General features: G+C 40.9%; 1 protein-coding gene and 1 pseudogene across 2 annotated transcripts; both read left to right on the plus strand.

Annotated features, from left to right (window-relative positions):
• Positions 1 to 1,306: 1,306 nt before the first annotated feature.
• LOC148163948 (uncharacterized) lies at positions 1,307 to 3,314 on the plus strand (annotated as a pseudogene).
• On the plus strand, positions 2,512 to 41,775 carry MAPK6 (mitogen-activated protein kinase 6). Of its 2 annotated transcripts, none has more exons than XM_028100236.1 (6): positions 2,512 to 2,659; positions 23,480 to 24,669; positions 26,362 to 26,506; positions 32,994 to 33,158; positions 37,300 to 37,501; positions 39,409 to 41,775. In XM_028100236.1, the coding sequence occupies exons 2-6, from the start codon at positions 24,115 to 24,117 to the stop codon at positions 40,508 to 40,510; spliced, it is 2,169 nt and encodes a 722-aa protein (XP_027956037.1). In that variant the 5' UTR covers positions 2,512 to 2,659; positions 23,480 to 24,114; the 3' UTR covers positions 40,511 to 41,775. The 2 variants fall into 2 exon arrangements, with proteins under 2 accessions (XP_027956037.1, XP_027956038.1); XM_028100237.2 differs by lacking the exon at positions 2,512 to 2,659 and adding an exon at positions 3,220 to 3,315.
• The last annotated feature ends 30,314 nt before the right edge of the window (positions 41,776 to 72,089 follow it).

The following is a 72,089-nucleotide window of genomic DNA, read 5'->3' on the forward strand; positions in this document are numbered from 1 at the left end:
CCTTTGTATGTTCTGCTCTCTCATTCAGAAATCTTGTTCCTGATCCTTCCTGATGGAATCAAGCCCAGCTCAGATATTTTCTCTTCCAGTTGAACCCTTCCTGATGTTCTCATTAATTGTTCCTTCCAATAAGAGCAGGTAATTTGCATTTCTGCTCTGGAAGCACTCATCTCATGCTGCTTTATGGTGTACTTACTTGATCCTCTCCTGCATTACTCCACTACAATAGTGGCTTTCAGACTCTTTTAACAATAGCATAGTTTGTAGCAATAATGGGTGATAAGTAGAAATACATTTTACATTGTTATCCAATTGGCACACTTATATATACCTTATTTCATCAAGTTTAAGAAATACTTCTATGTTAATATTTCTGAAATCAGGATATAGTAATAGAGTATCATATTTTGATAAGAGATACTGTTTCCTTTTTTGTTGTTGTTTTCCCTTTCAAACAACAGTACATAAAGTAATGGTGTGTCATAATTTATGACATTTCAGATTTGTTGAAATATAGTACATAATGGAAACAAAAGTTTCACAAAACCATATTTACCCTTTATTGTGGGCAATACTCTAGTTTTTTGTTCTATTTCCTTAAGAAAAAAAATGCTGGTCATAATCCACCAAAGTCATTTCACTACTTACTACTGGATCAGAAACTGCAGTTTGAAAAACTGAGAATTGAGACTATTTACTGACATACAATAGGATTAAGAACTCAGACGGACTACAGTAACATGACTTTACAACTCCACTGTTTGCAAAAACATGACTTGAATTCCAAGAAATTCTTGCCCAAGAAGATGAAGTTGCAAATAACTTAATTGCAGTTTCAGGAACTTCCTCAAAGTCTTATTTATCTGAATAGACTACTGACTGACATAGCCTTCATCAGGATAAAGAGCCTGCTCCTCAACACAATTACTCTTGGGTTTATCAAACAACTGTTTACTCTTCTAGGCTTGCTTCAAAACTCTCCCCTCCCTGTAATCATCCTAAATGATTATATCACAAATTTAGTTCAATCTCAATCATGCTTTCATTGAAACACTTGTCTTAAACCAGATGCCCTGAATCTTCTAACTATTCTACACTTGACCTCCCTCTTTGAGATGCTACTAAGACTGTCAACATAGTGGTATCACTTGCTGTTGTAAGCAATAAACTTAGCTTTGTTTGATCAACGGGTTCTTTTGGTGGTCTTTGCTGGAAGTCAGGAGCTGACACTACATTATAAGCTCTCAAGGGAAAACGCAGTATTTATTTATTTTCCTCCTACCTCCTCCTGGCCGATGAAACACTGATGGACAAGGAACGAAAGGTGTCTCAAGAATCTGAGAGTATCCTATTGCAGGGACAGTAGAGATGTATAGTGGTCACAGGTAAGGAGCTCTTGCTGCAGAGAGGCTGCACCCACAAATTAGAAATCCTACAAGTTGGACCAGGCCTTCCCTTTCTCTTGGTTTTATCTACTCACTTTATCACACCTGGTACTCAGTTGGGATTGCTTTAAACATAAAAAATAGAAAACATTCAAGTTCCATCCCAACCACTTGACTTCAAGCTACTATGTGATCTTTAAAGTGGTTATTTGCCTCAAGCTTGAAGCTTGAAAATGTGTCTAATAATGGATAAGGGACTGCCAAACGTTTGGTTCTCATCATTGAAAAAATATGCTGACCCGCGTCTCTAATTTCATAAATACCTACATAAATTTCCCATAAACACTGGAAAGGCTCCTTGGACCCAATAAGCCGTGGTAAATAAAACAAGTTTGCTCTCATCCAAATGGTCCCAAGAAGGCACCAATCTACATTTCCCACTACATCTCACAGAACACCCCTTCCCAAATTCTACGATTCAGGCCTAGTCCCCGCTCAGCAACAAACCAGGTGCTCTCCTCCTTCCTGTCTTCGCTCTCACAGTTCCCTCCGCTCTCCCCCTCTCCCTCGCCCCCTCCGGTTATATTGGGCTCCTGATCCAGCTGAAAGGTCACCCGTGGCGACCTCACTTAGAAGACTTCCTCCGTCTCCTCAGGCAGAATTAATGACCTTCTTAGCATTTGGCCTCTAACAGCGTTTGCCTGGTACTTCGGCTGTTGCCTTCTAGCCAATCCATCTTCAGGCCCAGCCTTTCGTGTTCCCGGCCCATCTCTGGGCACATGGACGAAGGCTCATTCCTCTTGGATCGCCGGTGGCTTGCCAGTGTTAGGTGCGCAGTAACCCGCCCCCCCCCCCCGCAAGGAGTTTGGTCACTTTGAGCTGTAGTGCTGGGGTAAGGGCCCATCTGCCCACCTCCCCGCCAGCCCCCCCGCTCAGCCCACCCGAGACGGCTGACGAGACCGCGTGCCTCTCCAGCCGCCCCCGCAGCGCGCGGAGCCCAGTCACCAGCGTTGGAAATTCCGGCGCGTGCAGGCGCTCGGGGCCGGGCGGGGGCGGGGGAACCCGTGGAGTGAGCCTGTGACGCGAGGGGGCGTGGCGCAGGAGACCCCGCCCCCTCTCCCTCGCCCTCTCTCGCGGGTCGGGGTTACATGGCGGCGACTGCGGCAAAGCGAGAGCCTTGGAGACGCCGCTGCCGCCAGCACAGCCGGAGACCTGAGCCGACACTGGGGGCTGTCTGCGGGCCCCGCACTCCCTCGATGAACCGGAGAAGTCCCGTGAGTGTGTGTGTGTACGTGTGTGGGGCGCGCCCGCGGGGCGGCTCGGGAGGGCGCCGCGGCGGGCCCGGCGGCGGCGGCGGCGGAGCCGGCTCCCTCCTCCATTGTGTGTGACCCTCCGGCGGCCGCCGCTCAACAAAGGCGCTTTTGTTCCGTCTCCGGCCCGCCCGTCCGCCGGCCCGCCAGCTCGGGCCTGGCCGGCGCGTCCCCGCGCGGGCCGGCGGGCGGCGGGCCGGGGTCCCCGCGTGGGGCCGGCAGAGCGGCCGGCGCGCCCCTCCCACCCGGCACGCCCCTTGCCGGCCGCCGGGCCGGGCCGCACCCGCCAGCCCCGGGGCCCAGCCGCTCGGCTGCGGCACGGCCACCAGCGCCGGGCTCCGCGGGTTCGAAGCCCGCCCCAGCCGGCGGGCTAGGGGCGGCGGCCGGGAGGGGCGGCCCGGGGAGCGTGAGGTGGCGCGGAGTCTCGCCTTCCTGGCACGCTGCCTTCGAAATGCTCCCGCGTCTCCTCCCCCATCCCACTCCGGTGACTCGGTCTCAGCTGACTCCGGCCGGGCAAAGTCTCCAGTGGACTCGGCGAATTGCGTAGCGCACCACTCACCCGGCTGGTCTCAGAGCCCCGGAGTCCTCTGTCCAAGTTTTGAGTTCTAGCCGTAAATGAGGTAAAGAAAACTTGTCTGGGCCGGAATTCCTAATTTCTTTCCTCCCCCGGTTCCCCCCACCCTGCTGCAGCCTTTTCTTTGCTGCATTCGGGACGTTAAGCGTTGGTTTGTGAAAGTACACAAATGGAAACTTGTTTTGTCAGTTCACTAAAAAGGGCCTCTTCGCTTCGCGGTGCGTTTTTATCTGACTTGGTGAGGTGCGTTGAAAAGTAAAGGTCTTTTGGCCGCCTTTTGTTCCTTGGCTTAGTATTTGCAGGTGTTATGTGGGAGCTCTGTGAAGCAGGATCTTTTTGATTCCTTTCCTGTTTCATTTTTTCTTTTGCTTGCTCATTGGCAAAGGTCCAGTGAAGTGGTGGAATTAGAAGCCTTACTGCATTTGCAGCAAAATTCCTGTTGTTTTCTTCAATGCTAAAAATGTTCTTAGAAGTCAGTATTAACTTTTTTTTTTAACGATATAAGATGATTTGTCAAGGGAAAAAAAATTAACGGGGACAAAATGGAGCTCAAACAGGTCCAGAGTAATTTTCTGATTGCTTGATTCTTCTAGCCTTGTTATTTTTTAAGGTTCTGATGGACATATTCACTCTCTTCAACCTTGGGAAACTGAGGTGGAAACAGTAATTTGACTAGAAGAATGTAGGGTCCTGTCCAAACAGGGCCTGGCCCTGAAACAGAACTACGTCTGGAGTTTCTTCTTAGAGATGTCAGATTTTAATGTTTGAAAATAATATTGAATTGGGTGGAAGAATCTCTAACATCTCTAACGAGTAGTTGTTCAAACACGTTTATGAAGGGCTTGCTTGCTATGTGCCAGAGAGTGTAAAGTCCTTTCACATATATATGTTACATCACTTAATAAGAATTGCCTGGTGAAACTTGTCAAATTGCTTATTGGTGTTCTAAATTCAGTAATTGCAGTCATCTAGGAAATGTGCCAGATTTTAGCAGGACATGTTTTATTATTTAGGTATTACTGTTCAAGAAAAAAAATAAACTGGGAAACAGAATTGTTTATAAAAACCTTTATATATGACCGTATTTTGGAGTTTGGTTACTTGCAAAGGAGGATTAAATGTAGTGTTTGGCTACTTTTTGTGATTAAGAAGGAATCTAAAGATTGATTTGAAGATGGGTTAATTTTCTAATAGATACAGCACATGTTCTGATGACAAGTGTTAGTACTAAATGTGTTGCAGTGTTTTTGCATAAGTTCATTTAAACATCATGAGAATTCATAACTGACAAAATAGTGAGGTTTGCTGACTCAGGGTACATTACTGAAGGGGATGGGGTCTGGTAGGAGGAAGCTTAGAAGTGCTGCAAGTTTTGAGTTGGGTGATGACTCATACTGCCCACGGACTGCTACGTGGCCCTTTTTTTTTTATGCACTGTATTTTTTTAAATGATAGGGCTAAAATGTTTCTGTCCACATTATAATTCTCTCTCAAGAGGAGCCACAGTTTCTCAAAGAGTAATGGCTTCTTAAATTGCATTTTAAAAGGAGATCAGATATCCTACAGGTGGAATTTTATAACATTTGTTGAGAGGAGGTAAAATAATTGCTGGTCAGTTGCTACAATTAAATGTTTCATACTAGCAGTTCTTGCCTTATTAAGAAAGATTTGTTACAGATTATTTATAAAAGAATTTTATGGTGTGAGAAATTAGCCTTATGTTCTCATTGGTAATGTAAAAGTTATCTTTATAATATCTAGAAATTTAAGTGTTGTATACGTGTAGAAGTATTAATCAGATATGACTCTGAACATGAGCATTTCACTCTGACAGAATTATATAATAGTGCATTTACCTGATCTGTATGAATTTATATATGAATTTACGATATATATGAATTTTCTGTTTTACAAAAGACAACTTGAAGTAGGTATTGTTATAGGCACTTTTCCATCAGTCTTTTTTTTTTAAGATTTAAAAAATTTTTTATTTGTAAGTAATCTCTACACCCATCGTGGGGCTCGAACCCACAGCCCTGAGATCGAGTCACGTGTTCCACCGACTGAGCCAGCCAAGCGCCCCTCATCAGTCTTTTTTAAAGATAGGCAGAATGTATGGTTCCAAATTTAGGACCCACACTGAAATTTGGTAATAAGATACTGAGAATAGCAGTTTGTTTTTAAAGTGAGAAGAAAAAAACTCCCCATCCCTTAGGTTTTCTTTGTATACTATTTATCTTCTCAAAGTGATTTATTTGAAGAGTTTTGTAGGTAGTAAAGTGTATTGTTAATGTGAATTAAATCTTTGGAAAGATTTTGGAAGAGCCTGACATTTATACAGGACTTTAATGAAGTTTAATTTAAACTTTAAAATATATTTCCTACTAAAATAAATATAAAAATACAAATATAAAAAAGTGTAGATTTTCAAAACATCCAAACACCTAGAAGTTGAACATGTATTTCTAGGTTTTTGGTTTTTTTTTTTTAAGATTTTATTTATTTGAGAGCGCAAAGATGGGGGGGTTGGGGAGGGAGCACAGAGGGAGAGGGAGAGGGAGAAGCAGGCTCGATCTGAGGACCCTGGGATCATGACCTGAGGCAAAGGCAGATGCTTAAGCATCTGAGCCACTCAGGTGCCCTCCAGTTTTTTGTTTGTTTGTTTAAGAGTGTAAGTAATTACCTGTCGTGCATAATTTAGAATTTATGAACAAACTGGATATTTTAGCCTGTCTCCTTTCTATGAGGTACTGCCTTATGAAATGGTGAGCCACACCACTGCTGTCCACTTCATTGTTTGCATTGCCCGTTTGAACCGTGTATGATCTAGGGCCCCTATTAAAATAGAAAGATTGCCCAAAGGTAAGTTCTTTGTGGCATCATTGGCTGCCCCATGTCAGCTCCTTCAGCCTGTTTTGTGGACTGTTACTCTGTAGCCTGTTAGTGGTATGGGGATTTTGGTCAGTTTTATTGCTCAGAGCCCTGACTGAAACTTTACAAAAACAAAACAACAATAATGTTATTGTAGTTAATGGCTTTTTCTGGGGACTCGCTTTTCATGTGGAGCTGATGCTTTTAAGGTAACAGTAATGTAGTACAGGCTGAGTCCAACATTGTTTTTTTCTTCTGTGAGCTGTGTATTTAGAAAATATAGGGCGCCCCTCTGGTGGTTCTTAATGGCTTGTCTTTCATACATGTCTTTTAAATCCATTTCTGAAAACTTGTACAGAGATTGCATATTTATATGGCAAATCACATTTTTCCATTGATTTTCATTTAAATTTAGTATGTCTTTTCATAGAAAAAAATGGTAGCACAAATATTGTTTGTTAGAATCCTAGCATTTACTTCAGGGAAGAAACTTCTTCAGAAAGTGAAATCTCTGCATTTAATTCTGTACAAACTATAAAATGTTAGTGTTTACAGAAGGGTCATGACCATTATCTTGCCCCAGTTGCTTGAGGAAACTGAGGCCCAGAGAGAACTAAGATCTTAGTACTCAAAGTGTGATTGCTGGACCAGCAGTACTAACATCACCTAAGATTTTGTTAGTGCAGAATTCTTGACCCCCTCCCAAGACCTACTGAATTAGAATCTGCATTTTCACAGGATTCTCAGGTGATTCAAATGCACATTCATTTCTAGAAACACTGTTAAATGATGCCTACATTTGTTGCTCAGCTGGTTAGTGACTGATTTGGAAAACTCAGGTCTTCTAAGTTACTCCTTTTAGTGGCTCTCCTGAAAAAAGTCAAAAGGAAAATTGAAGGTCTAATTAATCATTGTTCAATAGAACTTTCTGTGATGATGGAAGTACTCTATTCTTTGTTCATTGAAGTAGCCAGCTAGCCACCTGTGACTATTGAGCACTTAACCGTGGCTAGTGCACCTGAGGAACTGAATTTTTAACTTAATTTTAATTATTTTTAAATAGCTGCAAGTAGCTAGTGGCTACCATATTGGACAGCTCAGATCTAGTTGATTTATATCAAAATGAAATTTAAAATAAGCTGTAATTTAATAACTGATTAGGCTCAGTTTAATAATTTCCTCCTTCAATTACAAATTGGAGAGATGGTCGGTTTCTAACTGCCTACTTTTTCAGTATGCCCAGATAGGATTTTTTTTTTTTTGGCCCAGATATGATTTTAGTAGTTATTATAAAGCACTGCCAGTTTTCTGATTGATACTCTTGTATTCAGTAAAGTAGATAATCTAAGTTGCAAGAATGTGTGTTTTCCTGTTTGTCTTAATAAAGGTATTTTCACTTGGATTTAAAAAAAATTAAAAATAGTTGTTAAATAAATGTTCCTTAATTATCTTGATAGCATGGAGGGGACAGTTTTTACCTCTGGCCTACTACTTCCGGGCTCATTGGTACTTGTTAGCTGCCAGATTGATCTGCTACTTTTTTAAAAATATTTTTACTGTTTTTTTTTTTAAGATTTTTATTTATTTGAGAGAGAGAGAATAAGAGAGAGAGAGAGCATGAGAGGGGAAGGTCAGAGGGAGAAGCTGACTCCGTTGAGCGGGGAACCTGGTGTGGGACTCAATCCTGGGACTCCAGGATCATGACCTGAGCTGAAAGCAGTTGCTTAACCGACTGAGCCACCCAGGCGCCCGATCTGCTATTTTTTATATTATTTCCAGGCTTAGAAACATTGGTTCTTAGCCTCCGACCTTAGGTAGTGGTAAGAATCTAATCCTAAAGTAAATCAGACTGGCCTGTGTCCAAATCTTGACATTTACTATGTATGTGATTTCAGTGAAGTTGCTTTACTTCTCAGAGCATCAGTACTCTTGTTTGTAAGACTTACAGGTACTAGTTCTGAGTAGCAGAAATAGTTTTTCACTTAGAAAATGCCTGGCACTGAATGCAGACTCAGTAGATATAAATTACCTTCTGAAGCCCTCCTGCTTAGCTTTTATAGCCTTCTGTAATTTAGTCTTATGCTTGAGATTTCAACCAGGCTTAAGACATACTCTGATTTTAAATTTTATTGGTTCCCACCGGTTGCTGTAACTTCATGCTTTGCTTCACTCATGTTTATCCCTGTAGATTCTTCTGCTTGTGTTTTGGATTCCTTCTCTTCACTTCTTAAGGTCTCATCTCTTAATTTTTCCCTTTCTCTTCGGTCGTCTTTATTAGTATACAGATATGCTCTCTACTGTCCAGTCTGGCCACGTGTGGCCATTTATTTATTTATTTTTTAAAAAGATTTTATTTATTTGAGAGTGAGTGAGCGAGATCACGAGAGGCGGGAGGGTCAGAGGGAGAAGCAGATTCCCCTGCTAAGCAGGGAGCCCCACACAGGGCTCAGATCCTGGGACTCCGGGATCATGACCTGAGCCTAAGGCAGACAGACGCTTAACCAACTGAGCCACCCAGGCGCCCCACATGTGGCTATTTAAATAAAAATTTATTTAGAAAAAAATTAGTTTCTCAGCCCTGCTCACCACATTTCATTTGTTCTGTGATTGTCTACCATATTGAACAGTATGGATATAGAAATCTGTTACAAACCCCTCGGATTCCATTTTCTCCTCAAGCTATTGTATAGTTTCTCATTTCTCTGATCATCTTTCAGGCAAATTTTCAAGAGTTGTCTTTGTGCGTTCTCTTCACTTTGCTCCTCAACCTATTCCAGACTGACTTCTGTTAAACCATCTTACCACTTGAAATTGCTCTAATCAAGACACCAGTGACTTTGATTTACCAAATCCATCTTACAAGATCTTGTAACAGCTTTCAGTATAGTTGACTATTGTTTTCTGCATATTCACCTGCTTTTCTTAGCTTATGAGACATATTCTTGTTTTTCTCCTGCCTCACACCTTGTCATAAGTTTTTTTTTTTTTAAAGATTTTATTTATTTATTTGAGAGAGTGAGAATGAGAGAGAGTGAGCACATGAGAGGGGGGAGGGTCAGAGGGAGAAGCAGACTCCCCGCTGAGCAGGGAGCCCGATGTGGGACTCGATCCCGGGACTCCAGGATCATGACCTGAGCCGAAGGCAGTCGCTTAACCAACTGAGCCACCCAGGCGCCCCTTGTCATAAGTTTTTACAGGCTTCTGTCGTCTACCTGCCTCCATGTATTGGCAGGCATATCCCAGAGTTCAGTTCCTGCTCTCTCCCCCTTTCTAAATTCTTTGCCCAAGTGGTTTCAATTTATTAAGTGCTATCTACACGTGGGTAATTCTCAGATTTACGCTTTAGACTTCTCGCCTGAGCTCCAGACACATTATCTAGTTGTGTGCTTGGTGTTACCAGTTATCTAAATAGACACTCTATGAATAGGCGTAACGTATCCAAAATAGAACTCTTTCCCATATTATTCTCCCAGTTTTCCCCATCTCAGTAATTGGCATGTAGGAGTTATCCTTAAATCGTCTTTCCCTTATCCCCCATATCTGATCCATCACCAACTTCTCTTGGTCTCCAGAATATTATTTGAATCTGTCTCCTGTTTTACATTTTTATTTGTAGTAGCCTAGTCCTAGCCACCATCATCTCACCTGGCCTACTGAAATAGCTAACTGGTTCTACTTTCACTCTATTATCTTCAGTCTGTTGTCCTCCCAGTAGCCAGAATTCATCTTTTTTAAAAATGTGAATGAGATCATGCAATTGTCTGCTTAAATCCTTCAGTAGCTTTCCTTTGCGCTTAGTTATAAAATGCAGAATCTTGCCTCAGGTGTTTCTTTCTACCTGTCCCATCTTAACGCCTTATCATTCCCGTCTCCCTTTGCTCAGGATGCTGTGGCTACACTGGCATCTTTTCCTCCAAAATACCATGTTCTGTCCTGCTTTAGGTTTATTTGCTGTTTCCTCTGTTGGGGATGCTCTTCTCTCTCTCAGCAGTGCTCGTACCTTGTCATTTAGATTTCAGCTCCTTAGATGGCCATTTCCCAGCCACTCAATCATAGCATTTAGACAAATCTAAAGTTATGTTATTAGGTTATTAATCTTTCCTCACTACATTGTAAACTGGAGTGTAAACTCTTTGGAAGCAGAAGAAACTTAGCTGTCCTGTTATCCACTGTACCATCAAATAGTGCCTAGCACATGCCAAGTGCTCAGTAAATTTTTGTGGACTGTAGAAAATGTTTGATTCCTTTAAACTTCTAAAGGGAAAAAAGTATGTTAAACATTGTGTTGTAGTCAGTGTGACATGTAATTCTGGACTGGGTCCTCTAGCTCTTAAGTACATTATGGGATCTGAGTATTAGACGGTAGCATTTTTTTTTTTTTTTTTAAGATTTTATTTGACAGAGAGAGAGACAGCTAGGGAGGGAACACAAGCAGGGGGAGCGGGAGAGGGAGAAGCAGGCTTCCCGCCGAGCAGGGAGCCCGATGCGGGACTCGATCCCCAGACCCTGGGATCATGACCTGAGCTGAAGGCAGATGCTTAACAACTGAGCCACCCAGGCGTCCCTAGATGGTAGCATTATACCAGTGTTAATTTCCTGATTTTGATGATTACATTTTGGTTATGCAGAAGAATGTCCTGTCTGTAGGAACAGACGTCTTGTAGGAAACCAAAAGAGGTGGGGGAGTGTGTACTGGTCAATAAAATAATTTCATTATTATTTGAGAGAAGGTCTTGGGCTTTGGTTTACAACCTGAGATTGGAATCTTGGCTCTCTCATTGATGTGTGATGTTGAATGCATTATTTTAATTCTCTGAAGGAAAGATCATAGAAACCATTTTACAGTGTAGTTAGGATATAGTAGAAGAGTATATGTACCATACAATGCTTCCCACATAATACATTCTTAATCAAGCTTGTTGTTTTTGTTTTTACATTCTTTGAAATTTCAGATATTAAAAATTCTGTTCTCGTGTTCAGTGCCTTTATTATATAAACAAATCCTGTTTTTTCATTAATTGCTTTTATAATAGTTGATAATGTGGGATGACTATGTACCAGACATATTTATATCCTCCAGTTTGAACTTTGGGGCCATATTCCATAGTATAATTTTTTACTGTTTTAAAAGTGTATACTTTTAAAGTGTAAAGTACAGCCCCTCAGAGTTATTTCAGTTAAAATATGTATGTTTATCTTGATTAACATGTTGATTTCCATTTCCTTTGGAACTATATGAATCTGTGATGGTACTTTAATATTAACATATTGGTTTATATTATGATTGATGTAAAAGTACACAAAAACTACTTGCAGTTGGTGATTTATTTAGTTTTCTTTTTATCCTTCCTTTTACTCTCCATTGATGGCCATGTTATTAAGTAAACGTAATGACCAAAAGGGAAGAAGGTGTTTAAAGATGACCCATGAGACTTTCACTAGTTATCATAGTCTTTTTAAAATAATCTAAACTGGGGCACCTGAGTGGCCCAGTCGGTTAAGCAACTGCCTTCAGCTCAGGTCATGATCCCAGGGTTCTGGAATCGAGCCCCACGTCAGGCTCCCTGCTCAGCAAGGGAGCCTGCTTCTCCCCCTCCCCCTGCTCATGCTCTCTCTCTCACTCACTCTCTCTCTTTCAAATAAATAAATAAAATCTTTTAAAAAAATAATCTAACCTACTTCACCAATGCTGTAAACCTTACGATCGCATGATTCAGTTCACCCCCTTCCAGCACTTTGTGCTCTTGTATTTTATTTCTACATGGGCTGTAAACCTCACAATACATTTATTATTTTGCTTTGAATAATCACTAGTCTCTTTAAAACATTTTTTTTAAGATTTTATTTATTTATTTGACAGAGAGACAGTGAAAGAGGGAACACAAGCACGAGGAGTCGAGAGGGAGAAGCAGGCTTCCCGCCGAGCGGGGAACCCGATGATGCACCCCTAAATAATCACTAATCTCTTAAAGACATTTAAACATGTAGACAGGGAGCGCCTGGGTGGCTGTCAGTTAAGCGTCTGCCTCTGGCTCAGGTCATGATCCCAGGGTCCTGGAATTGAGTGCTGGGTTGGGCTCTCTGCTCAGCGAGGAGTCTGCTTCTCCCTCTCCCTCTGCCCCTCCCCCTGCTCGTGTGCATGCGCTCTCTCTCAAATAAATAAAATCTTTAAAAAAAATAAAAATGTAGATAACTTTTTGTTTTTAAAGAGCTTTTATATTTTTTCTTTTTTTATGTATTATGTTAATCACCATACATTACATCATTAGTTTTTGATGTAGCGTTCCATGATTCATTGTTTGCGCATAACACCCAGTGCTCCATGCAGAACGTGCCCTCTTTAATACCCATCACCAGGCTAACCCATCCCCCCACCCCCTCCCCTCTAGAACCCTGTTTGTTTCTCAGCATCCATCGTCTCTCATGGTTCGTCTCCCCCTCTGATTTCCCCCTCTTCATTCTTCCTCTCCTGCTATCTTTTTTTTTTTTTTAACATATAATGTATTATTTGTTTCAGAGGTACAGGTCTGTGATTCAACAGTCTTGCACAATTCACAGCGCTCACCATAGCACATACCCTCCCCAATGTCTATCACCCAGCCACCCCCTCCCTCCCACCCCCCACCACTCCAGCAACCCTCAGTTTGTTTCCTGAGATTAAGAATTCCTCATTAACAGTGAGGTCATATGATACATGTCTTTCTCTGATTAACTTATTTCGCTCAGCATAATACTCAAAAGACCTTTTATATTTTCAATTATTTATCCTTTCTGGAGATTTTGTTCCTTTATGCAGGTTCCATTTGTTGTCATTTTCCTTCAGCCTAAGAACTTTTAGCATTTCTTTAGCAAAAGTCTGAGGTGATGTAGGAAAGATGTTAGGGTTTGAAGCTGATGGCCAAGAAAGAATTATTGAGACATCTTTGGTACAAAAAGGTGGTTTTATTAAAGCATGGGGACAGGACCCATGGGCAGAAAGAGCTACACTGGGGTCATGAAGAGGAGTGGTGTATTATATACTTTCAAGTTGGGGGTTAGGGATAGGGGAAGTCTCTAAGGAATTTGGAAGCAAGGTTTCTAAGACCTTGAAGGGGCTACCTATTGTTAGGAAAAGGTCATTCATTACTGTCTAATAAAACCTTAGTCATGAGACCCTTCAGATATATATCGGTGGGCCATATGCTTCCGGGGGGTGATTGCTAACGTCTATCTTGGGGGGTTTAGAGATAAAGGACATTTCCAAAAGAATTTTTATATGTTATAGTAGGCTTGCTGGATCCTGGGGCAGGGGGTCGAGCTAGGATTGCCTTTTGCCCTTAGCAAAATGTCAACATCGAGGCAGTTGAGTCCCTAGAGGAATGTCACTTTGCCTGTTTCAAGGACTCGTCAATGGTCTGTAGGTAGTAAGGAAATTTAATAATTTTTCTTCTGCCTTTGTTTCCCACATGAGGGAGACCAGTTCTTTTCACTTTTGTCTCTTTGAAAATATCTTTATTTCATCTTCATTTTTGAATGAAGATCTTCATTTCATCTTCATTTCCCTAGGTACAAAATTCTGGGTTATTTCCCTTTTTTTGGCACTTGAAGAGTGATGTTCTGTTGTCTCTGGCTTTCATCATTTTTAGTGATAAATCAGTCATTACTCCTATTGTACCTCCCTAGTATATAGTTAACTCTCTTTTACCTGGTTGCTTTTAAGAGTTGCTCTCCCCCTGCCCCATTTTCAACAGTTTGGCTGTGATATACCTAGGTATGTGTTTCTTTGTATAATTCCTGCTTGCAGTTCATTGAGTACTTGGGTCTGTGAGTTGGGGTTTTTTGTCAGTTATGGAAATTTTGTTTTGTTATTTATTTTTTAAAAAGATTTTATTTGTCAGAGAGAGTGTGCACGCGCACAAGCGGGGAGCAACAGGCAGAGGGAGAAGCAGGTTCTCCACTGAGCAAGGAGCCCGTTGTGGGACTTGATCCCAGGGCCCTGGGACCATGACCTTAGCCAAAGGTAGATGCTTAACCGACTGAGCCACCCAGCCATCCTTGTTTTGTTTTTTAAAGATTTATTTATTTTAGAGAGAGAGAAATCAGAAGTGGAAATCCTGAACCTTTTGTTAAAATTATAAAACTTTAGAGCTGGAAGAGACCATAGAAGTCATGTAGTTCAGCTACATCATTTTCCTGATGAGGAACTGAGGCCTAGAACTGTGAACTGCTTTGATTATAAGCTAATTTAGCCATGGATCCTGTACTAGATGTGAGATCTCTTTAACTCACTTTTTTTTTTAAAGATTTTATTTATTTATTTGAGAGAATGAGATAGAGCATGAGTGGGGGGAGGGTCAGAGGGAGAAGCAGACTCCCTGCAGAGCAGGGAGCCCGATGCAGGACTCGATCCCGGGACTCCAGGATCATGACCTGAGCCAAGGCAGTCGCTTAACCAACTGAGCCACCCAGGCGCCCACTCTTTTTTTTTTTTTCTTTTAATATGGTCTTAGTGAAATCAAAGAAGAATTTTTCAATAGTGCCAAACTTCAGTGTGAATCTGATAGGAAACTTACACTTTTTTAAAATATTTATTTATTAGAGAGAGAGAGAGAGAGAGCAAGAGAGGGGACACAAGCAGGGGGAGTGGGAGAGGGAGAAGCAGGCTTCCGGCCGAGCAGGGAGCCTGATGCGGGGCTCGATCCCAGGACCCTGGGATCATGACCTGAGCCGAAGGCAGACGCTTGACTGAGTCACCCAGGTGCCCCGGAAACTTACATTTTTTTATGTTGTAAGCTTTGTTCAGCCTTGGAGAAAATGAGAAGCAAAGGAAGAAGAATATTTCAGGAAAGTTATCTGCTATTCTGATTCATTTTTTAAAAATTGGGTACTCTCCAATCAAGCATGTGGTTCTCCCTTTGATGAGAGTCCAGAAATATTTTGTATGGATGGCCTTGCATGTTGTGGCTTTCTTCATACCCTCACTAGGGTTAGCTGAAAAATGACAGCAGTTATATTTGGTGTACAGTCTCGAAAGCTGTGGTGCTAAATGCCATAGAGCCTGCTAGGATGGACTGAAGAATAATCAGAATAATGTCAAGGTCTCACATATCTTCATGATACCTACTTGGTATCACATGGGCTAATAGGACTTTTTATAGAATCCTGCTTGTCTGCTAATATAAGACACTATTTCAGTGGCACAATCCCTTCTTACTACCTCAACAAAATAAAACAGGAGCTATAACAAAGTTGAAGTTTTTTTTCTTCAGTCTGAGTGAGTTGAAATCATTGCTTTCTTCATGTATTGACAAACCTATGTGTTTACCATAGATTGAAGCTCCTGGGGGGACTTCCTGGAAAGGAAAGTACCATAACTAGGCGTCATCACTGTTGTTCCCCATGGTGGGTCAGAGTGTGATCATATTCTGAAAAAACTGAGGGTAGAGCTTGTCTTCTCCAAAATTTTCTACTGTCAAATAAAATATGCTGTTTACATTAATTCACTCAGTACAGTTTGTACAGTGCCTACTAAGTACCCAGGTACGATGCTCAGAAAATGTTAGTAAAGCAACTGAGTTTCAAACCTTTTATTTTTGACCTGAGCTGAAGGCAGATGCTTAACGACTGAGCCACCCAGGTGCCCCCAAACTTTTTATTTTTTTAAAGATTGATTTATTTATTAGAGGGAGAGAATAGGGGAAGGGGTGGAGGGAGAGAAACTCAAGGAGACTCCATGCTGAGTGTGGAGCCCGACATGGGGCTTATCCCATGACTCTGAGATCATGACCTGAGCTGAAATCAAGAGTCAGACACTCAACCGACTGAGCCACCCAGACGCCCCTCAAATCTTTTATTTTAAAATAGAGCCACATACAACAAAGGGGAGGGAAGGGAAAATGGTAAGGTGGTGCCCTGGGAAATGGTACCCTAGAAGAGTAGACGTATCTGAAGAATAGAGATTAGACTATTTTGGGGAAGGATGGCCTAAGACAAGGTAAGGAGAATAGTATTAGAAAAGAGCGGAGGAAGAAATGTTAGTGGGATAGGGAGAAATCTGCAATGATCTAGGAGTTTGTGCTCCATGAGGTCAGGGTGATTTCTTTTTTTTTTTTTTTTTTTAACCTATTTTGACCCCTGCTATACCTTTATGCCCAAAACAACATCTGGCATATGGTAAAGACTCACTAAGGTTTTGTAGACTAAAGATGGATGGATGGCAGAATTGAAGCTGTTTTAGTTAAAGTGGTTCAAAACATCTTGGTTCTCTGCTTCTGAGACCATGTCGGGATTGCATTTTCCTACTCCCTTGAAGCAGGTGTGACCATGTGATGTGACTTGGTCAGTAAAATGTGAGCAGAAGTGAAATGTGTCATTTTTGGTTGGAAGCTTTAAACCAGTGAGATATTCCTACTTCTTTATTCCTTTCAGCACATTGAGTGGCAATGGGCAGAGCTGGTAGTTACTTTGACAACTTGGATGACAGCCATGTTGGACTTGTTGCATTAGCAAGACTTAAGACTTCTGTTGTAAGTCAGGGAGATGTTTGGGTTTATTTGTTAACTATACAATTTTCTAACCTATCCTGACTGCTACAGAAATTTATATTAATTTTTATCTGGTTGGAATCCTCATATGGCTAAAGATACTTGAAGGAGGAGGCTGCCCACGTGTCTCCTGTTACATATTTGTTCCAGTGTTTCCTTAACATGAGTTAGGAAAGGAGTCTTAGAAACGAGGGCTCAGGCAGGAGAAAGATAGGAGAGGGGATGAAGGGTTATTATAATTATTTTTAAATTTCCAGCCATAAATATATAGAGAGGATTGTGTTTAGTATATAGCAGTTTGAATCACATGTTCCCCAGTCTGGGCATACCACCCTAATAAGTGCTTGGGAACAAACTACGAGTGAAGCAGAAGACTTGTACTGGGCTTTCGTAGATGATAGACTGAGAATTGGAAGGGTCCTTAAAGATTTTTTGACCGATTTATATGATCTGTGGAGTTCTTATATTCTAATATGGATGCCGTAGAAGGAATAGCAACTAGAGATGAGCATCAAAATAAACATAATGACATTTTTTTTGTAATGGCTTTTTAAATAGTCAAAGGCAAATGCAAGTCCCTATTATTAAAGTATATTTAGGCAGCGGTTCAGACAATTTAAGAACAGAAGTTGGGAGTAGAAGAATTTTTTAAAAATTGGGTACTTTGTTAGAAGCCAAGTAATACTTTGTCTTTGACTTCCTAAGTTTGCTCTATAGCACACACTGGTTACTGATAGCAGGCAAGGCCTGTTAGGCTTTGGTGTTTTAGTTTTAAGGTCCCCCCTCACCCTCCAAATGACAAATCATTCATTGACATTAGTTTACACCGTGAGCCTCCTTGAGGTCCTGAGAGCGATCTCTAACAACTCCAAGGGCTACCTTACATGAGCAAGGGCATTGTCAAGAATGCATGTGAACAAGCAGTTAAGCTGTAGCCTTTGGCCTTCTCTGCCCTAGAAACTTAGTAGCTTTTAGTAGCTTTGATGAGAGCTTGAGATATCTTAGGGAAGGATGAATTTGTTATAACAATACCTCTCTGTGCCAAGGTTAAGAGATAGTCCTATGTGAATTTAAGTAGAGCTCAACCTTGCCCTTCTCTCCAAAAGCAACTGGATTTTGGCTGAGGAGATGAGAGGCTGGCTGGATTCCAGTTAACTCAAGTTACTCACTTGACCCTGGTGAAGAGCAGAATAGGCAAGAGCCATTGAGGAGGGGGGTGGTGGAGAGCTGTCAGTGCATCTGATCAGGAGATGACCCATGTCAACATTTAACCTGATAAGCAGCAGAGTGGTAGATGGAAGAGAAAACCAGATAAGTAACCTTTATGTTTAAGGCTCTCACCTCAAACTTGCTTTGCACATCCAGACTCCTTTTCTGATATGTGGCCAAGTTGTTTTTAGATAAGGGAAGGAAAATCCAGTTTCTATAGAATGGGGAGATGGGGCAGAGTGAAGTTATTCTACTGTCTTCTTTATTTTGCATTTTATAACTTTACTGAATATACTTAGGCTTAACTCAGAGTACCTATCTCTCTCTTGGCTTGGGGGTAGGCTAAGTGACAGAAAGCAGGTGGTGATTAGGGGAAGAAAGGAGTGCTTGAGGAAACCAGTGTGGCTAATGCAGTTTCAGGGAACTGCTTTATAAATGTAGGAAGTTGGTACCCAGACTGGGCTACATAGAAAACTTTTACTTCCATTTTATGGTGGAAAGAAAGCCAGAGGGAAAGCATAAAGCCGGCTTTATTTTTTTAAGATTTATTTATTGAGAGAGCATGCACGAGAGAGTGAGTGAGTCGTGGGGGGGAGGGCAGAGGGAGAGGGAAAGGGAATCCCAAGCAGACTCCCTGCTGAGCAGGAAGCCTGTCTCAGGGCTGGATCCCAGGACCCTGAGATCATGACCTGGGCCGAAATCAAGAGTCTGACACTTAATCAACTGAGCCACCCAGGTACTCCAAGCCAACTTTATTCTTACAAATCATTCCCTATAATTCATTTTTTTTCCCACCCAGTTGTTGTTAAAAGCAAAACATTGGCCCAGCTAATTAAAATTTAATTAAGGATCCCTCTCCAAGCAACACAGTATCAGCGCTGAGGTTGGTAGGAGTGGGTAACATTTGGAGGCAGAGAAATTGGATGCTGGGAAGGGTTATTTTAAGCTGCTGTCTCATCTTAGTTTTCGTTTTCCTCCCTTGAAGTGTGTGGAAATGCAAAAGGAATATGGAACCCAGATCTTTCCTTGAACTTGGCATTTTGAAGTTAAACGTGAAAGATGATAGAGAAAGTGATGTAAATGGGACATTTCTAGAGGTTGTTGGTATGAATGGAGGGGTGCTCTTCCCAGTAATCTATCTGCGGGTCCAGTTGAGTTGTAACTGCATACTTTAGTCAGGCCAAAGAACTCCATGATTGGTTTGGAAAATGAAAGTAGTTGGAGACTTCACGATTTGGTATCAGGGTGATAAGGAGGAAGCTGTCTTCATGGCCACTAAGCCTTTTTATGGCTTCCGGAGGCATACATTCTCATCTCCCTAATTAGGTCAAATCCCCTAGTGTGCAGGCTCTCATAGCATCCTGTACCATTCCTTAGTACCACTTGTCCCTTTTGCCTCCCCCTTTTTCCTGTTGTTAGTTTATTTTTGTTTATCTCCAACCATACTGTAAACCCCATGAGGGCAGGGCACAAGTCTGTTTTTACTTGCCATTTTATCCCCAGTACCTAGTATATTGACAGGTATATAACATATTATTAGCAAATACTTGCTGAATGGGGCATGACTGAATTGGAAACATTTACTGGATCCACTTTATCATGCAGAAGTGTAACATTACCTTCAACTTACTGCTTAAGGTGGGCTTACTTTCCAAGCTCCTGGATGAAAACATGCTCCAATAGCTTTTGGTCTAATAGTGATTGAAGGATTTTGAAGAACAGTGCAGAGCAGTGAGGCACATCACTGGGCGAGCACTGCTATTGGTCTCTCCCACCCCCCCTCCAATTTTTGTATTGGTGTAATTCTCACCTAGAATTATACTTTTGGTGATTAATACCCCTTTCTTTCTTTAGAACGGTCTCATATTTCTGTAAAGTTTGTTCAAGTCTTTCAGTATAGTCATCATCTGAATCTATGAGGACTCTGCAGGTCTCAGCCTAGGCACAAGTTCCTCCCTTCCCCAAGATGAATTTTTACCTACTCTCTACCCCTGTTAAGTGCTGACCAGTCACTGAGATTTCTGAAAAGGCATTGTCATCCTTGTAGTTTTGGGTCTGTGATGCTTCTTGGTTTCATGAGACCAGATGTGGGTGGAGGTCTGTGAGTGGAGATCTCTCATTCTCATACCTCTCCAATAATCCGGCTGCAGTTCCTGTTACCGTGCTATTCTGTCAAATAATGGTGGTGTCGTTTTTAGCAAAGCTAAATTATTTGTGTATGACTATGATTGCTCTACTAGTGAACTAGAAGCTTAAGAGAGTACTTAGAGATTTTACTGTTCTTATGTCAAGTCTGTAGAACTGACTTTAAGATGTACATTTATCAAAAACTTAAAAGTTGAGCTTTAAGGGATTGTCTTCAGAAGGGCAAGAATAAAAAAGAGAAGGTATGCATGCACGTGTGTGTTAGTGTGAACAAACGTTCTATTTCAGGTGGAGACTAGAAATGTAAAATTTCAGAAATACTGGAGCCTTTAAAAAATACTGTTTTTAAAAGGATATTTGGTAGGGAACTAGAAGTATCAAGATGTATACAAATAGAAAAAATCGGGAAGGGGAGACAGTATTAATTAAAGCCCTTTAAAAGTCTGAAATATTTTTTAATTCAAAAGTTTATTTACAGACTTTAACTTTTAAATGTTTTATACAGACTGACAAGGTACAGAATTTTTAGGAGTCTGCTTGTTTTTTTTTCTTGCTTTCTGAGAAGCAGACAAAAACTTGAAAACAGAAGAAACTATCTCTGTTAGAGTAAAACAAAGAAAGCTGTTATGCTATTAATGTCCTTTACAACATTAAGCAGATACAGGTGGTGCTCATATTTATTAAAAGAACTCAGCGATAGTAAATATCAATTTTTATTAAATAAAGCTGTTGCTGGGGCACCTGGGTGGCTCAATTGGTTAAGTGTCCGACTCTTGATTTCAGCTCCAGTCATGATCTCAGGGTCGTGAGATTTAGCCCCACGTCGTGCTTCAGTCTCCATGCTTGGCAGGGGAGTCTGCTTGGGGTCCTTTCCTTCTGCCTCTCCCCGCTATCTCTTGTGCGTCCCTGCATGTGCACTTTCTCTCTCATAAATCTTTTTAAAAAGCTGTTGCCTTAAGGATCATTTATCTACTTAGTCTCTGAGTTATCAGTATCATCAGTTTCTCTTTCACATAGTTGTAATGTTTATGGATTTCTTGAAGTTGAAGATTTGCTCAGATTGTGGCAAGTAGCTGTTACCTTGTATTTTTCAGATTCTTTTATTTCCACATGTGAGTTATATGGGAATATGTGGAAGGAAGGAAATAAAGGCAGATTCCCTGTTGTATAAAAGCTTCACCCTTGTCAAACAGCTGATTTGTTTGAGAGTCCTAGCAGTTATCTTAAGCCACATAAGTCATCACATAATTCGGTTTCAGAATGGGCTGCTTTATTTCATGTATTGATGCAGTTTCTCATTGCCTTTAAATGATTAGCCCTTTGAATAAATGAATATTGCACCTGTCCCACTTATAATTTCTTCAAACCCAATCAGAAAATAACACTGTACATACACCTATGCCAGCTTTTAGATAAAAGAGCAGCAACAAGAAGCCTTTCCATTTAAGGTTTAGGCTGTATTACTTGCTTATTGGCATGTACACTTAAATGAGCTACTGCATTGGCCACCTAGTTGTTTCTTAGACGTGGGACACATACCCTCTGGCTTTCATGTGCTAGACCCTGTCTGCAGCAGTTACTCCCACATAGCACCCCTAAGGCCCACCCACTTTAGAGCTTTGCTCCCAGTACCACCTTAATAGAGGCATTCCCTAACCACTCTCCCTGGCCTCTTTCTCTTTTATTTTTTTACATCACTTACTGCCATCTGATAACTGTGTTTTGCTTATTTGTCAGCCTATCTTCCCCCACTATGATCTGAGCTCTTCATATACATACCTCTGAGCTCTATAAGATTCTTTTTTTTTTTTTTAAAGATTTTATTTATTTGACAGAGAGAGAGAGAGACAACAAGAGAGGAAACACAAGCAGGGATGGGTGGGAGAGGGAGAAGCAGGCTTCCTGCGGAGCAGGGAGCCCGATGCGGGGCTCGATCCCAGAACCCTGGGATCATGACCTGAGCCAAAGGCAGATGCTTAACAACTGAGCCACCCAGGCTCTCCCAGCTCTATAAGATTCTAATAATTTGTCATACTTCCACACATTTAAAAAAAATTTTTTTTAAAGATTTTATTTATTAATCTGACAGATCACAAGTAGGCAGAGCAGCAGGCAGAGCGAGAGGGAGAAGCAGGCTCCCCGCTGAGCCAGGAGCCCAACGTGGGGCTCGATCCCAGGACCCTGGGATCATGACCTGAGCTGAAGGCAGTCACTTAACCAACTGAGCCACCCAGGCGCCCCTCACACATTTTTTTTTAAAGAAATAACACATTAAAGATGTAGTTGGAGCATACTGTGTAATCCCACCCTCATGGTAATCACTTCCCTTATTCCAGAGTAATGATTATCATGAATTTGGTACTTAACAGCCATATATGTTTTTAATACTTTTGCCATACACACACACACACACACACACACACTCAAAGTAGCATTGTACATGCTTATAAACCTGAAGTGAGTGGTTTCAGCATGTACATTTCTATCTGCAATTTGCTTTTTAAATTTAGTGTATGGTGATTTGAACTATCTCTGTTTATTTTACTATTATATAATAGTCCACTATGTGAATATAACTCATTCTCAAATTGTTGAAAGTTTAGGCTGTTTTTAATATTTTGCCATTACAAAAAGTGGGCATTTGTATGTTCATTTGCAAGTATTTCTCTAGGGAGTGTTTTTTGAAGAAAAATAGCCAAGTCATAGGTATGCTACTTATTTATGTATTTATTCTAAATTGCTCTTTGACATTCTTTTACTAATTTAAACTCACCAGTATTGTATGAAAGCTCTTCTTTTTCCACATTTCTCCTCAGGCTTGATAGTAACAGACTCTTAGAAATGTTTTTCTAATCTGAAATGTTATCTTCTTGAGGTAGTTTGATTTTTCTGATTATCAGTGAAGCTAGATACCTTTTCATTGGTTTATTCACTGTTCGAGTTCACGCTTTTATAAATTGAAGAGCATTCTCTGCAGATTTCTTAATTCGTACTGATTTTTGGCCATTGAATGTTTATTGGCATAGTTAATAAGTAAACATGTTCTTTAATGAACTAACACATTGCAGACTTATATATATTTTTTAAGAGAAATGGTACTAATGTCGTACTCAAAAATTTCTAAAGAGTTCTGTAAAAATACTGTGAACCTTCCTTCCTTTGCTCATTGGCATTTAAGAAATGATACAACCCAATGGCCATAAATCTTATAAAGAATCTAATGTGGTGGGATCTAGAGTCTGAGCCCAGTACATGTGAATTGCTTACAGCATAGATAGCTACTTTTGATTGAGGGTCATCTTTCCACTTAGTATAGTGTAATATAGTGTAAATAAATAAGTTCAATGTACCAGTAGCCGTTTATAGCTAAATGCCCAATTCATGTCATTTTACAAAGTTGAAAAGAAGAGTATTTAGTATTTTCTGCGGTGGTGACTCTTTTCCTTTTTTTTCATCCTCCAGGTTTTATCAGAGTAAGATGGACGGTAGCTTTGATTGTGATTGTGGTGAGCTGGAGCCACCTGATCACTAACAAAAGACATCTTCTGTTAACCAACAGCCACCAGGGCTTCCTGTTGAAATATACAGCAACAAAGGAAGAAAAGAGGCAAAACGGAAATAGTGCTTACCAGCACCTTAGAATGATGCTGCTCAGGACCAGTCCAACACTGAATGTATCTGCACTGTGAGGAGAATGTTCATAGAAGCCTGTCGTGTGCATATTTATTCACATTTTTGTTAAATGTTAAATCGTTTAGCACAGTAAATCTGAGTGCATAGTATGTCATTTCATTCCGTTTGAGTTTCTTGAGTGTTTTCTTTAAATGTCTGCAGAGTTGCTGCCCCTTTCTTGAACTATGAGTACTGCAATCTTTTTAATTCTTAATATGAGTAGAGCTTTTTGAGCTTTAAATCTAAGGGGAACTCAACAGGCCTGGTTGGCATATGCAATGAACATCAAGAAATCATCTTGCTGTGGAAGCAAAATTATTTTTCTTTTCCTTTTTTGAAAGATCTTTCCTTTTGATGTCAGTTTTCTTCCTTGTTTACACAAGTTCAACAATTCGAAAGGAAAAGGCAATAGTAAAGGTTTCAAAATGGCAGAGAAATTTGAAAGTCTCATGAACATTCATGGTTTTGATCTGGGCTCTAGGTATATGGACTTAAAACCATTGGGTTGTGGAGGCAATGGCTTGGTTTTTTCTGCTGTAGACAATGACTGTGACAAAAGAGTAGCCATCAAGAAAATTGTTCTTACTGATCCCCAGAGTGTCAAACATGCTCTACGTGAAATCAAAATTATTAGAAGACTTGACCATGATAACATTGTGAAAGTGTTTGAAATTCTTGGTCCTAGTGGAAGCCAGTTAACAGACGATGTGGGCTCTCTTACTGAACTGAACAGTGTCTACATTGTTCAGGAGTACATGGAGACAGACTTGGCTAATGTGCTGGAGCAGGGCCCTTTACTGGAAGAGCATGCCAGGCTTTTCATGTATCAGCTGCTACGTGGGCTCAAATATATTCACTCTGCAAACGTACTGCACAGAGATCTCAAACCAGCTAATCTTTTCATTAATACTGAAGACTTGGTGCTGAAGATAGGTGACTTTGGTCTTGCACGGATCATGGATCCCCATTATTCCCATAAGGTATGTGGAAAGCTAGCTGAGACAGATCTTTAAACTCATGGACATGATTAGGAATAGGTACTTGTATCTTCTTAGTATATTGTGACAGATTTTTTCCATTGTGGTAAACTTTGCATAGTATATTTTTTTCTGATACAGATCTACTTTCATTCAGAATCTCCATTTTTTTTTTAAGATTTTATGTATTTATTTGACAGAGACACAGTGAGAGAGGGAACACAAGCAGGGGGAGTGGGAGAGAGAGAGAAGAAGACTCCCCGCTGAGCAGGGAGCCCAATGCGGGGCTTGATCCCAGTACCCTGGGATCGTGACCTGAGCGGAAGGCAGACACTTAACGACTGAGCCACCCAGGTGCCCCTAGAATCTCCATATGTTTATTAAAGGAAGTTGGATTGCGATCCTAATTACATACAAATTCCTAAAAGTGTATGGTTATTTATTATAACTAAAACTCTCCCTTATTTAAAAGTGGGGTATATTCTTATGTGTTTAGGGCAGAATCGTGGTCCTATGAAGGTAAGAGGGGCTTCTATTTCAACTTTTAGGTCCTTTGTCCCTTTTGAGTCTCTGTTACTCTGTTAGGCCTTGTTTAGGCAAATTTAATTTTGTTCAGTATCTAAATTTGCCTAAAGATAAAATGGCAGTAAAAATAGCTAAAAGGATTCATAGTAACTGTAGCTTAGGTAATAATTTGCCTTCATAGAAGAAGTTAATATTTTCTTAGCTGAACTTTGGTCTTTTAGTTTTCAAATGAAACTGTGGGACCCTGATGTTTGAATATTAAAGTGGAGCTCCTTTTGTTATAAAGAACCTCTAGGAACTCCCTGCTTGCTTGGCTTCCCATAGCACATGTCTAAACAAACAAGCAAATCTTTTCATTCACATATATCATCTCACATTAAGTATGACTTAATTTTTTAAAAACTTGAATGTAGAAATTTAGTATTGAAATGGATGACAACCACATCTTTTTTATGGGTAACAGTGAAGTATTGTGGATAGAACACTGAACTACGAGTTAAACTATCTAAAATTGAGTTCCATTTCTACATCCACTTAAGCTATATGACCTTAAGCAGATTCCTTAATCTATGAGTGTTACTGCCCCTCTAAAATGGAGTTAATATCTACTTTCATAATTTTTCAGGGTTGTTTTAAGGATGAAGTAAGGTCATATAGGTATATGTTTTTGTTAAATGCTTTATAAATGTAAAGTAGTAAAATTGATTAGGAATGGAATACATAGTAGAGCCAGGTCCCCTGGGTTTGTCAGGAGGTTGGCATTGGTTTATAAGTAGCACCCCAGGTGCTCTTCTTTACCTGTCCCTCATTGATTTAAAGCATCCCTGCTCCTTAAGTAAGACTTGAAGTGAAAAATAGCTCCTTTTCTGAAACATGGTTTGAATGTGTGACATAGAATCAACACTAAATTCTTATGGTATATTTTGGTCAGCAGACTTCATGTGAACATCATCTTATAGATGATATATCCCGGGGGAGTTTAACCTCCATTAAGCCTGAAAAGTATAAGAGCCTTGAATATAGATACGGAAATCAACAGTATTGTTTTAGGATTTCACGTTACTTTTTTTTTCTTTTTTAAAGATCAGCGATTCTTTAATGAATCAAGTTTTACGTACTGTTCTTCAGCTAAAGTAAAAAATTAAAAGTATGTTTTTCTTTCTTTTTCAGGGTCATCTTTCTGAAGGATTGGTTACTAAATGGTACAGGTCTCCACGTCTTTTACTTTCTCCAAATAATTATACTAAAGCCATTGATATGTGGGCTGCAGGCTGCATCTTTGCTGAAATGCTGACTGGTAAAACCCTCTTTGCAGGTTAGAAATTTTAAAATATAAGGAAAAAAATTACTTCAAAGAAATAATTTTGCATGTATCTGTGAAGCAAGATGTATATAAGATTTAACACAATGTTGTCTGCGATATTAAAATGAAAGATAAAGTGTTCTTAATATTTAAAAATTTTTCAAAACGTATTAATATATTCACTGAATTGTTCACTCAACAAATTTAGTCAGAATTCTAGTGTTCTTTTGTATTTATCTTATTTCTTAAATATAATTTTGTATTTTGTAGATTCACACTGCTTGTTGGTAATCTGTGTTAAATGATACCTGAGTTGCATAATGCGGTCAGTGTTTGTCACTCCTAGTGAAAATTTTTAGCTGTCGGGCGCCTGGGTGGCTCAGATGGTTAAGCGTCTGCCTTCGGCTCAGGTCATGATCCCGGGGTCCTGGGATCGAGTCCCGCATCGGGCTCCCTGCTCCTTGGGAGCCTGCTTCTCCCTCTGCTTCTCTCTCTCTCTCTCCCTCTGTCCCTCATGAATAAATAAATAAAATCTTTAAAAAAAAAAAAAGAAAAGAAAATTTTTAGCTGTCATTGAAAATGCAGTAATTCTTTGTCCCCTATCATTCATGTTGCCTGAACTGCTGTATTCTGTTGCTTGACTGCTGTGATCTTTCAGAAACAACCAAACAAGTAATTTTTTTTGCTGAGTTTGGTGCTATGAGGGAGTCCACAGAAGTGTGAGAGAGAGAATTTAATCAAGATGGGAAAGGATGAATAACCCATGAAAAACATCAGGTGTTGTAAAGCAAAGTATGAGTTTGTATAAAATTATTTAGTACAGATTATAAGTGCTACAAACTTAGAGTCTTCATCAGTGATGTCTGGAACAAAAGGCATAAAGAAGTCAAAAGATTTTTCACTACATAGGAATAGTGAAGAATTTTGGTGGGAGGAAGAGAGAGAAAAAAATGGTATTATATAAATGAGGGTATGAGCCTGAATCAGTGAGAAAAGTTGGATGAAAGAAATCATGTATGTGCATAAATTAGTGAGAGAATTTGGATGAAAGCAAGGTGTCAGATAATGAACACATTTATGACTAGTTAAAATAGGGCCAGAATACTTAGAAGGTAGGCAGAGGAATTTCCATTTGGAAAAGTAGGAAATAGTAGGGTACTGAGAATTTTTTAGTTAGAGAAGTGACATGATGGTAATTTAGGTCTTTTTCTCTATTTTGACATTACTGTTTTTCTCTCTAACCAATCTTAGAGTGGCCCTTCCACCACTTCCAGATTGTGCTAAAAGCAAAAGAAAGGGAATAGAGCAGGGTCTGCTTACAAAAGAAGGATTAAAAAAAGAAAGATAGGGGTGCATAGGAGAGCATTATTGAAGAAAGAAAGGATGGTATGCATAAATGCCCTTAAATTTTTTTTTTTTAAGATTTTATTTATTTGACAGCGAGAGAGGGAACATAAGCAGGGGGAGTGGGAGAGGGAGAAGCAGGGAGCCTGACGCAGGGGCTCGATCCCAGGACCCTGGGATCATGACCTGAGTCGAAGGCAGATGCCTAATGCCTAACGACTGAGCCACCCAGGCGTCCTGCCCTTTGCTGATACTTCTTACACCACTCAGCTTACATAACATTAACCAATCTTTTGTAATTTTCCCCTTAAATTTATCTGAAATTTCTTCTGTGATGTGTGATTAGTGATTGAATTTCAATTTAGCAGACTCTGAGAAAATACCAGTGATTCCTGGAAACTAGTTAAGTGGATTGAATATCTTTCCTAGGAACAGTACTATAATTGGAGGTTATATTCCTGATATTCAGGTACCTTCCAACATATGTAAAATAATTATTGTATTACTTGTTGCTTCATGACCAACTACATCAAAACACCATGGCTTAAACAATTTATTATCTTGAAGTTTGTATGGGTCAGGAATTGGGAGGTGACTTAGCTAAGTGGTTCTAGCTCAGATTTGCTTAGTCAAGATGTTGATTGGGCGTACACTCATCTGAAGGCTTTACTGGGGCAGGAAGACCCACTTCTAGATAGATTTTTTTTTTTTTAAGATTTTATTTATTTGACAGAGGGAGCGAGCAAGCACAAGCAGGGGCAGAGGGAGAAGTAGGCTCCCCTTCGAGCAGGGGGCCTGATGCAGGGCTCAATCCCAGAACTCTTGAGGTCATGACCTGAGCCAAAAGCAGATGCTTAACTGACTGAGCCACCCAGGCACCTTCCCCTCACCCCCCTTTTTTTCATTTCTAGGTAGCTTAACTCACATGACTCTTAGCAGGAGGCCTCAGTTTATCACCATGCATGCAGGCTTCTCTATAGGATTGCATGAGTGTCTTCACGATATTGTAGCTGGCTTCCGCCATAATGCTCTCCAAAAGAGAGCAAGGAGAAAGCTTTTGTATCTTTTAAAAAAAAAGTCCTATCAATATATAATTCACATGCCAGACAATTCACCCATTTAAAGTGTACAGTTGAGTATTTTTTCGTATATTCACAGGATTATATAACCATCTAATTTTAGAACATTTTTGTGTCCCCCCCCGCCGCCGAGAAGATGCCCTGTAACCATTAGCAGTCACTTCCCATTTCTCCCTTCTAGCTGCTGGCAACCACTAATCTCCTTTGTGTCTCTATAGATTTGCCTGTTCTGGACATTTCATATAAATAAATCGTATAACTTGTAGCCTTATGACTGGCATCTTTCACTTAGCATATTTTGGAGATTTATCCATGTTATAACATGTGTCAACTCGTCATCTTTTTATGGCCAAATAATTCCACTCTGTGCCTATGTTATACTTTGTTTATCCATTCATCAGTTTATGGAAATTTGGGTTTTTTGTTCTTTTTGGTTATTAATTAATGATGCTACTATCTACATTTGTGTATAGTTTTTGCGTGGATGTGTATTTTCCATTTTGTTGGGTGTATATACACTTAAGAGTGGAATTACTGTGTCATAGAACTGTTTAACTTTTTGAAGAAATGCCAGACCATTTTCCAAAGTAGTTGTAACACTTTACATTCCCACCAGCACTGTATGAGGGTTCCAATTTCTCTACATTCTCACCAACAATTATTTAAAGTGTAGTCTGTCTTACAGTTGTCTTTTTAAATATGAAGTAGTATCTCATTGTGGTTTTGATTTGCATTTCCCTAATGACTAATAATGTAGAGCACTGGCAATTTGTCTATCTTTTTTGGAGAAATATTTATCCAGATCCATTGCCTATTTTTATTTTTATTTTTTTTCCATTGCCTATTTTAATATTGGGTTGTTTGTATTTTATAATTGAGGTAATAGGAGTTCTTTACATAGGGATACAAATCACTTATCAGATACATGATTTGAATGTATTTTCTTCCATTCAGTGGGTTAGCTTTTCACTTTCTTGTTGGTGTCTTTTGAATCACAGAAGGTTTTAATTCTGATGAAGTCCAATTTATCTGTTTTTTTGTCACTTATGCTTTTGATGTCATACCTATAAAATTATTGCCTGACCCCTAAGAACTTTATAGTTTTAGCTTTTAAATTAGGTCTGTGATCCATTTTGAGCTATTTTTGTGTGTGAGGTAGGGCTCCAACTTTATTCTTCTGCATGTGGATATCCAGTTATCCCAGCACCATTTGTTGAGAAGATTATTCTTTATCCATTGGATTGTTTTCAACTTTGCAAATGCAAAGGTACCTTTTTGTGACCTAGACTCAAAAGTGACACAGTCATTTCAGTTTTTATACATTAGAAGTGAGTCATCTAAATACACCTCACATTCAAGGGGAGGGGAATTGGATTCCACTTTTGAAGGGAAGAGGGCCAGAGAATTTGTGGACTTTTTTTTTTTTTTTTTAAGTAGGGTCCACACCCAACTTGGGACTGGAACTCATGACCCTGAGATCAGGAGTCACATGCTGTACCAACTGAGCCAGCCGGGCACCCCACATTTATTTTATTTTTATTTATTTAAGGAGGTTCCATGCCCAGCGCCTGACATGGGGCTCGCACTCATGATCCCAAGATCAAGATTCACACGCTCTACTGGCTGAGCCAGCCAGGCACCCAAATTTGTGGACATTTTTTTTTTAAGATCTTATTTATTTATTTGAAAGAGAGAACACAAGCAGAGGGGAGAGGCAGAGGCAGAGGGAGAAGCAGGCTCCCCGCAGAGCAAGGAGCCCGAAGTGGGACTCAGTCCCGGGACCGTGGGATCATGATCTGAGCCAAAGGCAGACACTTAACCAGCTGAACCACCCAGGCATCCCTGTGGACATATTTTAACACTACCACCATAATGAATATTTTATCAGGAAAACTAAATTGTTTAAAATTGTTAGATCATGGGGTCATTTATTATGGGGTCATTTGAAATGGGGTCAAAACTTGACTGCTGTATTAATTATACAAAGGTACTTAGTGTATTTTTAAATGTTCATTCAGCATATTCAGAATTGTTCAAGTACAGCAATAAAAATAATTGGATTGAGAAACACATTTAAATAACATGATTTTGATCTTAGACCCATGTAAACTTTAAACAGTTAATGGGAATTGTTTGTGAAATGATTTGAAAGATCCAGTTTTAGTTCCCTTCTGCTTTACTGGTAGATTTGTGAACCAAAAGCAGCATGAGGGGGGTGCCTGGGTGGCTCAGTCGTTAAGCGTCTGCCTTCGGCTCAGGTCATGATCCCAGGGTCCTGGGATCGAGCCCCGCATCAGGCTCCCTGCTCCGCGGGAAGCCTGCTTCTCCCTCTCCCACTCCCTCTGCTTGTGTTCCCCCTCTTGCTGTGTCTCTCTCTGTCAGATAAATAAATAAATAAATAAAATCTTTGGGAAAAAAAACAAAACAGCATGAGGAAGAGCCTCTGTATTAGGTAGAGGTTCCAAAAGAACAGAGCAATAAAAGGTACGGACTAAGATGTCTAACAGCATCTCAAATTTAACCTGTCCAAAACTGAATGATATTTCTCCCTCATATTTTCTTTTTCTGCTGTCTTCCTCATCTTGGTAAACCAGATCCACTTTTTAGTTGCTGAGGCTAAAATCTTGGCTTCATCCTACACTTCTGTCGGTACAGATTCTATGGGCTCTTCCTTTGAAATATATTCAGAATCTAACTGCTTGTTATTATCTCTGTCACTACCCGCCTCCCCACAGTTCAGTCAACCATTATGTTTTTCCTGGTCTAATGCAGGATTTAACTGCCTTTTCTGCTTTAATATTTGCTGTCTGTAGCCTAGTTACCACATAGCAGCTATAGGAGTTCTCTGAAAACATAAATCAGAACATGCCATTTTTCTGCTTGAAACTCTGTAATGTCTCCCTATCAAATTCAGGTTAAAGTAAACCCTTTGTGTTCTGGTACCATTTCATCATCTAATACTCGCTCCCCCCCCCCCCCACCACCCACCCAGCCACTCTGTTTCAGCTACACTTAACCTAATTGCTGTTTCTTAGACACACCAAGCCCACTCTTCTCTGAGCCTTTGCGCCTTTTCCCATCTTCCTGGAACTCCCTTCCTCCATATGAATGCATGACATGTTCCCCAACTTCCTCAGTTTTCAGCTTCTCACTGAAGCCTTCCTTGGTCATCCAGTATTGATTAGCAATCCTACCCATAAAGTGCTCTTTATTCTCCCTGCTTACTCTATTTTTCTTCATAGCATTTATCACCATTTGGCATAAATGTTGACAGAATTATTGTCTGTCTTCTTCCACTAGATTGTAAGCTCCATGAAGGCAGGGACTTGCTCTCTTTTGCTTCACAGTTGTATTTTAAAGTGCCTTGCTTGTAGTAGGTACTCAAGAAAAATGTAGAGGTTGAATGAATTCTAGAAATCCGTAGAAAAGCAAACTGAATTTTTAGTCAGCGTTTAGCTTAAAGTTCCCCCTATTATTTCTTTAATAGTTGTCCTGAAATGCTACCTGAGCCTCACCCGTAACTATAAAACTTTTTGTAGTGTGAATCTAGTCCAACCCTCCATTTTACTGATGATGAAATGAAATCATTACCATGCTAAGTATTCCCAAAGGTGTAGCCAGTTAATCAGTAATATAGCCAAGGCTAGAATCCATGTCCCTTGAATCCCAGTTCATTGTTTTTTTCACTACTTTGTGATACCTTAATATAAGGCTAAACTTAAAGGGTCAGTTTTTTTTTTGACATTGTCTCTTTCGTTTATTTTTTTTGTTTTTATTGTTATGTTAATCACCATACATTACATCATTAGTTCTTGATGAAAGGGTCAGTTTCTTATGGAAACAAAGCAGCCAAAGTAAATATGTCCATGAGCAGACACAGATACACTTTTCCCGTAGATTGATGATATTCAAAGCAAAGAAACCTGCTGGTTAAGAATTCAGTTAATCATTTTCCTCCCAGTGATCATTACAGTATTTAAGTTAAGTTCCTGTAGCTTTAGAATGTCTGTTGCCAAATAAGTAAATGTTGAGGAATGTGTTTGTTTATATTGTATTTGATGTTTATTTAATCTCAGGTGCACATGAACTTGAACAGATGCAGCTGATTTTAGAATCTATTCCTGTTGTACATGAGGAAGATCGTCAGGAGCTTCTCAGCGTAATTCCAGTTTACATTAGAAATGACATGACTGAGCCACACAAACCTTTAACTCAGCTGCTTCCAGGAATTAGTCGAGAAGGTATTGTTACTCAAGAGTAACCATCATGTAATGGGGTGGGTGGGTGTGTGTGTGTGCACGCACACAGGCAGGATCTGTGTATCCCAAATAGTCTTTAGACACTATATGTTATCTAAAACTTCAACTCTCTCCCTTTTTTGGTCTGGCTCTTAGGCTGGGATCTGTATCTTTGTTACTCTGAATGATTTTTCAGGTTCCATAAAGTTCCATAAACTCTCCTGGTTCTAACTCCATCTACTTTTTCAGCTTACACCACTGATATTATCTACCATAGGCGAGCATCTAGAGTAACTGTCCCTCACTAAGCTAAAATGGAGTTTTGTGAGGGTTATATGATAAGTAAGTCTGGATATGAATGTGAATGTGATTGAGATATGAAAGAGTAAATTGAGTTGGGGAAAGCAAAGACTTCAGGGCAAGGAAGAGATGGAAGAAAGAGCAAAACTCTGAGCAAGCACATAAGAGTTTGCAGATTCGTGTTAGGAATATTAGGTGCTAAATGTGAGAGTTTGTGCAAGCTTGAAAGGAATAGAAACTTAGACTCAAAACTTTTGATCACTAAAACAAATAATTTCATGTCTCAGAGTGTTATGTCATTAGGATTTGTTGCTATGAATAATATACAAAAGTCTTTAACTCTTGTAGTAGTTACCTGTAATAAGATAATTTTTTTTTTTAAGATTTTATTTTTAAGTAATCTCTGTACCCAGTATGGGACTTGAACGTATGTGAAACCCTGAGATCAGGAGTTGCATGCTCTACCAACTGATCCAGCCAGGCACCCCAGGATAACATTTTTTTAAGGAAGAGAGTTAGAGATGAGAAACATCTTTCTTAAAAGTTGATTGTGTGTTACACCTTTAGGAATTATATTAAGATGCACCAATGTCAGGATTGTATAGTTCTTTATGAATCAACATGTTAGGGATATATATAGTTTTCTAAGCATCTTAAGGTTTGTCTGAATTATATATCCATTATTCATAACACCCACTCTGATCATCTGTGGTTCAGGTTATTGTGTATCAAAGTGTCTTAAAATTGCAAGTGTTTGTGGGTGACTGGGTGGCTTAGTCGGTTAAGTGTCTGACTCTTGATCTCACTTCAGGTCTTGATCTCAGGTTGGTCAAGCCCCCATGTTAGGCTCCATGGGTATGGAGCCTACTTAAAAAAAACTAAAGTAGCGAGTGTTCTGAGAAATAGGCACTGGATGGCAAAATCATAATGACATTTTTTGTTTTCCTCAAATGTGTTTGAAACTCTTATAGTAAATGCCTGAGTAAAAAAGAAACAGCTTTAATTTCAGCAGGTTTTGCAGGCTTCCTTTTCAGTAGCTCTACATTCCTAACTGGCCTTCAAGTCTGTCTTCACAATCAGATTCCAGTGCTGGTTATCTTTCTCCTGACCTTAGAGCCACTGTCATGACATCCTTGTTCATAACTGAACAGTAGTCACATAGCATTTGACTCTGCCTCAGAATCCTCTTTGGGAGCTCTTTAAAAATGCAGGCTATTAGGTCAGAATTCAGAAGTGGTGTGGGGAGCAGAGCATGTGTCTTATTTTTTTAGATTTATTTATTTGAGAGAGAGGGAGAGTGCGAGCGTGTGCACACGTGAGCAGGGGGGAGGGGCAGAGGGAAAGGGAGAAGCAGACTCCTCCTTGCTGAGCATGGAGCCTGACACATGGGGCTTGATCCCATGACCCCAAGATCATGACCTGAGCCAAAATCAAGAGTCATATGCTCAAACCGACTAAGCCACCCAGGCACCCCACCTGTGTATTTTTAAAACCCTCTACAGGTGTGGCCCTGCTCAGCCAGGTTCAGGGAGAGGAATAACCTTGATTGCCTTTGGAGTCATTGTCACTGTTGCTATGTTTTATCAAAAGAGGTTAACTAGCAATGTACGACATTGCTGTTGAAGCATTTGCAGTCTAGCCAAATTTGAATCTTCTTTTCCCTACCCTAACTTTAGGGTTGGGATCATGTCTTAGCTGTGAACCAACTTGAATATTTGGCTGATGGCTGGAATTATTCATAATGGATTGAACGTATATTTTTAATAATGGGTTAATTAACCATCAGGCAAAAGATCCTTGGTATTAGTAAGTGGCAGAGCTATGCTCACATACAAGTGCAATGCAGAGTTTTTAAAGTTCCCGAGACTAAAGATTTACTATGTAGATATGTTCCACACCAGTTTCTTGTTGATTAATACTGGAGTTTTACTTTTGGGCAGAGCATATTCTGAGGCAGTGGGGCTTAGTAAGAATAATACATGTTCTTTTCTCACATGTTCATGATCTTCAGAGGGAAAAAAACCAAACAAGATTAAGTATATATGAATTAACACATTAAGACGGTTAGGAACCCTAGTGGTCTTTCGCCTTTGGATGAAATAGCCTTTTTCATTTTCCTCCATACTTACCTCTCATCCTCCCTTTTGCTGTAGTTTACCATGTACTTCTGTATCTTAGCATACTTCAACACCACCATAGCAAATAGGTTTCCTTTAGAGCAGTGCTGTCCGATAGAACTTTCTGCAATTATGGAAATAGTCTACATATGCATATGGTGCTGCACTTGGGAGCTCAGCTTGGGGCTAGTTTCTTTCTTTCCTCTTCCTGCTGCCTACAGTTCCCAAATGGTAGGGATTTTAGAGTACATTCCTCTTGTGTAGTTGGGTATATATCTCCCTTCCCTCTGACAATGGTGATTGTACTGGGTCCGCCCTTTATAACTCTGTGCCTTAGAGTCTCTCTTGCCTTGAGACACAAGGGCTCTGGGCTAATTAAAATAAAGATGGACTCTTTTGCAAGAGAACCAAGAAGAGCTTGCTGTATTGTGAAAGGACTTCCTAGATGAGGGTCATATAGTGGAAGGGGGTAAGGAGAGGAGAGGAAGAGGCCCCAGCCCAGGGCCACCGAAGGGCGTGGGTAGCAATGAGTCTTAGGTTTCTTTAGTCGTTATTGGAACGACTTGAGGATTGAATAAGATAATGTATATGAAAGCACTTTGTGAAATATAAAAGGCTATAAAAAAACTCAGCTGTTGTTTACATTAATGAGAAATTGGGAATTGAGAATAGCGTCCTTTCTAGAGTACCAGCTTCGTTTTGGAGAGGATGACTGTCTTTTCCTTGGAGACAGAGGTAGGGATAAGAGGATGTATGACAGGCCATAGTGAAGAAGTAGGGATGAAGATAAATGTGAAGTGGGTTTAGATATGATAGAGATTAGAGCATAAAGAGATGGTGTGGAACATTGCTGAGCAACAGCAAAGGCCAAATTGCAGTTCTACAATATGAATTTGTAGTGAGCTCTGTGTGTGTGTGTGTGTGTGTGTGTGTGGTTTTTGCATTGAGCTATCATCAGTACTGTATGACTAGGAACAGGGAAAGTAGATGGGGGAAATGATTCACAGCTGAGGGTGGGTATACAAGCATGTGGTTGTATAAGGGCAACCTTCAGGCTGGTGACAGGTGTGGTTCAGGATGGGTTAGGAGCTTATGAGCTAAGTTAGTGGGAAGACTTGGGTCTTCCCTAAAGTGATCAAGTGCATTTGTATGTTATGTTGGAGTGTGATTGATGTGAAACAGATCAACAAATCAGTACAACAGCTAGCCGGTGAGATAAGGGAAGGAAAGGGGAAAGGATTTTTTATTAAGCACTAGACACTATGCTTTACATTTAATTTTTATACTGTATAATATATCTTTATTTCCATTTTATACATGAAGAACTGAAGTTCAGCAAGTTTAAGTAACCTGTCTGGCCCTTTACTGCTAGTAATTCATTTAAGCTAGTGAGTTGCAGAGCTGAGATTATGACCTATATAGTATTATGTTGAACCATATGAAATTGCTGTTATTTGACCATTTTTTACTGACAAAAATAGAAGTTTCATATGATTCAACTTAATATATTCTTTTTCTTTGTAACTGACCATAGTATGAGATTGGGGTACATTTCAAATATTTACTGTGTTTATTGAGTAAGTGTCTTTTCATTTTAATCTGTAAATCAGGTAAATTAGTTTTATTTGATAAATTAATTTACCTTTTAATTATATAACCTCTTTTTTCTCTTAATTGGTTGTTAGACCTCCAGTACAGTTAAGGTTTTTTATCCCTTTCTTTTGTAGCACTGGATTTCCTGGAACAAATTTTGACATTTAGCCCAATGGATCGGTTGACAGCAGAAGAAGCGCTTTCCCATCCTTACATGAGCATATATTCTTTTCCAATGGATGAGCCGATTTCAAGTCATCCTTTTCATATTGAAGATGAAGTTGATGATATTTTGCTTATGGATGAAACTCATAGTCATATTTATAACTGGGAAAGGTAAATTGATTCTAAGTTAGAAAAATACCATTTATTGTATTTTCAATAAACCATAATGCAGTGTAGGATAAGACAGTGTAGGTGTCTTAAAAATTTAGTAATGGTCTCTTTGGGTTTCTGCTAAACTTATATCTTTGAAGAGACTTTATATAATTTAAATATTTAAGTTACTAGTTAGGATATACATAATTGGAAAATGAGAATTCTACTCTGAAACATTTTCAAAGCCATTAAGGCGTGTTTAGTTGTTAACAATTATAAGGTCCTTTAAACATGAGGGTTGAAGGTTGGAAATCTGAACTATTTTAAACTATTGCTTTTAAAAATGTCACAAATTTTTTTTAAGATGTTGGATGACAAGACTGAACCTTATCCAAATAGGTATCTCCATAATGTCTCAAATTTTTACATAAAATCTCTTGTATCTTAGGATAGAAATTATTTTGATTCATGGTATATGCTATTCAAATCTGTTTTCCTAATGACACAAAATTAATCTTGGGCTGCTTGAACATAGGTTCAGTACAAGAGACTCTTCTATTTTGAATAGTATAAAATGTCAAAATGAATAACATTATACATTTCAGTTAAAGATTTTTTTTCCTCAGCTTTCTTTTAGGATTTCTAAATTCCAGGGGAAATTTAGATATAATTTTGCTTCAGAGTAGGATCATAGCATATAATAATGAATCAACATTATTTTTAAAGATTTTATTTATTTTAGAGAGAGCGAGCATGAGCGGGGGAGCTGCATAGAGGGAGGGAGAGGGAGAAAGAATCTTTCAAGCAGACTCTGTGCTGAGTGCACAGCCCCAAGGGGGGCTTGATCTCAAAACCCTGAGATCATGACCTGAGCTGAAACAAAAAGTCTGAAGGTCAACCCACTGTGCCAGCCAGGCACCCCATGAATCAGTATTATTTAAAATCTTTGGGTGATTTTGATATTTAGGCAGGTGTCAGAGTCACTAATGGCAATCTTAAAACTTTAGAGTTTCATATATTTCTATGTTTAAAAGAACAATATTTAATAATTAAAGAAGTAGTTAATATTAAAATTTGTTTGTTTAGTCATTGCATTTTTTCCCTCCTACAATGTTGAGGTAGGTCTTTGTATGTTTACACATCTGGCAATGACCTTTTGGTCCACATGAACATTTCTACTGTCTACGTATAGTTCTTTCATACATACTCAAATGTCTTCCAGTCTCTTTTCTAGTCCCTCCTCCCCATCCCCCAACCGTGTGTGTGTGTGTGTGTGTGTGTGTGTGTGAGAGAGAGAGAGAGAGAGAGAGAGAGAGAGAGAGAGAGAGAGAGAGTCTGCCTCTACTTGGGCATGGAACAGCCACCTTGCTGTGATGTGTTGATAAGAGGATGCCACATTCAGTAGTGCATGTACATGGAGAGGTTTTTTTAATATTCATGATGAATTCCAGCAAGCCTTCCTCTGTTCTAGTCTGACTTGTTACCAAGAGAGTGAAAATCTGTAAGAGACCTGATTGAGATTAGAGATAGCTATTTTATGGCCACAAAGTATTTTTTCTCTGTATGAAACTGTTGGAATTGAACTGTAGACATGCCAGCCACTCTGATGTTTATCTGCAGTTGCCTTTGAAGGTGAATGAAAAATAGAACAGAGAAAAGACAGAATAAGTGTGAAATGGTATTTGGTCTTAAATTTAAGAATGGAGGACTCGGATTTTTACTGTAATTATAGTTTCATTGGTAATTACTAAAATGCCTCATATTACATTATGTAGTAACAGATCTTACCTATCCATTAAAATTATGAGTTATATTCCTATTGTCCCCGCATAGACCTAGCAGAGTGCTTTCACCTAAAAGGCACTCAGTGAATTTGAAAATGAAATTCTATACCTGGACTCACATTAATGCATTAATTTTTTCAGGTACCACGATTGTCAATTTTCAGAGCATGATTGGCCTATACATAACAACTTTGATATTGATGAAGTTCAGCTTGACCCAAGAGCTCTGTCCGATGTCACTGATGAAGAAGAAGTACAAGTTGATCCTCGAAAATATTTGGATGGAGATCGTGAAAAGTACTTGGAGGATCCTGCTTTCGATACCAATTACTCTACTGATCCTTGTTGGCAGTACCCAGATCATCATGAAAACAAATACTGTGATCTGGAGTGTAGCCATACTTGTAACTACAAAACAAGGTCATCATCATATTTAGATAACTTAGTTTGGAGAGAGAGTGAAGTTAACCATTATTATGAACCCAAGCTTATTATAGATCTTTCCAATTGGAAAGAACAAAGCAAAGAAAAGTCTGATAAGAAAGGCAAGTCAAAATGTGAAAGAAATGGATTGGTTAAAGCCCAGATAGCTCTAGAGGAAGCATCACAGCAACTGGCGGAAAAAGAAAGGGAAAAGAATCAGGGATTTGACTTTGATTCCTTTATCGCAGGAACTATTCAGCTTAGTTCACAACATGAGCCTACTGATGTTGTTGATAAATTAAATGACTTGAATAGCTCAGTGTCCCAACTAGAATTGAAAAGTTTGATATCTAAGTCAGTAAGCCGAGAAAAACAGGAGAAAGGAATGGCAAATTTGGCTCAATTAGAAGCTTTGTACCAATCTTCTTGGGATAGCCAGTTTATGGGTAGTGGGGAGGACTGTTTTCTCATAAATCAGTTCTGTTGTGAGGTAAGGAAGGATGAACAAATTGAGAAGGAAAACACTTACACCAGTTACTTGGACAAGTTCTTTAGCAGGAAAGAAGATACTGAAATGCTAGAAACTGAGCCAGTAGAGGATGGGAAGCTTGGGGAGAGAGGAAATGAGGAAGGATTTCTCAACAACAGTGGGGAGTTCCTCTTTAACAAGCAGCTTGAAGCCATAGGCATCCCGCAGTTTCACAGCCCAGTGGGGTCCCCACTTAAGTCAATACAGGCCACCTTAACACCTTCTGCTATGAAATCTTCCCCTCAGATTCCTCATAAGACATACAGCAGCATTCTGAAACATCTGAACTAAAACACTCAGCAGACATTTCTCTTTGTATTCTTCATGAAATGTGTTTTGTCTTTTTTATTATAGTGTTTCAGTCATTTTTTTACTTGAATCATATGGTGTCATTTAGAAAGGATTTTATTAGTTCTTGGTTTTTAAAATCCAGACTTTTTTTCTACATGTGAGATGGTTTTCATTTTAACTGGCATGTCGTTTGCACACAAAAATAAAGAATAGAGCAAAATAATGCAATGCAGGAGGCGACAAAAGAAATGCACTAAGACAAGTAAAAAACATTCTCTCATAGAACAATGATCTGTTTTACAGGAAACAAAAATCTTGCCTTGAAATTTACACAGTGAGACTGTACATAATTGCATGAGAATATCTATTTTTTTCCCAAAACATTTTTCATTCATGAGTATTTTCAAGTTTTTCATACTGTACACATTTCTTAAAACACATGATACCAGCAGCAACTGAAAATGAATGCCGATTTTGGTACACATGTGTTATCTACCTCAAGGTAACAAAAGTATGTGGCAAAACATAGACCACCCATAGTGCTTCACATACGCACTTCTATTTAGCCAGCGTTTATTGTAGTAAACTATTCTTAATAAGATTCATGCACCGTTTATAAGTGTTCTGGTATGCATTCTTTATAGTGAAGTGTTACTACATCACATCTTATTTATTTTAGCAAATCAGTATATTTTCTGTATTTAATTATAAAAAGTTAACTTAGTTTTTGAAATTTATTTGCAAATACACTTTTTCCATTTGGCACTATGGTTTGTTGCCTACTTAGCTGAATATATAATGTCAGCTCATCCTAAGGCTGTCCACGTACTTAATTTACTTAAGTATTCATTTTAAGTAAAGCGCTCACTGTGTATAGGAATTTGTATTTTGGAGGTGCTTGATCTATCTACAAAGAAACATTAGGAATTACTTTATTATAAAATGCTCCTAGAAGTCTTAACTGTGTTTATTTTTAAAAAAAAAAAAAACCTGTAATGTTAGACTTGTGTGCATGGAAGTAATTAAGGTACATCATTATTGTAGTTTAAAAGTTGTACACGATAAGACATTTTGTTTTTACTGTATGTTTTTACTGAATGATCTGTTCCCCATCCCAAGGCAAGCATGAATAAAATTAGGTTAAATGTAGCATGTGGCATTGCAGTCTCTTAGAATTTGTTTCATCTATTTTATTTTATTGAATACTGTCTGTATCTTTGGTTATCCTGTTCAAAGAAAAGGACAAATAAAACATGGCCAACGAATATGGCTCCCGTTGAACTCTTTAGGTAATGCAGATTACCTGCTAGAAAGAATAAAAATCACAAGCAAAACCTTTATCTAGTTCTACTCTCTTTGGCACCTTTAAATTGTGGCCATACTTTTTAATTAATTAATTTATTTATTTTTAAATGTTAACTCTTTTTTTTTTTAAGATTTTATTTATTTGAGAGAGAGAATGAGAGATAGCACGAGAGGGAAGAGGGTCAGAGGGAGAAGCAGACTCCCTGCTGAGCAGGGAGCCCGATGTGGGACTCGATCCTTGGACTCCAGGATCATGACCTGAGCTGAAGGCAGTCGCTTAACCAAACTGAGTCACCCAGGCGCCCCGTACTTTACTTTTTAGAGATTTTTATTTAGGGGTGCCTGGGTGGCTCAGTTGTTAAGCGTCTGCCTTTGGCTCAGGTCATGATCCCAGGGTCCTGCGATCGAGCCCCACATCGGGCTCCCTGCTCCGCGGGAAGCCTGCTTCTCTCTCTCCCACTCCCCCTGCTTGTGTTCCTGCTCTTGCTGTCAAATAAAGATTTTATTTATTTATTTGACAGAGTGTGCAAGCACAGAGGGAGGTGCCAAGGGAGGTGGAGAGAGAATCTCAAGCAGACTCCGTGCTGAGTGCGGAGCTCAATGCGGGGCTCGATCTCACAACCCCAGGATCATGACCTGAGTCGAAATCAAGAGTCAGATGCTTAACTGACTAAGCCACCCAGGAGCCCCTAAATTGTGGCTGTACTTTAAACTATGTTAGGCTAAACAGCTTAAAAGAAAAAGGTTCTTGGTCTTCACACAGAAACCTCTTGTTGACTTACCTTCACACATTAATATGGAATAAAGCTTTATATATTTCAAAACTATCAGATGTATGTGCAGGCTTTGTAGGACGCAGGCAGAGGAACCTCCTTTAAATGTATTTGCTCACAGTACATGATACTTCCTTTGGTCAAGAACTCATCTGTTTACCTATCCAAACATAAAACCCTTTTTCCTTTACCCTCACTTCTGTTTGTCTTCCATCGTTGTTTTATACAAAGCCAGTTCTATTAATATCCAGAATTCTGCCTTCCCAGTGACCTATTCACTGATTTTATTTGGTTTCACAGACCTTTAAAAAATACAAATATTTTCCGGATGAGTATCAGTCACACGTGAATTTAAATATATATTCCAGTTATCTTAAAAGAGCAAGCTCTTACTTAGAATGAACACTTTCAGGTTTTCACCATTGGATATGATGTTAAGCTAAGGATTTTCATATATGGCCTTTATTATTTTGAAGTGATGGCCTTCTGTTCCTACTTTTGAGTGTTTTTTATTCATGAAAAGGTGTTGAATTTTGTGACATGCTTTTATGGCATCTATTGAGGTGATCGTGTGGTTTTTGCCCTTAATGTGGTGAATTACATCGATTGATATCTGTTGAACCGTTCTTGTATTCCCAGGAATCCCGCTTGGTTCTGATCGTGTAATCCTTTTAATGTGCTGTTGGATATGGTTTGCTTAGTGTTCGGGTTTTTTTTTTTTAAGGGTTTTTGTATCAGTACTCATCAGGGATTTTGATCTGTAGTTTTCTTGTAACACCTTTGTCTAATTTTGGTATCAGGATAGTGCTGGCTTCATAGGATGACTTTGGAAGTACTCCCTCAGTTTTTTGGAAGAGTTTGAGAAGAATTGTTAATTGTTTAACTGGTAGACTTCTCTAGTGAGGCCATCTGGTCTGGGGCTTTTCTTTGTTGGGAGATTTTTTATTATTGATTCAGTCTCCTTACTAGTTGACAGGTCTGTTCAGATTTTTAACTTCTTTACAATTCACTCTTGGTAGGTTGCATGTTTCCAGAAATTTATCCATTTCTTCTAGGTTATTTAGTTTGTTGGCATATAATTGTTCGTTATAGCCTCTTATGATTCCTTTTTATTTCTGTATCAGTTGTAATGTGTCCTCTTTTCACATCTGATTTATGTTCAGTCTTTTCTCCTATTTCTTAGTGTAGCTGATGGTTTGTTGATTTGATCTATTCTCTGTTTCATTTCTCTAATTTTTATTATCTCCTTCTGACAACTTGGGTTTAATTGGTCCTTTTTCTAGTTCCTTGAGGTGATTTGAGATCTTTTTTTTAAGTAGACTTACTTTTTTTTAGAGCAGTGTTAGGTTCACAGCAAAATTAAGCACAATGTACAAAGATTTTTGATATGCCTGCTCCCCCCGCATGCACAGCCCCCTGCATTACCTAGTTCTCTTATCAGAGTGGTAACATGTTAAAATTGATGAATCTAGATTGACACATCATTATCACCCAAAGTCCATAGTTCACATTAGGGTCTACTCTTGGTGTTGTACACAGTGTACATTTAGATAAGGATAATGACATGAATCTACCCTTTTAGTATCCTACAGAGTAGTTTCACCTCCCTAAAAACCCTCTGGACTCTGCCTACTCGTCCCACCCTCTTCCCTTAACCCCAGGCAGCCATTGGTCATTCTCCATACTCATGCCTTTTCCAGAATGTCATATGTTTGGGATCATAGAGTATGCAGCCTTTTCCGACTGGCTTCTTTCACTTAGTCCTGTGCATCAGTTTGCTTGATTGTGTTTCATAAGTCCCTTGGACTTTTTTCACTTTTGTTCGTTCTTTTTTACGTACTTCTGACTTGGTAACTAAATGAACAGCCTTTGAGTTCACAGATTCTTCTGCTTGATTGAGTCTGATGTTGATATCCTCTAGTGAATTTTTAAGTTCAGTTTTTGTATTCTTCAGCTCCAGAATTGCTATTTTTTTAATATACAGTTTTGATATCTTTGTTATTTTGTTCACACATTGTTTTTTTGATTTTGTGAAGTCATCTGTGTTCTCTTGTAGCACATTAAGCTTAAGATGATGATTTTGAATTCTTTATCAGGTAATTCATAAATTTCCATTTCTTTTTGGTCACTTTATGGAGATTTATTTTGGTTTCTTTGATTGGGCCATGTTTCCCTGTTTATGACCTTGTTATTTTTTAATGTGATTTTTGCATTTGAGAAAATAGCCACCTCTGCCTGTCTTTATAGACTGGTTTTGTACTGGGGTAGATCTTCTTCACCAGTCATGCCAGCTAGAGTTTCTGGGGGCATCTCAAACTTTCCATGGGAATGTGTCATCTCTGTACTTTTTGTGTGTAATCCAGCCCCCTCCTCACCCCAGGTTTGACAGTTCTTTTTCAGGAGGTTGTAGTCTCTTGCTCTGTTGGGGGTCTGAGGTATTGTAGGTTCTCTGGCGCTGCAACAACCCACAAGCTTTCTCATGCTCTCGGTGGCCCCCAGGCATCCAAAGCATCCTGCTGTGAGTCAGGCTAGACTGAAGCCAGTCTCTTGGGGAGACCCCCCCCCCCTGCAAACCTGGAACACTGGATGATTGTTCTGTTCTTCTCATTCCCTTCCAAGGGAGAAGCTGTGAGGTAGGCTTTTCTTCCCAATCATGAGCATGCTGGCATAGGGGAGGGACCGACATCGTGGAAATGAAAGATCTTTTCTTACCCATTTCAGTGCTCCTGTTCTTGGCTTTGAGATTGTCTCGGAAATTGTGACTTCCTAACTGGAGTTTTCATAAAGGAGACCATATGAGGTCTTTTTGGACCACATATTGTTAAGTCAGTGTTTCTGTGGGATGTTGAGTTCTGGGGCTTCCTATTCTGCCATCTTATGTTCAAAAATAATTTACTTTTTAAATGGCTTATTTTGAATTAGAGGAATGTTCTAGCTGTTGTGCAGCTTTTTCACTTTGGGGGATGATCTGTATCATTAGGTTTGTCTGATGGTGGGACATTTCAACTTGTAGACCTATTTATTAAGCTTCGATATTAGGCTTAATTTGGAGCCAGTAGACCTCCCCACCTTCCCACTCCCACACTTTTTTGATGTTTTTTTAAATGCAATTTCAAGTATATAGAAAAAGTATGGAATTTAAGAAGAACATACATACATCACTTGCTTTGTTAGCTCATCTTGTTGATTTGCATCAGATAAACACCTATAGATATAATTGAATCCCTCTGTTTAACCCTCCCACATTTTCCTACATCTCAGAGGTAGACACTTCGGGGAACTTTTTTTAAGATTTTTTTAAAAATTTATTAGCAAGCATGAGGGAGAGGCAGAGGGAGAAAGAGACACCCCGCTGAGCAGGGAGCCCCATGCAGGGCTTGACCCCATGACCCTGGGATCATGACCTGAGCTGAAAGCAGACACTTAACCCACTGAGCCATCCAGACGCCCTTCACTTTGCTCAATTTTATTCTCATGCAGTTTTATACTTTGACTATGCCTGATTTTACAAACAATATTTTGCATGTTTTAAAATTCCATGTGGCATATTGTTCATATCTTTGACTTACATTTTTCACTCAACATGCCTATGAAATTTAACTATGTTGATACAATGTAGTTCTAATTTGATTTTCACTGCTGTGTTGCAATGTTTTTATCCACTTAATCATTTTTATTCACATTTTATTCAAAATGACATTTGTTTTCCAAATTTTGCTCCTGTAAACATATTTGCAGTAGGGTTTTTTTAAAGATCTTATTTATTTTTGACAGAGAGAGTACAAGCAGGGGGAGCAGCAGAGGGAGAGGGAGAAGCAAGCTCCCTGCTGAGCAGGGAGCCCGGTGCGGGACTCGATCCCAGGACCCTGAGATCATGACCTGAGCCAAAGGCAGACACTTAAAGACTAAACCACCCAGGCGCCCCTACAGTGAGGATTTTTGTGAACCATGTCTAAGAGTGTCTTCAGGGTATAGATCTAGTTGCTGGGTCCCAGAGAATGCCTATCTTCAAATCTGTGAGATGCCATATTGCTGTCCAAAACGATTGTACTGATTTGCACTGCTTTTAGCTGTATACGAGGCTTCTTATTCATCCACACCCTCCCACACAGGAAACCAAGTCTTTGCCATTCAATTAATCCTAGCAGGCCTGCTGTGTGTAGTTTACTTTAGCTGCAATAGGAATTGAACTTTCTAATTCCAAACAACTGCATGACAGCCATGGTTACACCTTAGGGATCTTTACACAGCCACTTTGATTATGATGTGTAAGTCTTGTTTCTTATTTCCCACTGCAGTCGTTGTAGTTGGGAACAGGCGATTTAAACCTTAAAGGCCAATTATATGATTGACACTGAGACCTATATCCAAGGAGTCAAAGTAGAGCATCAAGTGGTGTTTTCAAAATAAAATTCAGCATGGTATCACTTTTGCTTCTAGGTTAAAATAGTGCGGGTTTTGCCCAGTATTGCTCCTTAAAGAATTCTTGTTTTACTTAAACATACTGTTTTCTATCAGATGCTGTGTACTTGATAGCATGTTTAATTTGACTGAATTGCTCACCTCCTAACATCAGCCTTTTCAGTTCCTGTTTACTGTTGAATTCCAAAGTAATAGAGGCTCTACCCTAAATGAGTTTATCATCTATCTAATATTAGTTGTGGTTTTACCCTCTGCCTGTTCCTATTAAAACTGCTTATCATTCAGGTCTAGTATCTTACATTAAAATCTCCAGGATAGAGAAGAAAAAGGACAGACTGGGAGTTGGGAGGTCTGAGTCCTGAATCCATTTCACCACTGACTCACTCTTTGTCACTTGGGTGTCACTTATCTCTATGGGCCTAAGCTTCTCATTAACTAAAGCAAATTGCTGAGCCTAACAATATCATCCACCTGGGACAACTTCTGAACAGGACACTGCCTTCTCAAATTTTAACCCAGTGTAATAGCCACAATGATTACTTTGTACTGGTATATACTGCTTATAAGTCTTATTTCCATAATAGCTACATTGGACTGGGCATGTTAATCGTTTTTAAAGTAGGTTGAGAATGAAATTTTGTGTTTGCTGCACCCTTACCATTTGGTGGCGGGAAAGAATCAAAAGTATTGGAACACCAAGATTGTTTACCTTTGAAAGAGCAGTGTGAATTCACCCAGCTCTTTCCTCATACTGCCTGAAGGGGTCTCTTTATATAAGCCAGGTGAAGGGGAGCCTGGGTGGCTCAGTCGGTTAAGTGTCTGCCTTCGGCTCAGGTCATGATCTCAGGGTCCTGGATTGAGCCCCGCGTCAGGCTCCATGCTGAGCGGGGTGTCTCCTCCCCCCTCTCCCCCTGCTCATGCTCTCTATCTCAAATAAATAAAATCTAAAATGAATAAATAAATAAGCCAGGTGAAGAGAGGGACCTTTGTGAGCTCTTCCAACTATTGGTATATAACAAGTATCTTACAGAAGAGAGGGATGTTTTATTACCCATGTTGGAGCACTATCTCAATTCCAACGTAGAGGTCTAACAATCAAATTCCATTGGATTTGCATGTTTATCTTTGATGCCTTGGGATAATGCAATGGTGGTGTTAACAAATCTAGCTACACAGAATACTCCCCTTCTGTTGCAACCATCAGCATCTGCGATGCCTTGCCTCACTCTTGGTGCTGCTGCAGTAGGGTGAGGGGTGTGGTGTGCCAGATCCTGGGCTCCTGGTTCAAACTCCTGCCCAAAGCTGTTTCATCACGCCCAGAGTAAACCACAAACTTGGATCCATATTTGTCTGTATACTTGGACTCTGCCTCCACCTGAGCTTACCACTCGCACACCAACCTAACTTGAACCTCTGAGATGGCTTCCACTGCCAAGTGAGACATTGAACCTTGTGGTATTGCATAGTCTTTAAGCACACATGCTTCAGAATCAGATCCAAACTAGCTTAAAACTGTGTTCTGCTTACCAGCCTTGTACAGATTATTCATTCTCTTAACTTTCCTCATTTGTAAAATAGGGCTAATGACACCTAATTCATGGGGCTGTTGTAACGATCAAATGAGACACTGTACACAAAGCCTATTAGCCTGATTCCTGGTATTTTATAAATTATCACTACTCTTATCCTCTTTGAAGTATTGCCACGGTCTCCCAAATTGGACTGAAACTCTGACCATGACTTTGCTTTCAGTATTGCATCTCTGTGTCTAAGTGTCTTAACTTCTGGCCTTGACCTACGATGGCTTTCTGTTCTAGCCATCGTGCTCATCAGCTCTGCCCGGCTCCTGGCTCTAATTTTTGGTCCTTCCTCCAGCCCATATGCTTACCTAAAGTATTGCAGCATAGACAGCTCTCAGATCTGTAAAGACTTCATTGCTTCCCCACCCGCCACCCCAACCCCAAACAAGCATCTTCATTTGGGAGCCAAAAGCCTGGGACTCACCTTGTACTCCTTGCTCTGAAAACCCATACCCAATCTTCTCAGTCGATCCTGTGGCAATATGCAGAATCTGACCACTTCTCGCCATCTCCACACTGCCACGTGGTCTAACCCACCATCGTGTGTGTGCTGGACTCCTTTAGTTAAAATCGGAATGACTTCCTCAGAGTAAACGTTAAAGTTTTTATTGAGGCCTATAGGACATCCCTCCTCTTCACTGAGCTCACATGGCTCCAGCCAGCAGTGTGGCTCCCATCTCAGGGTATTTACTAGCTCTTCCCTCTGCCTGGAAAGTTCTTGGCCCAAAGAGCTGCATCACTTTCTCCCTCCCTTCTGAGAAGTCTGTGTTCAAACGTCACCTTATCACAGACGCTGTGCCTGACCAGGATATGTGTATATAAAGTCACATCCATCCATCACCCCTACACACCTACCATGCTTCACTTTTCTTTCCATCACATACATGGACATATTATGTCCTTATTTTATATCGTCCCTCTCCATCCACTTGGAATATAAGCTCCTTGAGGTCGGGACTTCATCCCCTTTGTTCACTGCTGTATCCTCAGCCCCCAGCGTAGTGCTCAGCACACAGTAGGCACCCAGTATTTGTCGAATGAAGGCATGAAAGAAACTAATGATAACTACTGTTTTTTACGTTCCTTTTGGATTGATGGGGCTCAGGAAGAGTGTGGCTCTATTGATAGTTCTGGGTTTTGCCTATTCGTTCTGAGTTTTAGTATTCATGGTTCTCCAACTTTCTCTAATTTGCAGGGGGGAATCTATAAATTTTGGATTCCTTAGGTATGGACTCTCCCAAACCAGCAAGCTCTAAGTTGCAGTCCCAAGAGCAGTTAGAAATTCTCACAAAATGTAGTCTGGTTTGGCAGGTTTATTATCCTGAATTGTGCTGTCAAATGTGGGTGCAGTTTTAGGATAATGACTGTATTGCTCCTGACTCAGCTGATGTCCTGTTTTCCCGTTCTCTTTGTTGGAATGACTATACCTGCCCGGGTTGCACAATATGTTCATGACCTAGTTAAGACTGCAAGGTAATTTGTTTCTTAACTGCCTCCGTACTGTTCCTATTGATTGTAACCCTGCTAAATGAGCCAGGCCTAGATTATATGTCAGTTAAGGATCTGTGGCAACAGAAACCTCATGCTAGCCTTTGAAAAAAAGGGGAAATTTATCAGGATTCAGGGGTGACTCTGGGAGCCCAAGAACTGGGCCTCAGGAAGAACCAGCATCAGGCCACAGGGCACCAGCAGCGCAAAGAGGGTGGGGCTGTTTCTCAGCTCTGCCTCATTCTTGACCAACTGGGCTTCCTCGTCCCCTCGTCCAAAGATGGCGGTTCATAACTCCCAATTTGAATGTAACTGTTCTGGCTACATGGAATTCTGCCTGGCGGTCCATCCCTCTGTTCTCTCCCCCAGTTCAGAGTTTCTCTGGAAGAAAACTGCGTTGGCCCACCCCTAGTCCAGTCAACGATGGGCAGGTGGTAGGGTGGTGTTGAGGAAACACTACTGCTAGCCTCAACTCTTATTGATGGAGAATGGGAGGCAGGGAGGAGCGTCATATTTAGCCGGCTGTCCCCAAATGTCCCTGCAACACATAGTAGTAAACTCTTCTTATTTTGAAGCCACCTCTGGACCACTCTGAAGGATGCTGTTTCTCCAACTGGACCCACTGGGGTCCTCCAGCTTATCTCTTGTGAGTTTGTCAAGACAGTCTATAGTTTTATCAGTCACAATTCTTTGACTTGTCTATAGTGGTTCCTGATTTTTATTTTTTAAATTTTTTTTAATAAAGAGAGAATGAGAGACAGAGAACATGAGAGGGAAGAGGGTCAGAGGGAGAAGCAGACCTCCTGCTGAGCAGGTTCCTGATTTTTAGAGCATACTTCTATAGTTTGTGGGAATTTCCTAACAACTGTATGAGGCCAAGTAGAGCAGATGTTATTATCCCCATCTGCAAGTGAAGGAAACATAAAGAGAGATATTAAGTAATTTGCCCCTATTTGGGCAGTGGTAGCATAGGGACCAGAATGTTTACCAAATTGCCTTCCAAGGGGCTGCACCAATTTTCACTCACTGTGAAATTTCTCCATATGAATGCCCCTTTCCTCTCATTCTGGCCTGTGCTGCATATGACTGGGGGAGTTCATCATTTTTGTAATGATTTTACTTTATTTTTTATTTTTTTAAAGATTTATTTTAGTAATCTCTACACCCAACGTGGGTGGGGCTTGAACTCACAACCCTGAGATCAAGAGTTGCATGCTCTGCTGACAAAGGCAACCAGGCGCCCCTTTCATAATGATTTTATTTATTTATTTATTTATTTATTTACTTATTTACTTTTTAAAGATTTTATTTATTTGACAGAGAGAAAGAGACAGCGAGAGGGGGAACATAAGCAGGGAGAGTGACAGAGGGAGAAGCAGGCTTCCCGCAGAGCAGGGAGCCCAACGCAGGGCTCGATCCCAGGACCCTGGGATCATGACCTGAGCCGAAGGCAGACGCCTAGTGACTGAACCACCCAGGTGCCCCCATTCTTTTTTTTTTTTAAAGACAATTCTTTTTTTTTTCTATACAAAGGCATTTTATTCACTAATAAAATAGAATGAAGTCCTGATACATGGTACAATATGGAGGACCTTTTTTTTAAATTTAATTTTATTATGTTATGTTAATCACCATATATTACATCGTTAGGTTTTGATGTAGTGTTCCATGATTCATTGTTTGCGTATAACACCCAGTGCTCCATTCAGTACATGCCCTCTTTAATACCCATCACCAGGCTAACCCATCCCCCCACCCCCTCCCCTCTAGAACCCTCAGTTTGTTTCTCAGAGTCCATAGTCTCTCATGGTTCGTCTCCCCCTCCGACTTCCCCCCTTCATTTTTGCCTTCCTATTATTTTCTTCTTCTTCTTTTAACATATAATGTATTATTTGTTTCAGGGGTACAGGTCTGTGATTCAACAGTCTTACACATTTCACAGCGCTCACCATAGCACATACCCTCCCCAATGTCTATCACCCAGCCACCCCATCCCTCCCACCCCCACCACTCCAGCAACCCTCAGTTTGTTTCCTGAGATTAAGAATTCCTCATATCAGTGAGATCATATGATACAGGTCTTTCTGATTGACTTATTTCGCTTAGCATAATACCCTCTAGTTCCATCCATGTTGTTGCAAATGGCAAAATTTCTTTTTTTTGATGGCTGCATAATATTCCATTGTGTGTGTGTGTGTGTGTGTGTGTGTGTGTGTGTGTGTGTGTATCACATCTTCTTTATCCATTCACCTGTTGATGGACATCTTGGCTCTTTCCATAGTTTGGCTATTGTGGACATTGCTGCTATAAACACGGGTGCATGTACCCCTTCGGATCCCTACATTTGTATCTTTGGGGTAAATACCCAGTAGTGCAATTTTTGGGTCGTAGGGTAGCTCTATTTTTAACTTTTTGAGGAAACTCCATACTGTTTTCCAGAGGGGTTGCACCAGCTTGCATTCCCACCAACAGTGTAGGAGGGTTCCCCTTTCTCCACATCCTCAGCAACATCTGTCATTCCCTGACCTGTTAATTTTAGCCATTCTGACTGGTGTGGGGTGGTATCTCATTGAGGTTTTGATTTGGATTTCCCTGATGGGGGTGATGTTGAGCGCTTTTTCATGTGTCTGTTGGCCATTTGGATGTCTTCTTTGGAAAAATGTCTGTTCATGTCTTTTGCCCATTTCTTGATTGGATTATTTGTTCTTTGGGTGTTGAGTTTGATAAGTTCTTTATAGATTTTGGATACTAGCCTTATATCTGATATGTCATTTGCAAATATCTTCTCCCATTCTGTCGGTTGTCTTTTGGTTTTGTTGACTGTTTCCTTTGCTGTGCAAAAGCTTTTTATCTTGATTAAGTCCCAATAGTTCATTTTTGCCCTTGCTTCCCTTGCCTTTGGCAATGTGTCTAGGAAGAAGTTGCTGCGGCTGAGGTCGAAGAGGTTGCTGCCTGTGTTCTCCTCTAGGATTTTGATGGGCTCCTGTCTCACATTTAGGTAAAGACCATTCTTTAAATATATTATACATGTTGCAAAAGTCCTTCATGATTTATATTTAAAATGTATAGTGTCTTTTTCATTGAAGATTGTTTATTTCAATGTACTCAATCTATTAATATTGTCCTTTATATATTCTGAGTTCTGTATCATACTTAGAATGGCCTTCCTCAAACCAAGATTATTGAACCGGTCTCTGTTTTATTTTTAAGGCTTATTTTACATTTATATATTTAATCCACCTCAGACTTATTTGTTCTGCAGCTTAATTGATATAATTTATATAGCATACAATTTACCCTTTTTAAAAAGTATAATGAAGTGCTTTTTTTTAAGATTTTATTTGAGAGAGAGAGAGCACATGAGAGGGGGGAGGGTCAGAGGGAGAAGCAGGCTCCCCGCCAAACAGGGAGCCCGATGAGGGACTCGATCCTGGGACTCTAGGATCACGACCTAAGCCGAAGGCAGTCGCTTAACCAACTGAGGCGCCCAGGTGCCCCTAATGAAGTGCTTTTTACTATATTCACAGGCTTGTGCAACCATCACCACACTCTAATTCCAGAACATTCTCATTTACCCCAAAGAATGCCAGTCCCTGTTAGCAGTCACTCCCCAATCTCCACCCCTTCTCCATTCCCCTGCAAACACTAATCTATGCCTGTTTCTCTAGATTTTGCCTATTCTTGACAATTTCATATAATGGATTCATAAGATAGGTGGTCTTTTGCGAATGACTTCTTCATTTAGCATAATGTTTGTTATATTTCATTTAGCAACATGTTTTAACATGGTGTAACATGTTGAGTACCTCATTTCCTTCTTTTGCCGAATAATAAGATATACCACAATTTGTTTACCCATTGATCACTTGGTAGACATTTGGTTTGTTTTCACTTTTGAATGATGCTGCCCACTGTTTTTGTGTGGAAGTATGTTTTCAAGTCTCTTGGATACATACAGAGGAGTAGAACTGCTGGATGACATGGTAACTTGTTTCACTTTTTGAGGAATTGCTAAATTCTTTTCCACAGTGGCTGCACCATTTTACATTACCACCAACAATGTATGATGGTTTCAATTTCTTCACATCCTTTTTATTTTTTAAGATTTTATTTATTTGTCAGAGAGAGAGAGAGAGAGAGCACAAGCAGGGGGAGCGGCAGGCAGAGGGAGAAGTATCTTCCTGTGGTGCAGGGAGCCCGTTGTGGGACTTGATCCCAGGACCCTGGGATCATGACCTGAGCTGAAGGCAAACGCTTAACCCACCGAGCCACCCAGCCATCCCAATTTCTTCACATCCTTGCCAATACTTGGTATTGCCTTTTTAAAAAATAATTATTGTAGCTTTCCTAGTTAAGTGTGAAGTGGTATCTCCTTGTGATTTTGATTTCCATTTCCCTGACTAATGATGTTGAGAAAATTTCATGTCTACAATCGCTATTTGTACATCTTCACTGGACAAATGTCTACCTAAACCCTTTGCCTATTTTTAAGTTGTGTTTTTTAAAAATTCTCATTGAGTTGTAAGAGTTCTTTATGTATTCTAGATACACCCTCCTTAAGATATATGATTTGCAAATATTTTCTCCCATTCTGTGCATTGTCTTTTCACAGAATTACTTGGGAAATATTCCTTCCTCTTCTATTTTTTGGAAGAGTTTGGGAAGGACTGGTATTAGTTCTTTGAATGTTTGGTAGAATTCATCAGTTAAGTCATTTGGGCCTGAGCTTTTCTTTGTGGGAAGTTTTCAAATCAATTACTAATTATCATATTTACTTTTGTGTGTGATGTTAAGGGGGGACTCTAACTTAATTTTTTCTGAATAAAAAGCCAACTGCTCTAACACCATTTCCAGAGTATTCTGCCCATTTCTACTAATTATTATGCCACAGAAACTTCTTTAGAACATTTGGGATCTTAACTGCCACTTTACTCTTGATGAGGCACAAAACAAATTTATCAGTGGCTGTAATGTCAGAGCCTTGAGAAATTCTCTGTCCTGTCAGCATGTGAAGTTGGAAAACAGAAGGGACCAGGAATAGCTCATGACTTCCCTGCCTCACCATGGATGTGTCACTGTGGTTTGGAATGCACACAGGGCCCACCAACACCCTTAAGCCTTTGTCCCCAAGGCTGAGTGCACGCCCTTGGATGCCTGCCTGCCCACAATGCAGCCGCGATCCAAGCCAGGCCAGAGGCTACCACTTAGTCTGCTGGCGTTGCTCTTGTGGCCTGGATCCCTGTCTCCAGTGACTTCCTAGACTTTGGAGTCAGCTTGCCCTGTTAGGCTTACCCATCCTTCCCGTACCTCCCCACTTCACATTCTTCTCAGACCCCCTACCTGGTCTTTTAACACACATTAGTGTCCACCACTCCCTCCACGCTTGGGAATAGTGAACCCTGTACTCTGCTTTCTTTCAGATGCAGAACACTATTCTAATCAGCAACCCTTTCCTTCTCCAATACATGCCTCTGCTTATCCCTGAATCCATTCTGACCTCTCCCCCTTACTCAGCCCACAATTGCTCACAACTCAGCATGAACATGCTCACTGAGCCATGACACCAGGAGCTATGACCTTTGACTCTGGACCATTCTCTCTCTCCTGATACTATTAAATAGGTGTACGTGATGCCATGGGAATAAAATGGGGTGGTTGAGACCAGGAGCGGATTGTGAGAAGGAAGCAAGACAGGGCCTCATGGAACATCTCTCAAGAGGCCAGAGCGGGGAGGAGCAGTCAGCGTGGGAGCTGGAAAAAGTGACCAGAGAGTCAGACAGAAAAATCAGAACTTGGTGACTGAGAAGACATGAGATTGCTCCAGGGTGGAGGGAGAAAGCAACAGTACCAAATACTGCTGAGAGCGTTCACCTAGGAGGCAGATTGAAAAGCACCCAGTGGATTTGGCAAAACAATGGTCATCAGTGACTTTTGCAAACTGTCAACGTTCAGGTAGCTCCGCTGTTTCAAACCCTCAAGGCTTCCCAGTGCCCTCCAAAGAAAGCAGCCTCCATTTGGGCACTGCTTCTGACCACTTTCACGCCTTCACACCAGGCTCCAGCCCTGCCGAGCTGCTTGCACGGACACAAGGCCATCCTCTCTCACCCCTGTGTACTTCTCTTGGCCAGTCACCCTTTCCTCTTCTCAAACTCCCATATGTCTTTCCTGACAAGCTCAAGTACCATCTCATCCAGAAAGCCTTCCCTGACCCCCAGGTTGGGCTGGGTGGGCCTCTTCTCTTTTCCCCGTCCCATGTGCTGGGATGAGTAAGGTACATTTCTTGGGCATTCTTGTCCACCTTTGTTCCTGTCTCCTGGCTGAGGCCTGCAGCACTGTGTTCCCGAGCATGCAGCGAAGCAAGCCTTGGTGATGGAAGTGGCGCATCCAGCTAAGACCAGCTAAGTAAACACCTGCAAGCCAAATTGGCAGGCAGCGACAGAATGACTGTGTCAGCGCCTTGAGCTATGGACGCTCTCTTTGCTCTTCGGTTTCATGTAGGTCAGGTTTGCTAAGAGACTGGGCCAGGGGTACAATTTCTGATAACCGGGGCTCATTAGGTTGCAAAATCTCCAGCACCATCCAGGTCAGTGGCTTTTCACCACGCTACCTGTGCCTCTGCCTTGCTCACCCTCTCCACCTGCCCTTCCCCGCTCTACGCACCAGTCTTTCCAGCACGGGAGAGCATTCCGTTGATTCACATTTGCTTCTGCATTGATTGATCGACAGATCTTGCTCTGCAGTCCTCTTTTTTCTCCCCCAGCGCTCACACTGTGAAAAGGAACTGAATTCGCTCTCCCTGGTTTGGTGTTAGAAGGTGGAGGAGGGGCAATAAAGTAAGTTTCCTCGACTGAGAAGACACTTTGAGACTGAAAAACAATACAAGCCACTCCATACCGTTTACACCCAGTTTTATTCAGGGTAATTGACTGACGGGGGCAGGTGCATGATCCAGGACACTATGCAGCTCTTCTTTCCCCCACTTATCCCCCAACCGACCTTAATCCCCAGCTTTTATTGAGGGGCACGGTGGTGTGGTTACAGTGTAGTTAACTAAAGTGGCACCATCTGTGCGCCAGTCACCTCTACTAGTTATCTCAAGTGGTGCCTTCTGTGCACCACTTCAGGAACGGGCAGAACAAGCCTCCCCTCCTCGGATCCGGGCTTGCGTTAACCTCCCCAGGCCAGGAACAGTCAGCCGCCGAGGGAGGTCACTGTGCGGGCATGAATAAGATGGAGTCAGTGATGTCAGCACTCCTACATTTGGTTATTAGTCCCCAAGGGCAAGGAGCGTGCTCTTCCGACCTGTAGTTGCTGAGCCCAAGTCCTGCTAAACCCTACGTACTGATTTCAGGGAAAATGGACTTTTCATGATTACTGACCACGGAGGCAGGCCTTAGAGTGCCAGAAGCTTTTGAGCCACTCTGTGTATGGTTCCTAGGCGTGTAGGTGGAAACAGGCAAGATTTACGCTTTCTACACGGCTCCCTTAAAATCCGACTCCAAACTCGGGACCCCGCCCGGTCCTTATTGAAGGCCAGGCGCCCTCTTGTGGAAGAACGCTGTCTCCTCAGAAAGGTCAGACCCCTCACCACCTTTAAAACCACACCTTACCCCCTTCTGGAAAACCCTTCCGGGGGCGAATGTGTAGATAGAGCTGTGCTTTTTAAAACATGTAATATCATATATTGTTTTATTCCTGATAATGAAACTGGTCCTACTCATATTAGCAAATACAGCAAACTATACAAAAATAAAGTAAAAAATCACCACAATCCCACAGGCCACAGATAGCCACTGTTGATATTTTGGTGATTTTTGTTTTTGTTTTTTTAAAGATTTTATTTATTTATTTGAGAGGTAGCGACAGAGAGCACAGGTGGGATGGAGGAGGAGAAGCAGGTTCCCCGCTGAGCTGGGAGCCCGAGAGCGGGGCTCGATCCCAGGAGACTGGGATCATGACCTGAGCCAAAGGCTGACGCTTAACTGAGCCACCCAGGCGCCGCTGTTGTTGTTGTTTAATATATGAGCTATGTAAAGAGTCGACATAAGGATAGGTATAGGGGCGCCTAGGTGGCTCAGTAGGTTAAGCCTCTGGCTCTTGGTTTCTGTTCAGGTCATGATCCCAAGGTCCTGGGATCGAGCCTTGCATGGGCTCCATGCTCAGCAGGGAGTCCGCTTCCGTTCTCTTTCTCTCGGCCCCTTCCCCCCACTCATGCAGTCTCTCTCTAAAATAAATAAATCTTTTTTAAAAAGGATAGATATATACTATGGGTGTTAAATATTTAACAGGTGAGGACATAGGTCTCTTTTGTACATAAATGCACTCCTCTTGGTATCAGTGTGGCTAAACCCTATGCTTCAAGTCTTGTGTCCCTCCTACTGTGCTTTCCTTTTTGTTTCCTTCAACACATCACCTTTAACCTGCTTTACAATTTTCTTATTTCTTATGTTTATTGTTTATTGTCTCTCCCTCACAACCTCAGTGTAAGCTCCTGGAAGGCAGGACCGTGTCAGTTTTGTTCAATGATGTATCCCAAATGCCTAGAGCAGTACCACACACATAGTAGGTGCTTCACAAATCTTTGTGGAGGATGGTTCAGGATTATATCTTCTATTTTTTATTACTGAAAATTAGTTGTTAATGTGTCTAATAACAAAAATGTGTAATATTCCATTCTATAGCTATATCATGATTTATTTAATCATTCCCCTGCTGTAAGTCATTTAGGCTGATATAATTTTCCATCATAATAAATAATATTTTTATGATAAATAATATTTTGATAGACCTCTTTGTACTCAAATCTCTTTTCATATTTCTTATCATTTTCTTAGAATACATTCTTAGAAGGTTAATTTCTGGGTTATAAGGTGGTAACATTTAAAGTTTTCCTGATGGCAATACACGTTGATTTCCACGATGCTTGTACTATATAATATACATCCAGCCTCACCCAAATCCTGCTAGTGTTGGATATATCCTCTTCTTAATCTTGGCTAACTTCCAAGCAAAGAAAAAATTTCATCTCATTTTAATTTGCCTATCTCCGATTTTTAGAGAAGTTATAAAGATTGTCACAGATATTGTCCATTTGTTTTTTTTCTCCCTGTGATATGTCAATTTATGTATTTACCCAGTTATGGGGGGATTTGTTTTCTTATTGAATCATGTAAGAGCTTTGTATTTAATATCGATAATAATGTCTATGTCTTTAGGTAGTACCCTTGTTGTATTTGTCACTCACATTTTGCCCAGATTATTGTTTTAGTTTTAATTTAATGATGACTTTAAAAAAATCTAGGAGTTAAAAAGTTTTTTAACTTCTTTTGCACTCAGATCTATCAGCCTTTTTCTTTGGTATGTACCATGCTGCTTTTGTGCTTTGAAAGTTTGTTCTAAATGCAGAGAAAGTTCTTTTGTGGCTGCAGTTTCTTAATTCTTATATTGATTGCGGTATACGGTGTAAGGTGGCTACCTCAGCCGATTCCTTCCCCCAGTGATTAAGATTCCAATAATACTTATTAAAGAATTAATGCCTTTCTCGTGGATTTTTGAATTATTTCATTATTTACAAAGTACTTAAGTGTACTTGGATTTATTTGCTAGTCTGTTATGGCATTAGTACTATACTGTGATTATTGTAGCATTTACTTTTAATCTTTGTTTTTTTCAAATTTCTCCCTTTTTTTTAAAGATTTTATTTATTTATTTACTTATTTGAGAGAGAGAGAGCATGAGCACGAGTGGGGAGAAGAGCAGAGCAGAGGGAGAGGGAGAAGCAGATTCCCCACTAAGCAGGGAGCCCGATGCAGGGCTGGATCCCAGGACCCTGGGATCATGACCTGAGCCGAAGGCAGACGCTTAACCGACTGAGCCACCCAGGCGCCCCTTTCCTTATCTTTCAAGAACATTTTTATCTACTCTCCATTTCCCAAAATTTTACTGAACCAAGGAGATGATGCAATTTAATTACTTTAACACCTATTTCTGAACATGCTCAGGCTTGATGACACTTCCCATCTGCACTGCACTGTGCAGATTGCAGCTCAGGGCGGCTGTCAGTGACTTTATTCTCTCCTTTTTAAAGATGAGGAAGCAGAGGTGAAGTAGTGTCAGGCTGTAGCTCCAAAGAGTCCTCGTGAGGTACTGGAGACTGAACGGTGGGTGGGCAGGTGGGAGAGTCCGCCTTCCTAAGCCCCGGATGCACCTCTGGCTGCAGTGGGGGGCCATGAGCTTGGACACAGCCTCATGGATTTCCTGAGTCAAATCCTCAACTAGGCCAGTTCCCTTCAGTTTCTCTCTGTTTTCACAGAGAGGTTTGAATACAACTCCCAAACACATTGGCAAAACTTGGGAACAAATCAGAAAATTTCACATAAAAATGTAGATTTCCAACTTCTCTCAAATAGTACAACAACAGAGGATGGAGGTGGTCCCACCTGGCAAAAATCTGGGGAATCAGCCCCTTTCAGATGATTTCTATGTTCCCTGGCTCACTTAGTTATTTTCTTGCCTTGTAGGCCTCTGAGGGGACAATCCCAGAGTGTGTGCTAGCTCTAAGAGGCTAGACACAAAAGGTCACATACTGTATGATTTCATATATATGAAATACCTGCAACAGGCAGTTCCAAGGAGAGAGAAAGTGGATTAGCGGCTGTCTAGGGCTGAGGTTGGGAAGTTGGGGAAAATGGAGGGTGACTGCTAATGAATATGTGGTTTATTTTTAGAGGAATGAAAATGTTCTAAAATTGATTGTGGTTGTATAACTCTCTGAATATACTAAAAAAATTGAGTTGTATACTTTGAATGGGTAAATTGTGAATTACATCTAAATAAAGCTTTTATATTAAAAATAAAATTTGAAAAAAAAAACAAAGTAGAGAATTATATAATATACCACTCTTTTTCCTAAGAGGGGGACAAAAACTATAGTAAAAAAAATCACAAAGGAAGGATAAACTGTAAAACAAAAATAAATTGTTACCTATGGGAAAAGAAAGGGATAGGGGCAAAGGGCCAGGGATAGAAGCTAGAATTCTCTAAATAGACTTTGTAGATTTGGCTTTGGAACTGTGAAAATATTTGTATAAGTATAGAACATTAAAAAAAATAAATCCTTAAACAATTAAAAGCAACATGAACTTTGTATCAGTTATAGTTCTTTATAACTGTATAAAGAAGATCTCTTTTAGTGACTTTAAAACAATTATTTGAGTACATCCCTAAGGACAAAAAGAACCGCAAGAATATCCTAAACTGTTTTCCGTAATCATATGGCTAGTGATAGCATTGGTACTCTTATCTTAAGACTGTTGGATAGATATTGTGTGAAAGAGTAAATGAGTGTGTGTTGAGAAGTGGGGTATTTAGCGTGAGAGAAAGGAGGTAGAAAGGAAGATCAATATAAATAACAACCTTATAATCTTGTATTGGAATTGCAAGTATCAATATGAACCCATAATGTGTTTTATTTATCCATATTTATCAATCTCTATATTTACAAATTACCTTTGTCATCTCTCTCTGATATTGTGATTTATAATAAGAAATATATATTTAGTCTTCATCCCCATTTCTGGCACAGATCTCCTAGAGCCCTTGAGATTTCCTAAGTGATGGGAGGGTTAAAGTGTCTTTTGTTATGTTAATGGTGACTTTTGGACCCCACCTAAGCATGGAGGTCGGGGAGTCAATCATGTGACTAGGGGGTTGGAACTGTCAATCCCCCCCACCCCACCCCCAACCTCAGGAGAAGGGAGAGGGGCTGGGTGGTTGAGTCAATTGCCGGTGACCAATGATTTAATCAGTTATGCCAATGTAAGGAAGCCTCCATAAAAACCCAAAAGGATGGGGATCTGAGAGCTTCTGGGTTGGTGACCATGTGGAGAGGTGGGGGCAATGGTGTATTCTGAGAGGCCATGGAAGCTACCCGCTCCTTTCCCATACCTTGTTTTATGTATCTCTTCCATCTGGCTGTTCCTGAGTTATATCCTTTCACAATAAACTGGTGATCTAGTAAGTAAAATGTTTCTCTGAGTTCTGTGAGATGCTGTAGCAAATTAATTGAACCCAAGGAGGGGGTCATTTGAACCCCCGATCTATAGCCTATTGGAACCAACTGATCTATAGGTTGGTCAGGAGGTGATAACCTGGGCTTGCGAATGGCATCGAAGTGTGTGTGTGGGTGTGTGTGTGTGGAGTGTGTGTGTGGAGACAATCTTATGGGACTGAGCCCTTAAGGTGTGGGATCTGACGCTATCTTCAGGTAGGTAGTGTCTGAATTGATTTGAACTGTGTGACACCCAATTGGTGTTGCAGAGAATTGCTTGGTGTGGGGAATAACCTCCACATATTTGGTGACCAGAAGTGTCAGGAGTGAAGTGTTTCGTGTGAGTAGTAAAGGAGACACACAGGAAACAAAGACATAATAAGGAAGAACTGGGTTTTCTCCACACAGGTGGAAAACTGAGTCTTCCTTTATACTCTCTATCATCTGTCATCTATCATCCATCTTTGTATATTGTCTTAGCTCTGACCTCCAAAAAGGCCTGTACATATAAAGGGCTAAAACAAATTATTTCTCATTCTCCATGGAGTTTATTTTCTATAGCTCTGTTCTCCTGGGAATCTGATAAGAGTGGAATGTTAGCTGCGTTACTAGGCAACATTGCTTGTGGTAAAAATGGTGCACTGTATCTGGACAGTGAGGACAGTGAATGAATTAGAAAGACCTCGTGGGAAGCTATGGTTTGGGAGTTCCCTGAGAATTTTGACTTGGAACTGGACACGTCCCTTCTAGGGACACAGGAGCAAGCTAGTCCCATAGAACTGTTACTAGAGATATTGGCTCCTAACTGGGGTAAGAGGTTTTTATTAATTGTTTATCTGAAACTGAGGTTTAACTGGGCATCCTGCACTTTAGCTGGCAATCCTATAGTGGGAATGCGGGTGGGGGTGTTGGTTTGCAAACTGGCCCCTGTACATGGAGGGCAAGGAGCGGCTGAAGAAAGAGGCAGACCTCTCCAGATCATAGGTGGCAAGTTTAATCAGCAAGGGAACTTAACTTGTGAGGCTTGTCTTGTATGGCTAGCTGCAAGATGAGCAGATCTCTGCCTGCCAGAGTCTTAAAAAGAGTTTATACAGAGGCCTTAACTGGGTTCAGTTACAAGCACAGCCCAGATGGTCTCCACAACGCCTTACTCTTTCAAGGCTACGTCCTTGGAATAGCTCCCACTGTGGGGGGGCGGGTAGGTAGAATGTATATTCCAAGGACTGGGGGTGGGGTTGGGATGGGGGTTGGAGGTGGACGGATGGAGGGGTGGGTGGTGGTGAGGAGCCTCTGATTTTCCCAGTCTAGCTCATGTGTCACCCAGCAGTCCGCGCCCTCTCGATGACCTCCTCCAATGGGGGCAGGGAGTGTAGAGCCTAGAGAAATGCCTACCACCGCCTGGCTGGTGTGCTGTGTTTCCTGTCCTCGGATCCTTTATCCTAAGTGAAGTCAATGCCAAGTGTGGCCTATTATAGTTATATGAGTCCAAATGTTTAAAAGAGCCTGAAAAGGGGTGCCTGGGTGGCTCAGTTGGTTAAGCGACTGCCTTCAGCTCAGGTCATGATCCTGGAGTCCCGGGATCAAGTCCCACGACGGGCTCCCTGCTCAGCGGGGAGTCTGCTTCTCTCTCTGACCCTCTTCCCTCTCGTGCTCTCTGTCTCTCATTCTTTCTCTCTCAAATAAATAAATAAAATCTTAAAAAAAAAAAAAAGAGCCTGAAAAGAATGCCAAAGTAGGCACTGTAACCTAGAAATGGTGAGCAGCTCAGGATCAGTCTCACCCTGAGAACCCATATTGGGCTTTCTAAATAATATTTATTTAAAGGAAATGGCTGATTCCACTGGGACAGCAAAAGTACAGGATGAACCTGGAACCTCTTGTCATACAGGAAAACAGGACCACTTGAAGATGACTACGTTCAGGTCAGGGAACTCAGGAGCTTGTATGGAGAAGCTAGGATTTGCTTATGTGAAGAGATAGGGTATAAAGGAGGTATTGGGTATGTGAGGATTCATTATGTCATTTCCTCTAAATTTGTATTTCTGGAATTGTCCATAATAGAAATCTAAAAATAATAAAATAAGAAGTGGCTGTGCCAATTTCTATTCCCTCCAGGAATTGTAGAACCATAATTATAATTTAAAGTGGCTGCACAGAGTTGAAGTAGTATAAATTATTTATACATCCTTCTATTATTTTAAATATATTTTTATTTTTATTTTTTTTAAAGATTTTATTTATTTATTTGACACAGAGAGAGACAGCTAGAGAGGGAACACAAGCAGGGAGTGGGAGAGGGAGAAGCAGGCTTCCCTCAGACCAGGGAACCCGATGCAGGGCTCCACCCCAGGCCCTGGGATCAGGACCTGAGCTGAAGGCAGACGCTTGACCACTGAGCCACGCAGGCGCCCCCTAAATATATTTTTTAAAGACAAGTTGTTATTTAGGTTGGGAGTTTGAAAACTTTGAGCGTAAAAAGACCACATTGTAAAAAACTGCAGAGACCTAATGTCCAATGAAGTTAAATGCATAAGTAGTTGAAAAACTAGCTTTAACAAATGAAGAGCTAAGGTTGAGAGAGAATTTCAATTCTGTTCAACAGAATAAACCAGAGGAACCACACTGGCCATTGTGGGAAGCATGCACCTCTGAACTCCCTATTCTTTCCTCTGGGAGCAGAGATGGGGCAAACCAACCACCGTGCGTCCCCAGAAAGACCAATTCTACAGTCTAGAGGCAAGGCAACCTTCCTGCCTCTACATACCACTCTTAGGGCAAGTCCTCACTCCGCCTCGCCACAAGGGGTCGCTCTGAGACAACAGCCTAAGGTGAGTTAAGCCACCGGGAGAAGAAGGGTCACTCCTCCCACTGGACGCGCCAGGGTTACTAAGAACTACTGTTCCAAAACCTCTTCTCATCTGTTCAGTGCCCCTGAGGAAGTTGTGCTGGGACACAGGCGGACGGCAGCGCTGGATCTGAGTGCCCTCCTCAGACAGTGTAGATGCTGGTAAGCCCCACGCTGTGGCTCAGTTTGCACCGGGTCACCCAGATGCCCTCAGCCCATGGGATAGCCCCCCCCCCACACACAATGCCACTTGCTATCCTTCGGCCCCTTCTTTTATCCATCCCACCCCCCATCTTCCATCTCCTTGTGGAGCAGCCCCAGGGCCCTAGCAGAAGGGTCTCTGTGGTTGAAGGCACCAGCCTTGAGGTCTACTCAGTTACTGGAAAGCAGCTTTAAAAAATAGAAATAGCCATGGTAAATACTGTGGTCAGAGCCGTCAAACCACAGTAAGGCCAACTTCTCTTTCTTGAAAACTCATTTCTGAGAAGTGGTGTGTTTCCAGTGGGGGAAAACTCCAGTTCCTAAAGGTGCGGAAGAATCTTGTGGTGGATGATGGCCCCACTTTATCTGACCTTGCCTGACTTGTCAGCAGGAAACCGATTTCATAGCCAAATTGGGCCTTTTCTGGATGTGCAACTGCTGCCTAATACATATCTTTTAAATCAAATTTACTCTTGCTTTAGCTCCTTGATTTTTTGGGGTAATGGAAACATACAATTACAATCATGCTGAAAAGCATTTGCTTCTAGAAAACTTCAATGTCTGGTTTTTAGAATGAAATGGGCTTTACTTCTTACGCCGTTCTTCTTCTGCCTGTTAAAACACTGGATGGCCTACCCTGGGAGCACAGATTACGGAGTAATTATTATTTTGGTTCAACACATATAACAGGGAAGAAGCACAAATGGATAGGACTGTATTTTAGATAAAACAAAGTGTTCCTCTGCCAGGCCTTTTAGGTCTTTTTCCTCTCCTGCTGCTTTAACAAATGCCACCCCTATTGTCCAAATACTGTGACTCTCTAAGCCTGTGAAGAGAAAATGTGGTTTTATGTGCTCTTTCCCTGCCTTGACATTGATCTCTTGTCATTCTCCCCAAACTCATCTGGTATCTTTCTCTGCCTACTTTGAAGAAAAGCTCCTCTTGGTCCTCCTAACCTTTTACTATAGATGTTCTGAAGACATCAAGAGAGACCTGGGTGCTTTCCTTTTTTTTTTTTAGTTCTGTCTCTTGGAGAGGTGAACATTTTATGTACAGCATCCATGGGCTCAAATCTCTCATACCCTCTATAAAATTCAACCAGACGAATATTTATCAAGTGTCTACAGCAAGCAGGAATCTATCAGGAATAAATTTGGCTGCAAGTCACAGAAAAACTAACCTATAGAGGCTTAAAAAAACAAGATTCATTTTTCTCATGTAACAAAAATTCAGGAGACATGCAGCTTCTGGAATTGGTTCAGTGGCTGATTTGGATACTATTACGGATAACATCTGTGATTGTTTTGCCATTTCCTCGTGAGTTCAAGGTAACTTGAACGGCTCCATATTCATCCATATGAATCCATATTCGAGGCGGGGAGAAGGATGAGGGACCATGCTAGCATCGTCTGTGCTTGATATTAGGAAAGCACAAGATTTTCCAGAACCTCCCAACAGACTTTTGCTAACATCTCCTTGGCAGGACTGTGTCACATGGCCACTTTTAGCTGCAAGGGTAACTGGGAAAGCAACCATTTAGCTTTTCCCATCCCAAATGTAGAGTCCAGGAAAGAAGGAAGTGGGGAGTGGGCATTGGGTTAGCCAAACTACAGTGTCTACAATGAGACCCTTCCAACTATATTTGGAAAAGTAAATGTCATCAAGGAAGTCCAACATCCAAACATCAGGAGTTTTGGAGGAGAAAACAGAAAAGCAGAAAGGATGGCATCATCAATAAAATGCTTTAAGATCTCCCAGAATCGAACGATGGAAGTTTACAGGTTGAAAGGCTCAACTAAGTGCCTAGCACAATGGATGAATATCATATATTATTGCGAAATTTCAGAACTCTGGGGTCAAAGAGAAGATCCTGCAGGCTTCCGGGGAGAGAGAGAGAGAGAAGGAAAAAACAGTCCACAAAAAAAGGATCAGGAATCAACACTGGAAGTTAAAAGAACATTGGAAGAATGCCTTTAACAGTGGAAGCTAAAAGGAAATGGAGAAATGACTCTAAAATTGAATAAAAATAATTTACAATCTAGAACTTTATGCCCAAAGCATTAATCAACTGTGAAGGTAAAATAAAGATATTTTTAAACATGCCAGGCTTCTAACTTGTTATTTCTCATACTCTTTCTCAGAAAGTTACTGGATCTCAGAAAGTTACTGGAGGATGTGTTTCAGCAAAATGAGGGAGTAAACCAAGAAAGAAAAAAGGCAGGGATGGAGAAACAGGAGACCCAAGAGGGGTGAAAAGTGAAGGGAATCCAGGATGATATTGAAGGGATATTACAGGATGACAGTTGTGTAGGAGGCACAGAGGATGACCAACCTGCATCTGAGCAAGTCAGAGGCTCTGGGAGACAGTTCCTCAGAAAGATGAAATTTATAAAATGCCTGATGTGAATACATGTCTTGAGATTTAAACAACTGGAGGAGAATTTAAGAATGGATTGCTGAAAAGTTCATAGACAGCTAATAAAATACTAACCAAGTAGGGTGCCTGGGCGGCTTAGTTGGTTAAGCTCCTGCCTTTGGCTCAGGTCATGATCCCTCCTGGGATCGAGCCCCACATCAGGCTCCCTGCTCAGGTTCTCCCTCTCCCTGTACCCCTCCCCCTGCTTGCACGAGTGTGTGCTCTCTCTTTCAAATAAATAAAATCTTAAAACCAAGTAAAAAATAAAGATAATTATTAACTCAAGGTAATAAAAGAAATGTACAAGAAAGGAAAAATAGTCATAGTTTGTTACATGGCTCAGCTCTGCGTGACATACAAAATCATAATGTAAAAAATGAATACTGATTTAAACAAAATTATGATATAACCATATCGGGTTGGTAGGGGAACAGAAATCTGAGTGCGGCAGGAAATGGGGGCGGGGGGAAGGGCATATGTCTTCACTTGTCATGGTACGAAGATGACAGCTGTATCCCAAACCAAAAATCAAGAAGTAGTAATCCAAGCATTCTAATTAAAGATACAGAGGCAAATACCAAAAGAATCAGTTCAAAGAGTTAAAAGAAGTTGTATATGGGGCTGGGAAATGGAAGGAGGGAGAAAAGAGACTGTTGTTTTTCCTAACAGATCTTATCAAACTATTGGACTCATTAAATCACCACTATGTCTAACTTCAAAACAAAAAAAGTAAAAAGAGAAAGAAAAAAGTTGACACTCATATAATTCAAGTGGACTTTCTTATTATAAGTATCTTAAGATTTAAGTAAAATCTTACCTGGGTCAATTAACTTAATGGAATACAAATGGAATCACATTATCACAAAGGGTTAACTATCACGTACCCATTTAATGCAGTGATTCTCAACCCTGGCTGCACAACTCTGGTTGGTCGCACCAGGAGAATCACCTAGAGAACTTTTAGAACCTGCTCAAGCCACACCTCATCTAAGCCAATCAAACGGAATCTCCAGAGCCAGCAGGGGCATCTCTAGTTTTTTGCTTTTTTTTAATAAAGTACTTCAGGTGATTCTAAGGTGTAACAAGATTGAGAACAACTGGTCTCATGACCACCTGAGGAACATGTTTTTAAAAACTTGCCCTGGGGCGCCTGGGTGGCTCAGTTGGTTAAGCGACTGCCTTCGGCTCAGGTCATGACCCTGGAGTCCCAGGATTGAGTCCCGCATTGGGCTCCCTGCTCAGTGGGGAGTCTCCTTCTCCCTCTGACCCTCCCCCCTCTCATGCTCTCTCTATCTCATTCTCTCTCTCAAATAAATAAATAAAATCTTTTAAAAAAATAAATAAAAAAATAAAAACTTGCCCTGACATTTCCTTTCAATGCAGCTCATATGATACTTAATCAGTGGCACACCATCTACTGAAGAGTTTGGCTCCATTGCAGAAGAAGGAGGTGATGTGGAAGATGAAAGTGGAGGCTGACATGCATACCCAGCCCGGAGGCAGGACTGGATCGGGCTAGCTAGGCTGCATGGAGAAGTCAAGGTCAGTGTCACCACAGTCCTAAGGTCAGGAGAACGGTGATCTCCACAGTTTCAACACCAGATTAGGGTTGCAGGGTGCAGACCACAGATTTATTTACTTTCTTTTTCTTGCATTTTCAACTCCTCCTGAAAACCAAATGCTGGAAGATTTCCTCCTTACCAGGTGATTGGAGCAAAAGTTAGTGACCCCCTGAAAACACAAACACATAAGATCAAGCCTTCAAAACCACTATTTTTAGCAGATGATAAGTGCACCTGATGACCCATTACAGTCCCCTACCTGTGTTTGGCTGCCAGACCATTTTTGATTAGTCTTGGAGGCGGGATGGCTTCATGATTCATCAGGTCTGCATCCTATTAATTAAATATTTATTTATTTATTTATTTATTTATTTATTTATTTGAGAGAAACAGAGACAGGAGTAGGGGGAGAGGCAGAGGGAAAGAATCTCAAGCAGACTCCCCACTGAGTGGGGAGCCTGACTCAGGGCTCCATCTCACAACCCTGAGATCATGACCTGAGCTGAAACCAAGAGTTGGATGCTTCACTGACTGAGCCACCCAGGTGCCCCAGGTCTGCCTCCAATTTTTAAGAACATATTTTATGGACAAGCTTTAGGTCAGCAGCAATGTCCCACTCGGCATTCTTCATAAATCAAATGCAGAAAACCCTTGGAGGCAAGATGCACCAGGATATCCAGGGCTGTATCAAGAGCTCAAGGTCGGGGCGCCTGGCTGGCTCAGTCGTTAAGCGTCTGCCTTTAGCTCAGGTCACGATCCCAGGGTCCTGGGATCGAGCCCCACACTGGGCTCCCTGGTCCGCGGGAAGCCTGCTTCTCCCTCTCCCACTCTCCCTGCTTGTGTTCCCTCTCTCGCTGTGTCTCTCTCTGTCAAATAAACAAAATCTTTAAAAAAAAAAACTCAAGGTCATTATCATTACACTCCAAATCAAGAGTAATGGCCTCAGATCTCAGCTCTTAGGATGTAGTTTTGGCAGTTATGGGGTGCCCTTACCTAAGGCATAGGATAGAACCTTGCTTGTAAGCAAAATAGAGTTCCATCTGCCTGAAGTATAAACTCCCCCTACTTTCCTCTCGGCTTTGCTAGATTTCTCTGAGGCTGGCCCTGCAGCAGAAATGGAGATACACTTAGCAGTGTTGTAAGTGCTTTGTGCAGATTATCATCACCGAGGACTTTAGTTAAAAATGAGTCAGGTATCAAGGTAGAAGGCTCATGCTGGGATAGCACTAGGTTAAATACCCACAGGACAAAAGGGACTCTGGAAAAGATGTGAGGGAGGGCTGCTGGGCGGCTGTACAGGCGATGGTGGTGCCAGATGGCTCTCCTTCCCGATTTCTCTTTTCTCTTTATTCAACCCTCCTATGCCAGCCACCTCTGCTGCTTGCCCTCTCATCCTTTCCTGGGAAAGGACACAGGACCAGGCGGATTCTGGAGTGTTCCTGCATTCACACAGACCTCCAGCCTGGTATGTATGGCTGTCTCACCTGGCACTGAGGTCCACGGGGTCAGGGGACTGGGAAGAGTTCTGCCTTGCAGTCAGAGCACTCCTGGGTGATGTGCCCACCTGTGTCCTCTGTGCCTGCTCTACAAAGCCTGGGCCCTCAGTGGGGCCTCAGTGGCATGCTGAGCTCAGCAACGGTGGTAAAATGTAGCTCTGTGATGTTAGTGGTGTAGAGGGAGGCACTGCCTGGACCAGACTCAGGATCGCCTTATTAAACTGGCAATCGAACTTGGAAAGTTGTAGCTCATAGGTCATAAGCACCTCCCTAAGTATATGCCTAACCAGATGGGGACAGTAGTGCCTTGTTCTGGGTTTTTATAAACTGTGGTCACCAGCATTTTCAATTCCTTTGAATTTCACATGCTACTGGAAGAGGCGTGGCTGGGAAACATGAACAGATGCTCTTCATTAGCCCCTTGAGCAGAACGGGAACAGCAGCTGAAAGGCAGACAAATCAGGACGAAGGCCTCAGGGCACCAGCAGCTGAGTGTGGTGGGTTAACAGACGCACCCGTGGCTCTGTATGGGGCAGACGGAGGATGACAGCAGCCGACCTCCAACCTTGTCCAGGAGAGGTGTCCTACCCTCCAGCTGCAGGGATGGTAAGTCAGGATGGGTGGGGTCTGTGGCTCAGGAAAAGTCCAGGGTCAGGGGGCACAGGTCAGCAGTTCTATGTTAAAGGCACAAAGTGTGTTTTCCTCAGAGTCTCCTTGGCCAGTCCTCTCCCTTTCCCCTCTTCCCTTTTCCCCTGAGGTATAAAAGCTGAAGAGGGAACCCTCAGACATTGCTAATGAGAATGTTAGAAAGTGCAACTGCTGTGGAAAACAGTTTGGCGGGGCGCCTGGGTGGCTCAGTCATTGGGCGTCTGCTTTTGGCTTGGGTCGTGGTCCTGGTGTCCTGGGATGGAGCCCCACATCGGGCTCCCTACTCTGCGGGAGGCCTGCTTCTCCCTCCCACACTCCCCCTGCTTGTGTTCCCTCTCTCGCTGTCTCTCTCTCTCTCTCTGTCAAATAAATGGGTGAAATCTAAAAAAAAAAAAAATCCTTAAAAAACAAAAACAACAGTTTGGCAGATCCTCAAAATGTTCAACACAGAACTACCACATAACCTGTAATTTCACTCCTAAGATGTATACTCAAGAGAATTGAAAATCTGTCCACACACTTTGTAAAAGAATGTTTAAAAATATTCATTACTCATAATATCCAAAAAGTATAAACAATCTATGTCCATCAACAGATGAATGGATAAACAAAGTTGGGTAGATCCACACCATGGAGTATTACTCAGCCATAAAAAGGAAGGAAGCATTGATAAATGCTACAACATGGATAAATCTTGAAAACATTATGCTAAATGAAATCAGACACAGGAAATCATTTGTTGTATGATTCAGTTTATATGAAATGTCCAGGATAGGCAGATCTATAGAGACATA

Source organism: Eumetopias jubatus, unplaced genomic scaffold (assembly GCF_037043125.1).
Source record: "Eumetopias jubatus isolate StellerSeaLion01/CBP00866 unplaced genomic scaffold, mEumJub1_p1.0 scaffold_7, whole genome shotgun sequence".
NCBI classification, from domain to species: Eukaryota; Metazoa; Chordata; class Mammalia; order Carnivora; family Otariidae; genus Eumetopias; species Eumetopias jubatus.

Coding starts and splice junctions, on each gene's coding strand:
- MAPK6 (XM_028100236.1), top strand. CDS start 24,115: ATGGCAGAGAAATTTGAAAGTCTCATGAACATTCATGGTTTTGATCTG. Junction 26,507..32,993: donor TGGTAAAACCCTCTTTGCAG/GTTAGAAATTTT, acceptor ATTTAATCTCAG/GTGCACATGAACTTGAACAG. Junction 37,502..39,408: donor CATATTTATAACTGGGAAAG/GTAAATTGATTC, acceptor TAATTTTTTCAG/GTACCACGATTGTCAATTTT.